The sequence below is a fragment of the Zeugodacus cucurbitae genome, chromosome 2 (genome assembly GCF_028554725.1).
Source record: "Zeugodacus cucurbitae isolate PBARC_wt_2022May chromosome 2, idZeuCucr1.2, whole genome shotgun sequence".
Lineage (NCBI taxonomy): Eukaryota > Metazoa > Arthropoda > Insecta > Diptera > Tephritidae > Zeugodacus > Zeugodacus cucurbitae.
Genome location: NC_071667.1, coordinates 34,641,385 through 34,713,473, shown reverse-complemented (window position 1 = coordinate 34,713,473; position 72,089 = coordinate 34,641,385). Strand labels below are relative to the sequence as shown.

The 72,089-nt window shown below is 34.4% G+C and overlaps 3 protein-coding genes and 2 long non-coding RNA genes across 8 annotated transcripts; 2 read left to right on the top strand and 3 right to left on the bottom strand.

Annotated features, from left to right (window-relative positions):
* Positions 1-29,374: 29,374 nt before the first annotated feature.
* On the bottom strand, positions 29,375-34,165 carry LOC128922106 (uncharacterized). 3 transcript variants are annotated; one of them, XM_054231644.1, is made up of 8 exons: positions 33,841-34,134; positions 33,751-33,779; positions 33,630-33,682; positions 30,330-30,406; positions 30,089-30,279; positions 29,820-30,032; positions 29,598-29,751; positions 29,375-29,537 (listed from the first exon to the last, which is right to left on the bottom strand). In XM_054231644.1, exons 4-8 carry the CDS (start codon positions 30,403-30,405, stop codon positions 29,443-29,445), a joined length of 729 nt encoding a protein of 242 aa, XP_054087619.1. In that variant the 5' UTR covers position 30,406; positions 33,630-33,682; positions 33,751-33,779; positions 33,841-34,134; the 3' UTR covers positions 29,375-29,442. The 3 variants fall into 3 exon arrangements, 2 of the variants coding, with proteins under 2 accessions (XP_054087619.1, XP_054087617.1); XM_054231642.1 differs by having other exon boundaries at positions 29,376-29,537; positions 30,330-32,388; positions 33,841-34,133; XR_008471375.1 differs by lacking the exons at positions 29,375-29,537; positions 29,598-29,751; positions 29,820-30,032 and having other exon boundaries at positions 30,210-30,279; positions 30,330-32,388; positions 33,841-34,165.
* A 4,250-nt stretch (positions 34,166-38,415) lies between these two features.
* Positions 38,416-40,082, bottom strand: LOC105220435 (protein distal antenna-related). Of its 2 annotated transcripts, none has more exons than XM_011196873.3 (2): positions 39,920-40,082; positions 38,416-39,837 (listed from the first exon to the last, which is right to left on the bottom strand). In XM_011196873.3, exon 2 carries the CDS (start codon positions 39,828-39,830, stop codon positions 38,646-38,648), a length of 1,185 nt encoding a protein of 394 aa, XP_011195175.2. In that variant the 5' UTR covers positions 39,831-39,837; positions 39,920-40,082; the 3' UTR covers positions 38,416-38,645. The 2 variants fall into 2 exon arrangements, with proteins under 2 accessions (XP_011195175.2, XP_011195174.2); XM_011196872.3 differs by having other exon boundaries at positions 38,416-39,861; positions 39,920-40,081.
* Positions 40,083-40,236: 154 nt separating this feature from the next.
* Positions 40,237-43,979, top strand: LOC128919966 (uncharacterized). The gene is made up of 3 exons (XM_054225906.1): positions 40,237-40,274; positions 42,656-43,085; positions 43,188-43,979. Exons 1-3 carry the CDS (start codon positions 40,237-40,239, stop codon positions 43,977-43,979), a joined length of 1,260 nt encoding a protein of 419 aa, XP_054081881.1.
* A 5,891-nt stretch (positions 43,980-49,870) lies between these two features.
* Positions 49,871-52,785, top strand: LOC128922111 (uncharacterized). Its single transcript, XR_008471401.1, has 5 exons — positions 49,871-51,087; positions 51,144-51,282; positions 51,362-52,032; positions 52,096-52,225; positions 52,340-52,785. It is a non-coding gene; the product is annotated as an uncharacterized LOC128922111 (long non-coding RNA).
* A 133-nt stretch (positions 52,786-52,918) lies between these two features.
* Positions 52,919-55,475, bottom strand: LOC128922113 (uncharacterized). The gene is made up of 3 exons (XR_008471402.1): positions 53,951-55,475; positions 53,650-53,866; positions 52,919-53,597 (listed from the first exon to the last, which is right to left on the bottom strand). It is a non-coding gene; the product is annotated as an uncharacterized LOC128922113 (long non-coding RNA).
* Positions 55,476-72,089: the final 16,614 nt, after the last annotated feature.

Here is a 72,089-nt window from a genome sequence, read left to right as displayed (position 1 = left end):
TTTTGCAGTACCTGCTATCGGATTGTTAAACAAGGTAAAATACCAAATATCTGCCACTCAGAAGGATTGAAATTTCCTGATATTCCAGAATGTCTTCAAGATTTAACGTGCCTGGAGGAAAGGCTAATATCCCCGAGAATCCCATTTATGTGCTTCATATCTTTAGGATATGAACGACAATGTGCTATTCGTGGAGCAGTAGTAAATATCCCGATTTCTGTTGTAGAGACAGTCACCATGCTGCCACGAAGATTTGATAACAGCCATATTTTTTCAAGTGCACCTGAAACGTCGCTTGGAATATCAGCAAAATTTTATGACGGAGACAGTGCGACCAGCAAAAATATTGCAGGCACTGAATTATCTGCTGGGTACAGAACTCTACATCAAGCACAATATTCAAATGTCAAGTGATTGGCTGACAAATGTAGGAAACGAGGAAACTGTGCCATTTATTGCGGATCCTGCAGATGAGGCAGCAGTAAGATACCTGCTTAATGCCCGACAGGAAATAGAAAAGGAATTAAATCCAGGTGGCCAGGATACTTTGATGGACAATGAACTCGTTGAAAACAGACCCATTGAACAAGTTGCAATGGCACCAGGGCAAGGTAGATGCCTAAGGGATGTTACAACCGACGATGATGCTCAGGAGTTATCGTATCCAACAATTTACTGCGGAAAGAAGAGGATATCCACGGCAACTTATAGCAAAATTGCGCGATCTGAAATACGAGGCTATGATCGACGTTGCGCGCATGTGGACGTCCTTTTGTATATTTATAAGTTCTACGCGTTGGAGCGCATCAAAAATGCAATTTCTATTTGCCTGCGGAAAAAGTCTGGATCAAGAAATATAGGGAAAACTGGGGTACCTTTGACTTTGGTGCACATTTGACTATGGCCTTTTCGAAGTCAAGCTAGTAAAATATATCGCATTTATAAATTGGGAATGGTGTAGTAATTGATTTTATTCAATATGTTGAAGTTTACCAGTTAGTGTTTATACATTTTGGTGAAGCAACACGTGTTTTTCTCTTTTCTCTGCGTTCTGTGATATTTTGTGGCAGTGATATGCAAGACATTTGTGAAGTCAATTGAACACCATTTTAAAGTGCTAAGTAAACTTAACTAGTATTATTCTGAATAAAGCATTGAAAAGGTAAGAAAATTGAAATTTCTAAAGTAAACTCAGTTGGGGTACATTTGACATTTTTGAATGGGGCACATTTGACAAAACTACTATAAAGAAAAATTTTAAAACCGCCAAGCGCACTCTCAAGTTTTCACAGAAGAGAACACAGCAGGCTAAAAAGAAGAAACCAAAAAGAAAACCTCAACTGAAAATCGAATCTTCAGACGAAAGTACGGGTAACATTAGCTACGCTGACACAATTGACTTTAATGGATTCCTCCAGGTTACCTTGAATCCCGGGCAGATGATTTAGAGACACACAAAATAACTGATGATGATAATTTGACTGTGGGAGACTACGTTCTGGTAAAATTCCAAGAAAAAATCTAAAACATCGTTTTCTATGTAGGTCAAATAATAGAAATGTTTGGCAACTGCACTTATAACATAAAAGTTTTCCGAAAGACATCTCCTTCAAGTTTGGCTTTTGTTAATCCAGAAATTGAAGATTTGGCTATAATTATGCGCAGTGAAATAGAGCTGAATGAAGTTGCCAGTTCCTGAAAATCCTGCTTCAACTTCACGGTGTCGTACAAAATACATTTTTAAACTGGATTTATCATAGTATTATATAAAATAATTTTTTTATCAAAACTTATAATTCATTTCCTTTAAATTTTTCTTTTCTTTTAATTCAAAACTTGTAACTGAAATATTTTTTGCTTTCCAACATTAAAATAAAATGAGTTTATATACAAAATGCTGGTTTATTTTAATTTAATGTATGTAGGTGTCAAATGCTCCCCTCCTAAAGTCAAATGTACCCCGTGACAGGGGCACATTTGACAAAATGGCTTTTAAAAAAAAACTGTAAATTAAAGTGTAAAAGGGAGTCGCTGAAAAAAAAACTCCGGCAATATTATAAAGCTGAATAATTGCTCTAAACCAGGTAACAACTTATTTTATGATAATTCAAACACATTTCGAGAAATTTTATATAAAAAAGGTGTCTCTGTAAAAGCTTTCAACCTATACGGACGTGTTTTTGATGCGCTCCGTGATAATTATCTAAAGCAAAAAGAAAATACACAATATACAAAACAATTTATAAAGTGCATTAAGCTAAGCTTTAGCCAATAACGCCGAAAGTGTCCAGCAAAACAAAAAACACAAAAATAAAAGTGTGCAAACAATAAACAAATAATAAATAACAAACTATAAGTGAGCAAAATAAACAATAACATGAGCGCTGCGCAGCCTCACCAACAAGGCCGTAGGCATTCTCTAAATGCCTACTTTAGCTTTGTCGAGCCTGCTAAACCAGCTCCTACCAACAAACAAGACAAAGGCGAGAAGGATGAGTCATCACAGCAATCAACTGAGCAGCACCCGAAGCAGAACTTAGAAACAACAAAAGCAGCAGAGAATGACAGTCAACAACGGCCAGCAACAAACATGAACGCACCAACAAGTAAGCAGGTACCTGCAAGCGAGCGAACAGCGAAGAAAAACATAACGCAAGGTGAGAGTGCACAAACAAAAAAAGGTCCATCTGTTCAGATTGGCATTGACCGCTACGTCAATATTAAAAGGAAATTAAGTCCAGTGAGGTCAGCGGTCAAACCTAAAAAGTTTCAAGGCGGCACGCCAATCAAGAATAAACCTGAAATTTTAAATGGCAACAGATTTGCCTTACTAAGCAATGGTTCTGTTGATAATGCGAAGGGTACCACCACAGTCGCTTATGCCAAACCGCCCCCAATATATTTGCGCGATCGTAGCTCAAATACTCTTGTTGCTAAATTAAGCGAAATTGTAGGTACAAAAAACTTTCACATAGTGCCTTTAAAAATATAGATGAAACGAAAATACAGACTTACTCTGAGAAAAGTTTTATGGATGTTGTAAAGTTTTTGTCAGATAAAAACAAAAATTATTCCTATCAGCTGAAGAGCTCAAAGGGCCTAGCTGTAGTAATTAAAGGTATAGAGTCTTCGGTAGACTCTAGTGAAATCAAAGAAGCTCTTGAGGAATGTGGCTTTGAAGTTAAAACTGTCGTAAACATCTTTAATAGAAATAAAGTACCGCAACCCATGTTTAGAATTGAATTGATGCCGAATTCTAACCAGCTTAAAAAGATCGAAGTGCATCCAATATATAACTTAAAATATTTGCTGCACCGTAGAGTAACCGTAGAAGAACCACATAAAAGAAACGGTCCGGTACAATGCACCAACTGCCAAGAGTATGGGCATACCAAATCATATTGCACTCTACGCAGTGTTTGTGTGGTATGTGGTGATTTACATCCCACTTCAAAATGTATCCTTATGAAAGAGGATTTAAAAATGCAGCAATTGTGGAGGAAGTCACTCTGCCAATTACAGGGGTTGTCCTGTTTATAAAGATTTGAAATCGAAGTTGTCACAGGGAATTCAAGCACGACGTAACCAAATGGGGAGTATCATAATGAAATCATAGATATCACAGACCATATTCCTAAACCCGGTATACTTAAAAAAATTGATGTACAAGGGAGCTATGCCTATGTTGTAAAAGGCAACACTGTACAAATGCAACTACCTCAAAATCCACCAAATGGTGGTATTGAAACCATGATTATAAATCTTACGCAATGTATGACACAATTTATGTCTACTATGCAAAATATGATACAAGATTTAATAAAATCACAAAACCAAATGCTGCAAACTTTATTAAGTAAAAAATGAGCGTACTAAATATCTGTATATGGAATGCTAACGGTGTTAACCAACATAAATTAGAGATTATTAAATTTCTGTTTGAAAAAAATATAGATGTAATGCTAATATCAGAGACTCATCTGACAAACAAAAACAATTTTAAAATACCGGGATTTAGACTGTATGTTACAAATCACCCGGATGGAAAAGCACACGGTGGAACGGCAGTGTTGGTTAGAAATCGGCTAAACCACTATGCTCGGGAATCTCATGCTACAGCCCAGTTACAAGCTACAACAATATCCTTAAAAAATCGGAATTGTGATTTAAATCTAACGGCTATATACTGCCCACCTCGTTTTAAAATTACAGATAGCGAATTTAAAGACTTTTTTGGAACGCTAGGTCATAGATTTCTAGCAGGTGGAGATTATAATGCAAAACACATGTACTGGGGTTCACGTGTTATTAATCCGAAAGGACGCCAGCTGTACCAAACCATTATGAACCACAATAACATTGATATAATATCTCCTGGCAAGCCCACATACTGGCCCAGTGATCGCAACAAACTACCAGATTTAATTGATTTCGCTGTAACCAAAAATATAGACAGATCGCTTGTGACAGTTGATACATGTACAGACTTATCTTCTGACCATTCACCTATACTAATAAAGTTGTGTGAACAACCCATATTCGTTGAGCCAAAAGTGGGTCTAACATCTCACAAAACGAACTGGTTAAAATATAAAAAATATGTGAGTAGCCACATTAATATTGATTTAAAAATAGGTACAGAAAGAGATATTGATGAAAGCATACGAGAATTTAATGATGTAATATCAAATGCAGCTGTCATAGCAACACCAAACAGAAATAATAAACCAATTAGCCGAAGAAAAATCACTAATAATGGAATAGAAAAGCTTGTAAATGAAAAAAAGGCGAGCTAGACGTGAATGGCAGTTAAATCGCTCCTCTTCTACTCAGCTTCAACTAAAATATGCTGTACGAAAACTAAAAACAGCGCTTAAACGTGAGGAAGAATACCACACTCACAATTATATAAAGAAACTGTGTCCAAACTCAAACAAACGAAATTCTCTTTGGAAAGCCCAAAAGTCAATGAAGCCTCCAGTCGACTCCAACTTGCCTATAAGAGGCTTGGGTGGAAACTGGACACGAAGCGATGAGGATAAGGCAAATTGTTTTGCAAATCACCTAGAAAAGGTATTTCAACCTAATTGCCCAAAGAACAGCTTTAAGCTGCCAATCATCTCCACTAGCGCTAACGAGTCGTCTATTCAAACGTCATCTTCTGAAATTATTAAAATCATAAAAGAGCTGAATCCAAAAAAGTCGGCAGGACACGATAAAATTACTCCAAAAATGCTAATTGAGTTACCAAATATTGCTTTAACAGTGCTCTCCTTGCTCTTTAACGCTATTCTCAGTTTCGGGTACTATCCAATTTCATGGAAAAAGTCGCAGATCATCATGATAGAGAAACCAGGTAAAGACTTGACACAGCCGTCTTCATACAGACCAATCAGTCTTCTACCCTGTCTTTCTAAAATATTTGAAAAAGTGTTACTATCAAAGATGTCTCCTTTCCTCCATGAAAAGAATGTAATACCAACGCACCAATTCGGTTTTCGTGCAAAACATGACACTGTAGAACAAGTAAATAGAATTACTAACGAAATCAGAAGGGCGTTCGAGTATAGAGAGTACTGTTCTGCTATATTTCTAGATGTGGCTCAGGCGTTCGATAAAGTGTGGCATGACGGGCTTTTATATAAGATTAAAAAAGCTTACCTCTCGAAATGCATAAAACCTTGGAGTCTTATTTAAAAAATAGAAAGTTTACTGTCAAAGTAGGAGACTTCATATCTGAAGAACGACCAATAAGAGCTGGTGTACCTCAGGTCAGTGTTTTAGGGCCAACTCTATATATAATATATACAGCAGACCTTCCAACAGCTAGTAATGTTTTGACATCAACTTTTGCGGATGACACAGCTTTAGTGAGCCGAAACAAATGCCCAATTATAGCATCAAGAGTACTAGAAGATCATTTGATTTTTGTCGAGGAATGGCTAGCCAACTGGCGTATAAATGTAAATGAACAAAAGTGCAAGCATGTTACATTTACTTGATGCGGCCCTTGAGAGGGAGTTCTGTCCCATTTAGCGTGGGGTGTATCCATTTGTGCTTCCTCGTATAAACAAGCAAGTCAGTTTTCTCCGCATTCAACAACATACCTGCTTGCGTTGCCCAGTTCTGTGCAGTACTGTGAATCGTTGTCGTAATGCTGCTAATAGTGTGTAGACACCTTCCGGTTATTAAGATGGCAAGGTCGTCCGCATATGCTACTATCTTATTACTTCTTTAATAATTTATTCACCACTAATGTCCATAGGAGCGGAGATAGCACACCACCTTGTCATTCTGGCATCGTTCCATTCTGCTATTATCCTTCTTGAAGTCTAGATGCTTTTGACCCACCGTTGTATTGCAGTCTCAATGCCTATTGACTCGATACTGTTCAGAATGGCTTCCGTTGACACGTTGTTAAAAGCTCCGGAGATGCATGTTGTTAGACAAGCTCCCGCTAGGCGCTGCATCTCTGATATGCGCGTCCAATATTTATAATAAGAAAGTTAAGTTACAGGTCTAAATTCTTTCGAGTAGGTTAGGTTGTTTTTACCTGCTTTTGGTATGAACAAAACCCTAGCCTCTCTTCATAAATACGGCACATAGCTGAACCTCAAGCACCCCCTGAAAATCGTTTTTAGCCACGGCACAACTAACCATTGAGCTTTTTGCAACATGGCTGGAATGATTCCATCAGTACCGGGTGATTTAAATGCGTCGAAGGACTGGATTGCCCATTATATTCTCCGTTCCGTTATGATATTTTCGGGTACGCTTACAGCACTTTTCCTTTCGTAAATGGGACTAGCCGTGTTCTTGCAGCCCGGGAAGTGCACACTGAGCAGGTCCTCTAATGAATCCTCACAGTTTTCCGTCCACTCCCCGTCACCTTTGCGAATTAGACCAAGCGAGGCAGGACTTTTGGATAATAGCTTCCTGAGTGTCGCTACCTCGTTGGTCTTTTCCAAACTGCTACATAAATTTTTCCAGGCGCACCAATTTTTTGTAGTCCCTTAAAAGATCCTTATACTTGTTCAATTTCATGTGAATTGAACACGCAAGGACTTAGTTTTTGAGCTCTAGTATTTGAACATAGAGATCCCAGTTTATATTTCTGAGATTTCTCCTAACGTCTTCCTTAATTTTCGGTTCAGATGTTATAGAGAAGTATATGTACCTGTGGTCAGAGAATGACGGTGTACTTAGTACTCTTCAATTCTCTACCATTGCACATCTACCAGTATAGAGTGTTATGTCTAAGACGCTTCTTGAGGTGGGTCCTATTTATGTAGGCTCCTTTCCTCGGTTAGCTCCTAAAATAAAATATTAGAATTAAATAAAATATTCAAATAGCCAATTGGGCTGTGTATTATACAAAATATGTTTTTATTTGAATTAAAGGAAATAAATTAATTTGCACGTTGAGGGCCAAGAATGATAGAATACAAGATTACAACATTCGTTTATCGTTAGCTTTTTTGGGTTTTAATTTCGTGTCGCATGACGTCATAAATACCCAGTGCACCATAGTACAAAACAATAAAATCCAATTGGACTATGTATTATACAAAATATGTTTTTATTTGAGTTAACCCTTTCGGGACGGAGTTTTATTTGGAAAATGGGAATAGCCACAACCAAAATTTATGCTTATATCTATATATTGGGCTAAAAATGTATGTTCTGCATACCCAAAATTCCCAAAATCGTCCTTTTATCCTGGGACATATAATCCCACTAAGCATTTTCTGTGGGATATAAAATCCCTATCATTTTTTTATCCGGCTGTAAAACTTCATAAAAGGAATAGATAAAAAAGTAAGCAAAAATGATTTAATACAATGTAATTAATAATTTATTTATGAAAGGGTCCAAAACTTTTGAAGCAGAGCGTGTTATTACAGAAGAGCATATCATTTTGGTTCGAGTTTCGATTCCAAGTGATGTGCAGCGTACACATCGACAACGCTTTTCTTGCTCGACTGGTAAGTGATCTCCAATATTAAGGCAATCAGTTCTTGAGCGTTTGTGAGGTCTACCTTCCTGTCGACGAGGCAATACTTCGAGCCTTTTACTTCCTTCCGCAATCATTTGCTCAGCAAGTGGGACCAGAAAGTCTTTCAGTGGTAAATTATCCATGTGACAAATACGCTTGTCATTAGAAGCTTATAGAAAACTTTTTTCCACCACTTTTGAGATTTGCGGTTGAAATCCTAAACGACTATCTTCTGGTCAGCCAAATCAACGCCTTTTTTCCACCACTTTTGAGATTTGCGGTTGAAATCCTAAACGACTGTCTTCTGGTCAGCCACATCAACGCCACCCATGATTCTATTATAGTCACTAATACTTTTTGGACATTGTATTTTCTTTTTTGATCTGTCCTTTTGCTTTTTTGGGTTTTAATTTTCTGTCGCATGACGTCATAAATACCCAGTGCACAGTAGTACAAAACAATAAAAGAAAGCCAAAAGGAGGAAGTAAGCGGCAGTGACTTATTATTATTTAAATTCTAAGTGAAAAATTTATTAACTTGAAAAAGAAGTACGCTATACCAGCATTGAATAACAATAGTATACAGAAATCGTCTATAAAGAGTTTTTTCACTTTTCCAACAAACGGCGAACGTTTTGTAACAAAACAATTTTAATTAAAACCACTAAGTAAAGGCTAAGTTCGGGTGCAGCCGAACATTTTATACTCTCGCAATGTATTGCTATATTTTTATTAAGATAACACACAATTTGACCCATATATTCGGCATAAAGTCCAATAGAAAAACGAAAAACATCATATAGACTCGTGCTTATCATGTTAGGCATAGAAATTGTAGCAAGAATCAGGCTCGTTAAAATCATGTTAGTCACAGAAATTGTACCACGAAGTAGGCTCGTGGAAATACGTCAAGGGGTTAACCGATTTATAAGCTATTAAGCTCATAGTATTTTTGAAAAACCTATAATTCGCTATTTCAAAGCTAGGGGAAGTTATGACCCGATTTTAACCATTTCAAAATTCACTTTTTTTCGGCCGTCTAACTGTATATAACCCCTTAATGTAGAAGCAGTACGTAATGTTCTGATAATAAAGAAACTATTTCCTAATGTTTCTGTTAATCTGTATTTGCATTTTTGACAAGTTTGTGATCATCGACTTCTGTTTACCGCTGCCAACACGAGATATCCCGGGTCTTGTCACGATTCTGGTATTTGGACCACATCCCCAACACGTAAGCACCTCATAAGTACATATAACATACAAACTGATTCGTGGTTGTTAGGTGACCAATGATATCCATTGGAGCCATGGCTGTTGAACCTGAACGCCAGTCGTTGAACCTGCAAATGCAAAGAAAGTGAGTTACAATAAGTTGCACGCCAAAGCCATTGAGAGAGGCCTTGGTGTTTTGAAGTCACGATCCCAATGCCTCTCAAAAACATCGCATTACAATCATTACAGCCCTGAAAAAGCGGCTATGATTTTTTACGCGTGTACAATTCTTCACAACATTTTACTGAAGCATGGTTTGGCTGCAGGCCTTGGTTTTGAAGAAGTTTTAGAATAATCACAAGACACCGAAATTGTTATCGAAAACCCCAATTTTAGGGAGGGTGCTAGAGTTAGATAATGCCATATCATGTCTGTATAATATACATATTTCCAGAGGCGTTATGTACTATAAATATCAGTATTTATTTTGTTTACTACACTTAACATTTTACTTCCTCATATGTTTAAATAATTCAATATTTGTTATTATTTATTATTTTTAATGTATTTTATTATTTATTATTATTCATTTATTTTATTGTTTACTAGCAGACCACTCCGGCTTCGCACGGGCTTAAACAAACATTTTAAAAGTTATAAGGTTTTACACACTCATACACACTCTCCCATACACATGTATGTACTTTGCCGTTTCTTGCGTGGGTTCATTTAAAAAAAGTAAAATGAGCTAAAACTTGATTACGACCTCTTGTCTTTGGTGTCCGTTGTCTTTCTCTCTGATTATGGAGGCGTTGGGAACGCTCCGAGTTCGAGGGCCAAGTGCGAGCTTGTATATTTCTAATATTTTGTTCTTCAAGTCGCTGCATACGCTCCGTACTCGACTCTCAAGTGCGAATTTGGCAGGTTTTGAAATTTTGTTCAGCAAGCAGCTGCGAGCGTTCGTTACTCGAATCTCTGGCACTCGATTGCAATGCGAAGAGAATGACTTGCAGGACGATTTTCAGTTTCAGATTAAGATTCTCCATCACGGAGTCTTTTTGACTCCCTCACCGGGGAACTATTTCCAGAAAGATGAAATTCGAGCAATAAATATAGCCTATATTACTAGGGGTGAATGTAGCTTTCCAATGGTGAAAGAATTTTTGAAATTGGCACAGTAGTTTTCGAGTTTATTGAATACAAACATACATACAAATCTTTCCTCTTTATAATATTAGTATATACTATTATTAATTTGTTTTATTTTTTATTATTATTAATTTATTTTATTATTATTCGTTTATTTAATTATTTACTAGCAGACCGCTCCGGCTTCGCACGGGTTTAAACAAACATTTCGAAAGTTATAAGTTTTTACACACTTATACGCACTCTCCCGTATGTATGTATGTAATTTCCCGTTTCTTGCGTGGGTTCATTTTAAAAAAGTAAAATGAGGAAAATTCGAACATGCAATTATTTATATATGCAATGAGCTAAAACTTGACCTCTAGACTTTGGTGTCCGTTGTCTTTCTCTCACAGCTCTTTCACAAACAGCTGCGAGCGCTTGCTACTCGACTCTTTGGCATGTACTTGCAAGACGATTTTCAGTTTAGATTAAAACTTTTTCCAGAAAGTTGAGATTCTAGCAATAAGTATAACCTATGTTACTCGTTATGAATGTAGCTTTCCAATGGTGAAAGAATTTTTGGAATCGGCACAGTAGGTTTCGAGTTTATTTATTACAAGCATACATACAAATATTTCCTCTTTATAATAGTAGTATAGATTATTATTTATTATTATTCATTTATTTTATTACATAATTTACATAAAACCTCTGACATCGAGGTTAGTGCTTCAGACATTTGGTTGAGCACCTCCGTAATTTGCTCATTTTAATCAACAATTTTTTTTTGTAGAGTAAGAGCCACGCCTGTCATCTGCTCATTTTGCTCCACAATTTTTCTTTGTAGAGCAATGACCTCCTCGAGATATGTACAAAAAACTCAGCAGGGGGTGGGGCCACGCCCACTTCCCCAAAAATATTACATCCACATATGCCCCTTCATAGTGCGATCCTTCATACCAAATTTTAGTTTCATAGCTTAGTTATGGCACTTTATGTGTTTTCGGTTTTCGACATATTGTGGGGGTGGAAGTGGTCCGTTTACGAACTTAACCTTCTTATGGTGCCAAGAAATACGTCTTCCAAGTTTCATCAAGATATCTCAATTTTTACTCAAGTTACAGCTTGCACGGTCGCACGGACATACAGACATTCGGATTAAAACTTTTCTCGTCACCCTGATCATTTTGTTATATATAACCCTATATCTAACTCGTTTAGTTTTAGGACTTACAACCAACCGTTATATGGACAAAACTATAATACACTCGTAGCAACTTTGTTGCGAGCGTATAACAAATTACTAAACCTAACCCAACACAAATTCATTCACGCCCATTCGTCGACTTACCCCTACAAAGCTCAAACACGCGGCAATCCATCCATCGCTGCTTCTCACCGGAAAAGAGGTAATTGAAGCAGCAGGAAGATTCGCCAGCAGCAAGGCACCTGGATTAGATGGCATTTCAAACAAAGCCCTAAAGATAGCCATTAAACACAACCACGCCCTTTTCACGGAGATGTTTACACAGTGTGTACGAGAGAGTGTTTTCCCAAAAATTTGGAAGAAGCAGCGATTGGTCCTCCTCCAGAAACCAAGCAAGCCAGCCGGAGAGCCAAGCTCGTACCGAACGCTATGTATGCTGGGCACTATGGGAAAAATTTTAGAACGAATAATATGTGTTCGACTGGAATTACGTCTAGAAAACTTATTACCGGGTTTGGCAGATAATCATTATGATTTCCGAAGACAAAGGTCGGCAATAGATGCAATGCAGAAAGTAACTGATGTCGCAAGCAGAGCCATTGAAGGAACCAGATTAACCGGTAAATATTGTGCGGTGGTAACGTTCGACCTGAAGAATGCGTTCAATTCGGCCTACTGGCCTCACATTATAAAAGCTCTCGAACTTAAAAAAACGCCGTCATATCTAGTAAAGATTGTGTCAAATTACCTGTCCAATAGAATACTATTATATGACACCGATGAAGGACCACAAAACTACACAGTGACGGGCGGAGCTCAGTCTTAGGTCCATTACTTTGGATCATACTTTACGATGGAGTGCTGCGCCTCCCACTACCAAAGGAGGTACAAATAATAGGATATGCTGATGACATAGCAGAGACTGTGATGCCAAAAGAAATCACCCAAATAGACATATATGTATGCAATGAGACCGCGGCTAAAATAAAAGAATGGCTAACAGAAACTAAATTACAACTAGCAGGACAAAAAACAGAAGCTGTGCTAATTACAAGCAGAAAAAAGCTAGAGACTGCTACGCTAAAAATTGATGAGTACAATATAACCACACAGCAGTCCCTGAAATATCTGAGGGTGATGTTAGATGTGAGACTAAACTATTAGACCCACATTGACAAACTTGTGAAAAAGCGGCAAGGGTTTCGGCTGAACTATCCAGACTAATGGCTAACATTGGTGGACCGAGCCAGAGTAGACGAGCACTCTTAACCAAAGTGAGTCAGTCGGTACTAATGTATACGGCACCTATATGGGGACCAGCACTGAAGCATAAAACATAACTGAAAAGGCGAAGTCTATAATGAGGTTAAGTGCAATCAGAGTAACCTGTGCGTTTCGGACGGTATCACACGAGGCGGTCGGAGTTATAGCTGGTATAATGCCACCACACATTGCGGTGGATGGAACAAAAAAGAATCTTTGACAAAATGAAAAGCTGGGATGAGACGACAAAAGGTAGATGGACATATAGACTTATTAAGGACATTCAAAAATGGGTAGAAAGACAGAATGGCGAAACATACCACTACTTGACGCAGTTCTTGACTGGACATGGCTGTTTTAGAGAATACCTACAAAAGTATGGGCATGACGATGGGACAGAATGCTCCCTCTGTGACAATCGAAAACGCATTACATGTATTCTTTGAGTGTCCACGTTTTGAACTGGAGAAACTACTAAAAGAACGCCTCACACCAGGAAACATAGTGACTCACATGATCCAATCACCAAAAGTGTGGAATCAAGTAAGAGCATGGTCCGCGAGAGCTTTAATAGAGCTCAGAAAGAATGAGTGGCAACGCAACATCGAAAGGAGGATGACGAGTGATCAGTAGACCAAATTGGATTGGAGATGAGCAAATTGGCTAAAGCGTACCCTTGTGATGAAATACCTAACGGTGGTACCGCAATTGAGAATAAAGAGCTATAGAAGACGGAGTTTAGGGTTCAGTACGTAGGCGTCCCGTTTCGCAAGTCCTGCAAAACTTGGAGTTGCTAGGAGTGATCCCGAAATTGGTGTATCTTAAGCGAATGGGATGAATCGTGCATGCCGTATACTATATAATACGGTATCGTTTGAAGATTCCCCCTCCGACAACAAAAAAAAACCATCGCTGCTACCCCAAAGGTTGCGATTGTCTGCTCCTCAAACTCCGATATATATTGCGCCGAGGGCCTTCACCAGTTGCTTGCGCATGTGCCTTAATTTTCCGCGCACGCGAATACAATTGATGCTTCCAATACATTAAAGACATGAAGCCCTTGAAGGTTGGTCGGAGTTAGCTTACCCCGTTGCAACTCAGGATGCTGCTTGCAAAACTTTATATAATGTTGCAGCTGCTCCTGAGTTGTCCTTTCTATTCTGGTACGCCTAGAAATATATGAATTTATTATATTTACATCAAAATGTTTAGATTTCCAAAATTACTTACATTTCTTGGTTATCCATTTCAAATTTGTATTTATTTATTATTTTTTTAACAGCTGTTTGACAGCAAAATGCTTTTCAACTCAAGAGGTGACTTTTTAAGATTTTTTCTTATGAGGTTCAAGCCAGAATAGCTTCACAAAATATGCCTAACAAGAAATCTCTAAAAATTTTCCTCTCACCTCAGTTATGAGGTTTTTTCAGAATAGGGATGTTTATTTTGTATGGCAATTCGATGTCAATAAGCGTTTTAATCGAGCAGAGCACAATGGGACAGAACGCCATTTTTTTGGCATAAAGTAAAAATTTTTATATATCTATTCCTGAAAAGTAAGTTATTTTTCTATTAGTAGATTATCCATATATATCTAAAAGTAACAATAAAACAGCCTGTTGGCATCTCTACATTTTTGGCGCGCTTTCAAAGTCAGCTGATTGTAACTGCTTCTTTATGTTTTGATACATGCAATTTAAAGCTTGCAAGTAAATCGGCTGTGAAATTTTAAGTGAACCAAAAACTTTATTTTTAAATTATGGAAATCAATCGACAAGGTATGTAAATGCATATTGTAAAAAGAAAATGTGTGTATATTTGTCTATTGTGTATTCATACTTCCATATAAATAAACAAATATTTGTGTTCCGTGAAGTGGAACTTCTTGGCTTCCGCTGCCTTCTGCTCAAAACCTGTTCCAAATTGTGATTATGTCTTCTTAAATGTTTATTTGCTCATTTTTGCTCGTTTTTTTCGAAAATTGTTTTTTTAAGGAAAATATGAATTCTCCCATGAAGAATTGCTGCAAATATGGGAGTCAAATGATCGAAAAGATGACAGTATTTTGAACTACATTTATATAAAAATTAATGGAGACACGTTAAAAGAAGACAAAAACAAAGAAATAAAAAAGAAAGTTGTAAATTTTTGTAGCTTTATTAGAAAGCATTTACCAAATTGCAACAGACTGTTGAGCAGATTCAAAGAAAAACATTCTGAATTGCTTGCGTCGAAACTGATATTGGTAGTTGAAAACAAAGATTGGAAGAGTGCTTCTGCCAGCAAACTAGGACGTCCACATTTAAATTATGATGAAGGTAGTCAACGTTTGAAACGTAAATTGGCCTTTGAACTATCAACAGAGCGGGAGCACAACACCCAACTTCTTGTTCATGCTGCTGCAGTTTCAGCAAAAAAATCAAATAAAAGCGGCATGGCGCATGTTTTAAAGGAATGCTCATCATCATCTTCAAGAGCAAGTGAAATTAGGAAAAAACTTCGCTTCAATGAACCACTTCAACTCACTCCTGATGAAGCGTTAAATTTCTTATTGGAAAATTCGTTTAGTAAACAGCAGTACATTAACATTAGATTATTAAATAAAAATTGACATTGCAACATATATCCAAGCTATCATACTGTGTATGAGGCGAAATTTAAATGCAGACCGAGTGGCATAACTGTTTCGGAAACTAATGCGGAAGTTAGCTTGCAAAACATACTTTACCACACGGCTGGCCGTACTATTTTAATGCAAGAAGATGTTATAAATTAGATTGCAAATATCGATGAAACGAAATTAATTGCTAGCTATGGATTCAATGGAACAACAGGACAGAGCATGTACAAACAGAAATTTGAAGGAGATGCACCAGAATCGTTGGATGAATTTTTATTTGTAACAACTTTAATACCGATAAAATTAATTGATTCTTCAGACAAAGTAATTTGGTGTAATCGAACTCCACAATCCGTAAGATTTTGCAGGCTAATTAAAATCAATTTCATCAAAGAAACTAAAAATCAAATATTAGCGGAGAAAGCAAATTTGGATTCACAAATTTAGAGTTTGACACCTCTCGAATACAACCTTAATGGTGGATACATCACTGTAAGCTATGATCTGCATATGACGTTAATAGATGGTAAGGTGTTAAATGTATTAACTGGTACAAATTTTAATCAGTGTTGCCCAGTATGTGGTGCAAAACCAAAAGACTTTAGCAACGAAGGATTTGAAATCCAGCGTTTTCAAGAAAAAAACCTGGAGCACTTCAATATGGTGTAAGTCCTTTGCATGCGTGGATTAGATTCCTGGAATTTGTATTAAAAATCTCATATAGAATTGGCATAAAAAAGTGGCAGGTTAGGGATGCAATAGATAAACTAAGTATGAGAACTAGAAAACAGAAAATTCAAAAACATAAACCAAAACAGAATGGCTGTGGAAGCACACATGATGGAAATACGGCGAGGAGAGCATTTGACATTGAAATTTTGAAGAATTTATATTTTATATTAATTTCAATTTCATGCGAATACCAGATCAATGCGGAAAAATTCGAAATTTTTTGTAGTAAAACTGCTTTACTATATATGGAAAAGTACTCTTGGTTTCCTATGTCAGTAACCGTCCACAAAATATTAGTCCATGGTTCAGAGATAATAAGAGCTTCAGTAGTTCCTGTCGGTCTTGGGTAAAATGCGGCTGAGGCTCGAAATAAGTTCTATAAGAAGGATAGAAATGCACATGAAGCACAAAAAGTAGCAGAGCATATAATTTGTCCGATGTTTTTCATAGATCTATGGATTCCTCAGATCCTCTTATATCAAGTTTGCACATCAACAAAAGAGAAAATAAACAAATTAAAAAAATGCTCCCGCAAGAAGTGGTGGCGCTTTTGGAAGCTCCGGAAATTGCAATTACACCAGGAGCACCAACTGATGAAGATGAAGATAGACTTTCTGATGATGACGAATTAGCAGATTTGGATATATTTGATGATTATTCAATTGATTTAGATGTAAATGAAGATATGGAATGAAGTTAAAGCAAAATCAATCAATTATTAATGTATTTTTTTGAAATTAAGCTTTGATTCCATAAGGGAGCTGCCTCTTTTGGGGGTAGGGGGTGTATCATCGGGTTTATTATACTCTCGCAACAAAAGTTGTTAAAGAGAGTATTATAGTTTTGTTCTCATAACGGTTGTTTGTAACACCTAAAACTAAAAGAGTTAGATATAGAGTCATATATACCAAAGTGATCAGGGTGACGAGTAGGTTTGAAATCCGGATGTCTGTCCGTCCGTCCGTCTGTCCGTCTGTGCAAGCTGTAACTTGAGTAAAAATTAAGATATCTTGACGAAACTTCGCACAAATATTCCTTGGCACCATAAGAAGATCAAGTTCGAAAATTATTCGAAAATTATGGTTATTATCCGATTTCCACCATTTTTGTGGTGTATGATGGGGTAAGAGAACCGCCTGCAGAAAGTTTGGTTTATATAGCTTTATTGGTTTGCAAGATATATACAAAAAACCTATTTGGGGGCGGAATCACGCCCATTTTTACAAAAAAATTACATTCAAATGTGCCCCTCCCTAATGCGATCCTATGTTCCAAATTTTATTTTCATAACTTTATTTATGGCTTAGTTATAGCTCTTTATGTGTTTTTGGTTATCGCCATTTTGTGGGCGTGGCAGTGGTCCGATTCCGCCCTTCGAACTTAACCTTCTTATGGTGCCAAGGAACACGTGTTCCAAGTTTCATTAAGATATCTCAATTTTTACTCAAGTTACAGCTTGCACGGACGGACGGACGGACAGACGGACGGACGGACAGACAGACATCCGGATTTGAACTTTACTCGTCACCCTGATCACTTTGGTATATATAACCCTATATCTAACTCGTTTAGTTTTAGGACTTACAAACAACCGTTATGTGGACAAAACTATAATACTCTCTTAACAACTTTTGTTGCGAGAGTATGAAAATATGGGTAAATCTCTCAGATATCTCAATTTAATTCAGAGGAAATTGTTTTCTTCTAATAGTGTGTCTCTGTTCCAAAAATTATTAAAATCGGGTCATAACATTTCCATATACCTCATTGTAGGTTTTTCGAAAATACGGTGAGCTTTATTCCGCATATATATATTGGTTAAATTTCTTCAATAAATTGCGAGAGTATAAAATGTTCGGTTGCACCCGAACTTAGCCTTTCCTTACTTGTTTTTTATTTTTCATATTTATATGCGGTACAGATACTAACCGAATTTCAAGCCACTGAGTGAGTTTTTAGAGTTTATGCAAAAAAAAAAAACGCATTCTGTCCCATTGTGCAGAGGCGGGTTAATTGATCAATTAGCTCCTGTCCTGATAGCTGGTCGCTATAAAAAATCACTGTGGTTTTAAAGTTTCTATTTTCACCGATACTGAAAAATCTCTACTTCGCTAATCTCTAATTCAAGAGCGATGATATAAAAATTAAAAATTGACAAATTATGGCAGCAGATAACACAAGAATGATAGAAGACAAGTTTTCGACATAGTGACGCAATCAGGACCCCTGAATTGGAATAGGCAACATGAAAAATTGTCAAATGTAAACGAAAAATTGTCAATTATGAACAGTGAAACAAAGTGAACATGAAATAGATTACATTACAGCCCTATTCTGAAAAAACCTCATAACTGGGGTGAGGGGAAATTTTTGAGAGATTTATTGTGAGGAATTTTTTGTGAAGCTATTCTGGCTCAAATCCTGGCTTCATAAGAAAAAAGCTTAAAAAAGCCACCACGTGAGGTGAAAAGCATTTTGCAGTCAAACAGCTGTTTTAATAAAAATGAACAAATGCAAATTTTAAATGGATAACCAAGAAATATAAGTAATTTTTCAAATCCAATCATTTTAATGTAAATGCAATGATTTCATTTATTTTTAGGCGTACCAGAATAGAAAGGACAACTCAGGAGCATCTACAACATTATATAATTTTTTGCAAGCAGCATCTTGAGTTGCAACGGGGTAGCTAACTCCGACCAACCCTCAAGGGCTACAATGAACAGCTGAGCGCAATTCACAATGCTGCCAGACATTGCTCAAAAATTAAATATTTGAAAGTGCTGACAACATTCCTCTGCGTAGAGAAATTAAAATTTATGCAACCTGGGGGTTTACTCAGTAAGGCGTTACGAATAGAAATGCGTTACGAAACCGAATTGCGTCGCGAAGGGAAATCGGTACTCTGGAAAACCTTCGAATTGTAGAAAATGTTGAAATGTTTTTTCGTTCAAATATTTTCAAAAAAGTTTACATTACTGCCAGAAAAAAATGAGTATGTAAACAAATTCAAAAACAGAAAATTCAAACACGTAAGGAAAGCCAAAGTTCGGGTGTAACCGAAAAAAAGGCATTATTACAATGATTCTAAAATACATATATCGTCACCTAAAATGCAAAAGGCCGTAACTAACATTTTTAGTATTTTACAGGAGAAGCAAAAAAACGTTATAGATTAAAGACTACTTGAAGCTAAATATGCAAATTGTAGATTTAAACTTAGAAAACAAAGACGGATTTGTTTCTGAAAACCAAATTAATGGGAAAAAAGCAGTTTTTAAGAAATGTTAGTTACGGCCTTTTGCACTCTATTTTTCTGAAACCAAAAAGCCGTAACTACTTGAAAAAATTGTGTATAAAATGAAAGCAATGGTTAAAATAAAAAAAATGTGCTTTTAGGCTGTAACCAAAAAAGTTTTAAACAAGTTATGTCTTTTTGTATCTATTTATTGTAAGTATTTTAACACAAAAGAAATTATTTAATTAATACATTTAATTCGAGAAAATAAAATTAAATTAAACTGGTTAAGAAAAACAAAATAATTCATTTGAAAACAACAAAACCTGCAATACAAATAGTAAATTAGAATAGGTTTAACCCTTCTGCTATGTTAGGAAAAAATTACACATATAGTGTTTTGGGTCAATTTGGCCCACTTATAAAAACTCCACTAATAACACTATTTTATTGAAAGAGTTCAAATTTTTTTTATTTGAATCAACTTAAGTGTATGTTAATTGTAGAAAATAGTTGAGATATGTATGTTTTAACGGCAATTTTCACAAACTAAGCTGCTGTGTTCCTTGCAAACAAATTTTTGGCACGTACTACAAACAGCTGAATATTTGTTCGAATTTTTTGTATGATGACAAAAGAAACATCGCTGTCGTTTTTTGGTGGATTCATTTCTGGCAGAGCATAGAGCTGTGCAAAATATACTCGATTTCCGATAACTAGCTTTCTTTGTCGGCGTTTTTGATCGAGTGATGTAATAATAAACGGCAAAATGTTTCAAAATACAAATTGACCCAACAACGTAATAAGTGTAATGAAATTACATTTGGCATCCTCCATCAACATAAAAAACAGATATTGGGCCTCATGCATAAAAACGAGTAAAAGCGCTGAGTTGAGGCATGTGAGCAATTGCTCGTAAGTCGATTTCGATCAAACAGCAACACCTTTTGCTCAATTTCGTATGCATAAAAATGAGTTCAAGCCAATTGCAATTACTTGAGCAAAGGGAGATCAAACATCTAATGTTATAGAAGTGCAAACGTGTCGTCAAGTGAACGTGAAGTAGAAGTAGGATCAAATAATAATAATAAAATAGAAACTTACGACATTTCTAAATTTTTAGTAGAATAACTAAAACAAAATAAATATTTGCTAGAAAAGGGTCAATTACCAAGCATTAACCTTTAACTACTGAGGTGAAATATTTGGGCGTAGTTACTGAGGTGGGGGTAAATTTTACCCCTTTATAATCTATAAATAATTTTTGTCAACGAAAATTTTTTTTAAATTTATTTGTTTTTAATTGTAATAATAAAACACATTTTTAAATGAATAAAATAATAAATTTAAAGAAATCGAACTTCTAGTTTAACAAAACAAGGACTTGATTTCATAGCCACTTTTCTTAAAACTAAAAAACAAACTACGAGGTGTAAAATTTACCACCACCTCAGTAGTTAAAGGTTAAAAATAAAAGAAACATACACTAGAAACATGTGTAAAAGAAATTGAGCAAAAATTGGGCATTCAATTAACGGGGAAAGCACTAATTTCGGGTGTAACCGAATATTTTATACTATCTAAATTGCGATTAATCATTTAATTTTATTACTATAATACACAATTTGACCCTCATATTCGTCATATATATGGTGTAAAATACATTGAAAGTTGGAAACCTTAATATAAGGTACATGGAAGTTATGACCCGATTTTACCCATCATGGGGATTAGAAGAAAAATATTCCCTATAAATTTTAAACTTATGGTCCAATTTCGGTTTTTTGAAGGGCGATGCCACACTATAAACATAGTATTTGTGCAAATTATGTTTCGATATCTTCACTAGTGCTTACTTTATATATTGTATAAAGCAAACGGTTAAGATTGACTTCGCAGTTCTGGTATATAGGAAGTAGGCGTGGTTGTGAAGCGATTTGGAATATTTTCACAACATATTATTGGGATAGCTGGAATATATTATGAACCGAATTTCATTGAAATTGGTGGATAAGTTTTTGTCATATGGGTTTGGACCCATAAGTGGGAGGAGTCAATTTGAAACACGTGTAAAAAGTTTCATCAAGATATGTGATTATTTTTACTCAAGTTACAGTTTGCCGGACGGATAGATGGACGGACAGACAGACAGATATCCGGATTTGAACTTTACTCGTCACCCTGATCACTTTGGTATATTTAAAACTCTATATCTAACTCGTTTAGTTTACATACTACCGTTATGTGAACAAAACTATTATACTCTCCTAGCAATTGTGGTTATACCATTTTGGAATCCAGGATCTGCACAAAATATTAAATACAGTATACTCTCGAAAAGTAAATTCTCAGAAAGTAAATAATCGCGGAAAAGTTAATCACATGCACCTCGAAAAAGTAAATTTTTTAATTAACTTTTCAGAGAGTGTGATAAAAAATTCGAAACGAAGCAAGCAGCGTTTTTTACGATGTTGCAAAAACACTTACTCTCTTGTTTATCGCGTCTTTTTAGAAAATAAACTCTCCTACTTGATCCACTAGTTTAAAAATGAAAAGGATGCAAATCAGGTGTTAGACTTTTTGAATTGTCGTACAAAAATGGTCAGAAAATATATTGCAAAAGAAAAAAACAAAAGAATATTGAAGATTTTTCCTCTTCATAGTAAATACATATGTATGTATGTAAATGTAAATATGTTTTTCATGTTAATCCATATGTTTTATTACAGCAAATAAATAAATGATTTTTTATGTTTAAAAATGCATTTAATATTATAAAAACAGCTAATTTATGTATATATTTGGAAAAGTAAATTATTCGAAAAAGTAAATTACCCAAAATACCAATCGATTTACTTTTCGAGAGTATACTGTATAGTCAAATTTTATCAATAGGCGTGTTTTATTTGACCACCACAAGCTAATAGCTAAATCATGGACAAATAAAACGGATTTAGCTTATTTCATATCTTCGCTTAAAAATGAATTGTGTTGGCAATGCGGTCCCGAACTCTCAGCTGAAATGTAATTTATTTGAAAAAAAAAAGTTGAATTTATAAATCAAATTTCCTTTTGTTTACCGCTTTTCTATAATATTCTGATTTTTAAGGAATCTACAAGCATTATTCGATCCGGGATGGTCAAAATAAATATGGATAAAGTTCGATAGAATTTAAAATTTTTGTTTGTTTACATTTTTATATGTTTTATATGGGGTTTCTCGCTATTGCCAACTACTTTTTTATGGAAAGAACCAAACTATTGTGAATGAAAAAAAGTGATGAACTGGCAATGCCTCTAGTTCAATATACAAGCTATGATAGCTTATGACAAGCCAACATAATTATGTTGGCTAAGTCTTCCATACAAAATAAGCTAATAGCTTAATTTGCTGGTCAAATAAAACACGCCTAATGTTACTGAGGCACACAAAAATAATAATTAAGAATACAAACCTGTATAATTTTTTATCCTCACTTGTTAAATTTGTTTTACGCTGTACATAAAATATTCATTTAGTGTACGCGAGTCAACTATAAGGCAGTCTCAACAAAATTTGAGCAAGAGCTCACAAAAGAAAGCAAAAGCTTGTTTTTATGCATATGAAATTGAGCTCAAGCTCATCTAACTTCGTTCAAACTGAGCAAGATGAGATCAAACGGAAGCAGCGAGTAAAAGCAAACACATCAAATTTTATTATGCATACGATAAGCACCTTTTATGCATGAGGCCCATTATTTTAATTTTCATATTTATCTATTGCATTTACTGCAGTTAACAAATAGAAGAAGAATCAATACAATACGACTAGACTAACAAGCGAATTTAGACGAGTTTTACTGAAAATTGGGTCAAATTGACCCAAACATAGCAGAAGGATTAAGATGTAAAGGGTATATTATCATAAAAGCTGTGGCAGTCAGCCGGAAGTAAAAATTTAAGTTCCTGCAGGTGTTTCTATTTATTTTTGGATATTGATATTCTTTCGGTATGTAACTGTGAAGGTTCGATGTCCCTAAATTTTTGTTGTGTACGTTGTGGCAGAACGTTATAATCGTCGTTGATATTTGTTTTATAATAAACTAGCAGACCCAGCCACACGTTTTTGTGCCTAAGGTATACATTAAATTAAGTTGGTCCAATCTTGGCTTCGGCGACGATATTTATTACTCGAGGTTGATTTATGTTACGCAGCATGATTACAACTCACACTACTTTTAATTGCAAAATACAGGCAATTTTAAATAGTTTGGGATAATTGACTACGTCATCCTGGTTAGTAGCTGTGTCAACTCTCTTGGACCGAAATTCTAAATTGTCGCATTAAGATCATCGATACTTTTTTTTACCACCAATATAGGTCATTCAATCAGTCATTTATGGTTATCATATCAGGAAAACTTCTCTTTCGAGTCAATGAAGTGACAGAAATCTGTTGGAAATGTTATTAATCCATCGAGGTGTCAACTGCCAACTATTTCTACAATCGCAATTTGGTATTGTTGCAAAAATACTCATATGTTAGTTGTTAATTGGCGATTCTTTATGTGTCACCACAAATTAAATGATTTTAGGCATGCGATTAGCCCGTCAGTAACAGTTGATCTAGGAATAATTGGAAGAGTCTGGCGTAAATCACCTGCTAACAGAATCCTGGCTCCACCAAAAACGTTCATCGACAATCAAGATATTTTAAAGTCCTGTGCAGTACCTCCAGCGACTTCTTGAATATTTGGAAAATTTTCGTTATAGCGCTATTTTTGGCGATTTTGCCGACTGGTGTTTAGTTCATTTGCAATTTAGGAGTAATTTCAAGGCCGAATGTGCCGTTTGTTTGCCTACTAACAGGTGCCATGTTGCCCCTATTCCCGATAACCTTGGTGGTGAAAATGAGTGAAATTGGTTCTGGAATTACATCAGCCCTCATATACTATATATGATGATTTTCTATTGGACTTTATGTCGAATATATAGGTCAAATTGTGTGTTATCTTAATAAAATAACATCAATAAATTGCGAGAGTATAAAATGTTCGGTTGGGCCCGAACTTAGCCTTTCCTTATTTGTTACAAATTGTTTTGGGCTATCGACACAACCTTATACAATTGAACAATAACAAAAATATTTTAACAAAGCAACAATGACAACCTTCAAATTATAATTTTTTGTTTTCTCTTTTATATTTTTCTTGTCAACTCGAATAATATTCTCTTATTATAATCTTTTTCTGGCCTTCCACCAAAGATGACATGATACGAAACTCTCTCATTTTTCCTCAAACCGAATTCCCTGATCTCTCATTTTAAGTTGGTAGCAATCAGAGAACTGCAATTATTCCATTTTTTGAGTCATTTGTTGAGTAACACAAAAAATTGTATTAGTGCATATAAGTCAAAAATCATCAAACACTAAGATCCACTAAAACACATTTACGCACAGCACACAAAGCGAGCATAAATAATGAGTAAGTTTCTCTTCATATGTATCGTTGAAGTGCTCAATTGTCTCATGAGCCAATAATTCAGACAAGTCAAACCAAAATGAGCCATACCATCAAAAAAACACCAATAGTAAAGCTAATGAATTAGTGATACGAATATGATCAAAGTAAAACTGACGAAGGCTGTGCCGCCACTAGGCAAAAGTGCCCTGCGGGAAATGACTAACGATGTGTTTTGTTCTTTAATGTCGTGTATTACATTTAATGTTTTAAGTTAATTAATGACAGTAAAGTTAATACTTTTAGGTTCTAATATATTTCTTTTAATAGTAATATATTGAAAATAAAAAAAGACGCACGAAAATGCATGTTCAATGAAATAATGAAACATGTAATGTGACAAAGTTCTCACTGGGTATCTTTACTTTCGTGCTCAGCTACGAAGTCACAATTCCACTCATGCCGATCAGTGTAGCGAGCTCATTCAAGTTTATTTTCATCGGGACCAATGAACAAGTGAGTAAAATCAAATTTTTACTATAAACTCGTTTGAGTCATAAATTGACGGCACATATAAGTGTAGAAATACAATGAGTTTTTTTTGGTTTGGTGGAAATGAGTCTTAGTGATTTTTGATATTAGAATTAGTACTCATTTACACAAATTTGTTTGGCTCATGAGTTAGTGTACTAATTTCATTATTACTCAATGCAGATCTCTGGTAGCAATGCGAGTTGAAGGAATTTTTGACAGAAAAGGCGGGATGCCAGAAGTAATACCGATAAAAGTATATGACAAAATCAGTGCGAAATATAATTTTAGGGAAATACACTGATAATATTAAACTGTGTGAAACTATTATTTTTGCTATTATTTGTTACAAATGATATCTAATATATCAAATGACATCATTATATTTAATATATTATACATTTTATGTTAATAAATTAATATATTTTGTTGCATGAATTTATAAAAAATCATGTTTTTATTTTCTTAATTATTTATAATTAGTATATAAATATATTTAAGTTAGTATATATATGATATAGGTCTAATAGAGAACAGAGATTTAAAAATAATATCTAAAAGTTAAAATACCCAAAAGTTATTTCTAAAATGCCCAATTTATTTTTTTACATAGAGGGATCATTGTCAAATGTTATAAAAAATGTGGATTTTTACAGCGCTCTCTCAGAATAAAGAGTTTCGTATCATGTCATCTTTGCTTCCACGAATATTTCAAGACTAAAATTAGCCAGATCGGTTTGGCCGTTCTCGTTTTTTTGTATTTGACACAAACAAACAAAAAAACAAACATTTCCTCTTTATAATATTAGTATAGATCAGTGTCGACCAGCTCCTACTATTTTTAGTCTTCGTTTTTTCACACCTACAGTTGAGCGTTCGTTTTTTCACACCAACATGCCCGAAGCTTCGCAGCAGAACAAGCGAAAACAAATCAGTTGCTGTCTGAATTTTGAACAAGCAACACCTTACTCGTTCGCTAAAGCAAATCAGACACTCGTTACGGCAAAATTTGTTCTTGCACTGAGCAAAAAAATGAATCAATTTTTTATGTATGAAAATGAAAATAATCTTGCATTTTTTAGTTGTTTTGGAAACAAAGGTTATGATGCATTAGAATCTGTCCCTTTGTCCCGCCCCACGCTAGTCCGTCGAACAGAACAAATAAGTTCATATATTTTTAGATGTTCAATATATAGACTTAGAAATTGTATGTCTGGATTCAACTTTATATAAGAACACAATAAACGATATCTAGAAGCTTCAAAAATTATGAATATGAAATTGACATTAATAAAACTAACAGCTAACTGTGAGGAAAAATTTGTGAGGTTTCTTGTGACGTATATTTTGTGAGTCTATTCTGGCTCGAACCTCATAAGAAAATAGCTTAAAAAAGTCACCAATTGAGGTGAAAAGCATTTTGCTGTCAAACAGTTGTTTCAAAAGAAATAAATTCAAAATAAATACAAATTGATGTAAAATTTGTAAACAAATGAAACAAATGAAATTGCGTATTTACAGTCGAAAGTTAAAAAACAAAAGAATTATAAAACAAGTAAGGAAGATATGGTTTTTGACCCATAAGTGGGCGGAACCACGCCCATTTAAAATTTTGTATACCATTTTGAGAGCAGCTCTTTTGTACCACCTTTATAATGAAATTTAAGGTTTCTGGTGGTTTTCCTTACTGAACTTACTGCATTTTTAGTAATTTTCAATATAACCTTTGTATGGTAGGTGGGCGTGGTTATGACCCGATTTCCTTCATTTTTGGACGGTATAAGGTAGTACCTAAAAGAAACGACTATATAAAGTTTCCTTGATATAGTTTAATTAGTTTGCGAGATATGTACAAAAAACTTAGTATTGGGCCCATTTCCCCAAAAAAATTACATCCAAATATGCCCCGTCCTAGAACAATCCTTTGTACCAAATTTTCGGTTATCGCCAATTTGTGGGCATGGCAGTGGTCCGATTACGCACATTTTCGAACTTAACCTTCTTATGGTGCCAAGAAATACGTCTTCCAAGTTTCATCAAGATATCTCAATTTTTACTCAAGTTACAGCTTGCACGGACGGACGGACAGACGTCCGGATTTGAACTTTTTTCGTCACCCTGATCATTTTGATATACATAACCCTATATCTAACTCGTTTAGTTTTGGACTTGCAACCAACCGTTATGTAGACAAAACTATAATACTCTCGTAGCAACTTTGTTGCGAGAGTATAAAAATAACCTGGGTGTAAATCATCGTCTATAGAGGCTGTGCGTCAGTGTCCTTTGCTTTACAAAAATAATGCGTCCTTCTCGGATCGTAGATGCGGTTGGCAGCCAATCGCTCAACAAATGAAAATGCAAGGTACGTCCATATTGCTCCAGATTCGGTTAAACACAATTATTCGATAATTGAGCCATTTTTTTTTTTTCAAAGAACAATTCCTCCATGCTCGTTATAGCGCGCAAATATTTACACATTTGTTTAAATATTGCTAAAAAGCAAAACAAACACAAATATTTTTGTATTGTGATGGCTGCTTTCACACGTCACAGATATTTGAGAAAATTGTGAGCATTTGAGCTTTTGACCCTGCAAGACGGGTAATTTTCAGCTAACATGTTACAGCAACACAAAAATTAATTTGTATGTTATTTTTGTTCGAAGCGTGGGAAAGAAGTAACACTATGCCCCTACTCGTTCAATGGTCTTCTCACTCTATCCAATTACATTTTGCATAAGTGGTCCCGTTCTACGATAACACTTATACTTGCCTCCTATTGGTCAAGTTTTGACAACTAACAGTCTGTTAATGGCATCATATATTTTCATATTTGGCATGTTATATATATGTTACCTCTGCTGAAGCATATGTTAGCACCTATGTTACCCCTATGTTATTCAGAACAGATGTATTTGTTACCGTACGGGTCATTATTTTGGTTAGCAGTTTGTTACCTATATTTGTTATATCTTTCCGCTAACAGGTAAAAACAATTCTTTTTTTTTTTGTTTTTTAATTTATTTTATTACATTTTCAATCATTACAAAATCAAATATGTAGATAGTACAATCTTATAAACTTAAACAGTTTAAACTATTATTAATTTTTTACATTTGCAAGTTATTAACATTAAAATTATATTTATATATAAATTATTATAATTATGTAAATTATGTTCTAATTTAACAATTCAAATGATATATAATCTTATTTTATTCTTAATCTAAATATATGTATTTTAACATTGTTGGGTATGGACTGGATACACCTTACGCAAACCTGCTCACGAAATACCAAGAAATTCCATTTCCTCAGACCTACAGGAAAATTTTGAGGCGAAATAAAGCCCTGTCGTCCTGTGCTCCTTGCAGGAATAGCAGGAACAACTATAATATATATATTGTTGCCTGGAAAATAAGAAAAGAATTAGCAGATTTATATATGCAATTAATTATCTCCATCCTATTACCCAAATTTCGATACGTTGCGTATAAATATTATAGCCTCCAAAGTAGCATCCATGCATCCAGGCATCTAACATCTAAAATAGAAAAACAACACGAATAATGAATATATGGAAAATAATACATAATAGAACTACACACTAAAAATTGATTCTGTAATAACAAAATGTTAATTTAAATTTATATTATATAAAATATATAAAAATGAAATTTATTATAGCAAATATATTTGAATATTTAAATTAAAACTAATATATACAACTTACAACTCATATATTCAAATAAATGTTGAATTAAAAATAAAATATATACAACTTATAACTAATATATACAACTAAATATTAAAATTAAAAGTAAAATATATACAACTTATAACTAATATATACAACTAAATATTAAAATTAAAAGTAAAATATATACAACTTATAACTAATATATACAACTAAATATTAAAATTAAAAGTAAAATATATACAACTTATAACTAATATATACAACTAAATATTAAAATTAAAAGTAAAATATATACAACTTATAACTAATATATACAAATAAATATTAAAATTAAAAGTAAATCTAAGTAATTAATTTAGATCTAAGCTTATGTTTTTTTTTGTTTAAATCTATTGTGGCTTAAGGCCACATAACGTCGCAGCTCCCCGTTAATAGTGTTTTTTCCTTTCTCTGGAAATACATCTAGAAAGAAAAATTTAATTAATTAATATTTCTATATTTATATTTAAAAAAAAAACTTACCAAAAACCAGCCCTATGCTTTTCAGATCCAGCAAGGATTTTTTTCTAAAGCGCCCCTCAAGATTATAGTGGTACATTAAGTCATCTGCAAAGAGGCCACGCATTATGCCATCTACAGTGCCTTTAGCACCTTTTGACTTTACCATCAGCCGCATCTGTTAGAAATAAATAACAATAAATTAAATTAAAATCATATTATATTTCAAAGTTAAAAATTATTTACCAGAGCATCTGTGCTTTCTTTTGTTTTTAGCTTGTCTTCGACAAAGCTCAGATGCTCCTCCGATGACATGGGCAATTTTGAAGCAAGCTCCAGATATTCTTCGCCCTCCATGTCACCGGTTATGCGGCTGATGGAATGCTGCGTTTTTGCCGCTATAACGCGACATTCGCGCAGCATTTTGCTTTGTGCTTGGATCTCTGCTTTTTCCGGCATCTAGAAAATGTGGTATAAATTGTTTTGTTTAATAAATATAAAATTGTATTCCTTACGTTCTCCTTTAGGACCTTCCGAATGGCAGTGATATTCTCCGATACAAATTTAAAATCGGAAATTTGTCGCGATTCAATTGCTTTCAATTTGTCCAAAAGTTCTGCATGGCCCCCAGATGACACAGTCGGTACCACAGTCGGATTATCTCGAGGGGCGCAAAGATCGTAGTGCCGTTTTTGAAATACTTGTACTGTAAAAAAATTATAATTAAAAATATTACAATTTTAACTTTAATACAACCTTTAACGGGGTTGAACGCTTGCGAGCACTCCACTTCAGATTCGCTTTCTTCTGTTATGAAATCTTCAAAATTCATTCTAATGAAAATCATTAAATAAATGATGTATTAATGGAATTAATAAAAACTTATTTTCTAAAGGTATAGAAAAATACTTATATTTAATATCTACCCTATTTACAACTACCTCAACCTCTGAAATACTACCTATAATTATACCTAAACCAGCAGAGGCAACTGGCTCCTGAAAATAATCCCTTGTTTCCGATAAAATAAGTCCTACAAAACCACCCCCCTCAATTTTCTCACCAATAATTTTTATAGGCCCTTTTTCCTCTGAATAACAAAAACTATCTTTATCTTTTTTAATATCTAACGAAAACAACCCAAATTTAGAAATTTTATTAGAAACCGCAAACGAATTTTTTCTCTCATTATATTTATTTTTTAATTGCTGCAATACTTTATCCGGCTTTTCTATCATTTTTTTTAAAGTTTGCATATAATTTTCGAATTTATATGCGGAGAAGCTGTCAATCGCGCCAAATCGTCTTACGCAGTCAGCTAGATGTAATAACCCGTGTACATTAAAGCTAATTAAGTGTTCGCCGTGTAAATTAGAAAACAAATAAACAAATTCATGTAAAATTTTTTCAGCTACATTTACTTTATGTCATCTGACTGCTCACAAAATTATAGTAAAGGTTTTCATTAATGCAGTCTTTCAAAACAAATATACCTGTATACAGCAAAAATTGTCGGAACTCTGTGGATTTCCAATTATTTATTTCATTAAAATCTCGCACTATGCGACCGAATTCAGAAGGTACAAATTTTGCCAAAAAACGCAGCTTCTCGTTCATTATATTTATATTTCCCTTAGAAATAAGCAATTTTAATATTTTTTTCGTTATACCTAAATCTACCAAGTGCATTGGTTCCAAAGGAAATTGTGAAACCATATTAAAATTTGCAGATTCCAATAAAATTTCTTTATCCCTATACTCTAATCTGTGGTGTTCCCTATCTCTCCTGTTTCTAAAACTATCATCACTACGCGATAATCCCACAGTTGTTGAAAAACTAACTCTACCTTTAATATAACGGCTTGAACATACACATTTCGGACAACAATGTTTTCCTGTATGCGATATAACCCCAGTCACAAAGGCGCGGGCTGGAGAATCACAGGTAAAGGACCTAATATCGAACTGTTTGCTTACCTGATTTCTACCTACTTTCAGTCCGTTAGCTCTTAGAAAACCTACTTCAACACAAAAATCTCTGAGAAAATCGTCTGGGTTATTTGGTTTACTTCTTCCTTGGAAGCAAGCAATTAAAAACGGACTAACATTAGGAAAATTTACAATGGAACCCATTACAGGCCACACACAATTTTTAGACGATTTTGTCAATTGAAGCCCATCTATACCAACGTCAATATCTATCCTTTCACAATTTTCTAAAAAATCAAATTCTATACTATTTAAGTTTTCTTCTATTCCAAAATATAAAAAATCTCCACCTGGTATAATTTCCACGCTAACTTTTTCTCTAGTTGTACCTAACAAAGTTTTAGCTGATAATGGCAAGCCATTTACACCTACTTTATCTAAAGTTTGAAGTAGGTCAGTAAGAGCATTTTGTGAAATATTATTCCTAATTGCCCACGCCTTTAATTCTACCGCTTTATCAAATTGTGATTGGACCTCAATTTCCTCTGCATTGTCAAAATCTTCATCAAAAAAATATCTATTATCGCTGTCACTATCGCTATCATATAATACATCAAGCCTATTAGCAGCTGCTCTGCTGGTACTAGGAATATCATCATTATTTGCTAAATCACTCCTATCAAAATCATTTGAAACCTCTTGCTTAGATTCATTTAATTTACGAAATTTCGCAATAGTAGCTTCGAATTTCGATTTTTCTTTGCTCAAGAGGTTTGCAAAAGTCTTTTTATTCATTATAACTTTTGTTTAAACTCAAACTTATCTGTTAAAGAGGAGCCGAATATCCACGTCCACAGTTGAATAAGAAAAAATATTAAAACAAAATCTGTAAAAAATTTAATTATTATCAAAAAAATTTAAATTATAAATTGTTACTTTACAAAAGACCTTGTATTTTTAGAAAAAATTAAATTATATATTAAATAAGAATATATCTAATAGGAAAAGCTTGAAAAAAATAGATATGTAGAATATATTTTACTTTATGCCGAAGATAAACTGAAGAGGAATGTTAGTAAAATTTGAAATATAGATTAAATCAGAATATATCTAATAGCGAAAACTTGAAAAAAAAAGATATGCAGAATATATTTTACTTAATGCCGAAGATAGTGATGTAAAATTAAGGGCCTAAGTAATATAAAGATTAATAAACTGAAATTGAAAATAAAGGAAATAAACTCTACGTTCAAACTACAAATAGCCTTTTAAAAAATAACGCTAGTTTAGATTTAATTATTAGATGAGATATGTATGTGCATAATATACTTAATAGATTATGTGCATTATAGTATTATATTGCATAAACGAAAATATTAAAATAAAATGTTTAAAATGTTATTATATATAACTATCAATTGTAGCCATAAATATCAATTATAACAAATATGAAGGCATTTAAATATATACATGAATGAATATTAGTTAAATAGTTCAATCTATTGAACCGGTTTTCATGCACACGACTGCTTTGGTCCAACTTAAAAGATGGTATAGATTATATTTCAAATTTTAGTCGCAATGTTCATCCGACTGTCCATTCGGTCATGCGATAATTTGAATTGAAATCTTGATGCCCAAATGAAACTTCGTACACGCTACTATTCGCTATATCAGATTCTATTATAGATTGGCAAAACCGCACAAATGCAAAAAAATAAAAAAGAAAGAAAGAAGAAAGTAAAAAATAATACTTGCAACATTTATTCACAGCACGGAAGGACATTTGGATTTATACACTTTCAGAAGAGATTTCAAAATACATATACTTTATCTACAGCGAAGCGAAAATATAGTTAAATCTCTAAATAAATTGCGAGAGTGTAAAATGTTCGGTTGCACCCGAACTTAGCCTTATATTTAGCACTTTTTTTTTAATATTAAGATTATTTAATTTAGCACTTGAATTTTTGTATATTATTATTTTATATTTAACCATTGAGGTTAATATGTTCAGCATTCTGCAAACGAGCAGATGCTTATATATCCAATTCATTCCATATCCAATTTTTACCTACACACTTGAATATAATAATAATTAATTATGATAATATTAAAATAACTGACATTTTCTTTTGTATAAAATGAAGTCCCGGTCGTTGTATTTGCTTTGATTTTGCCTGCAATTTCATTAAAACTTTATTAGTAAAAACACACAAACTATTAAATAAACACAAATCACACTTACCTTTTAAAATTAATTCTTTTATATATCTCCTATATACAAAAACAAATCAATTAATATTAGCAATAAAATTTAACCAAAAAATAACCTTACCTTTTCAAGCCCAAATTTTTTTTAAAATGGCCAAATTACCGCTTCAATTTCAGTTTTTCATTTTTTTTTTGTAATGTAATACCTGTCTTCTTTTAGCATGTTATTATATCAATATGCTTACAGTGGCAATATTTTTTCTCGTTCTAACTAAAGCTTTCTCCAATTCAATTCCAATTGTAAACAAATGTAAGTGTTGTAATTGTATGTGTAAACAGCTGAAAAAAGTTTGATTGTGTTTGTGCAGTTTGTTACCTCCGTCTTGCAGGGGAATTTTCTCCAGCATAAGGTAATCATCACAAAATCCAAAAACCTCACAATAGTGAGTGTGGTGATTTTTGTGAGGGCATGAGAATAGTGCTGTAAAATAAAAATATTTTTTGATTATGAAAACTTTTTTCGGTGTAGCTGCTTTGTTTACATTTTGTTTCGCTGCTTGCTTCGCTTCTTGTTCTTCTTAACTAACATTTGTATAATTTTGTGCGTGTGGTAGTTTGGTCGAGACTGGTATAGATTATTCCAGATGGATCATATGCCAAGGCACGGATCATATTAACAGTTGGCTCTCCGGATTTTTTGCCTGTATTGAAGAAAGGCAAAACACAATAACACAATTTGATAAAGAATGAAAGATAATGAAAACAACTGTAATTACGGATAACACAATGTGTCACATTGAAATTGAATCAAAGAGAATGAAAAAGGGTAGTTACGCCTTTTTTATACTCTCGCAACCTGTTGCACAGAGTATCATAGTTTTGTTCACATAACGGTTGTTTGTGTCACCAAGAAATATAAGAGTTAGATATGGGGTTATATATACATAAATGATCAGGATGACGAGTAGATTTGAAATCCGGATGTCTGCCCGTCCGTCTGTCCGTGCAAGCGATAACTGGAGTAAAAATTAAGATATCTTAATGAAACTTGGAACACATGTTCCTTGGCACCCTGAGGAGGTTGCTTTCGAAAATGGGCAAAATCGGTCCACTGCCACGCCCACAAAATGGAGGAAACCGAAAACCTGTACAGTGTCATAACTAAGCCATAAATAAAGTTATGAAAATGAAATTTGGAACATAGGATCCCATTAGGGAGGGACACATTTGGATGTAATTTTTTCGGAAAAGTGGGCGTGACCCCGCCCCCAAATAGGTTTTTTGTATATAACTCGCAAACCAATAAAGCTATATAAGCCAAGCTTTCTGCAGTCGTTTATTTTAGCCATTTCCTTATACAGTCCAAAAATGAAAGAAATCGGATAATAACCACGCCCACCTCCCATACAAAGGTTAGGTTGAAAATTACTAAAAGTGGGTTAACTCCCTAACGAAAAACGTCAGAAACACCAAATTTTACATAAGAAAAGGCAGAAGAAAGCTGCACTGAGATTTTTTTACAAAATGGAAAATGGGCGTGGCGTCGCCCACTTATGGGTCAAAAACCATATCTCAAGAACTATTCGACCGATTTCAATGAAATTCGGTACATAACACTTTCTTGACACCCTGATGACACGGGTGGAATATGGGCGAAATCGGTTCACAACTACGTCTACTTCCCATATAACCCAATTTTGAATTCCATCTGATTCGTTCACTTTATAATGTATTCATAAGGAACCAATGAAGCTAGCGGAATAAAACTTTACACAAATACTGTATTTGAGCTGTGACATCACTTGTGGAAAAATTGTCAAAATCGAACCATGACTTTTCAAGGCCCCTGATATCAAACATGAAGAACTCAGTGCCTAAGGTTAATTTTTCATCGAAAATATAGGTAAATCCCTCAGATATTTTAATGTAATTCATTCCCTCTGAATTTTTTTCTTATAACAGTTTCTCTCTGTACCTGAAATGGTAAAAATTGGGTCATAACTTCCCCCAGATCCCATATACCTAATTATAAGTAATATTAAATTAAGGGAGCGTATAGTCTTCGATACGTTGTATCTTGGTGGTGAAAACGAGTGAAATCGGTTTAGGAATTACCTCAGTCCCCATATACTATTTATGATGATTTTCGTTATTCTATTGAACTTTATGCCGAATATATGGGTCGAATTGTGTTGTCTTTATAAAATTACATCAATAAATTGCGAGAGTATAAAATGTTCGGTTACACCCGAACTTAGCCCTTCCTTACTTGTTGGTTTATGAAATTGTTGGAGTTGTAGTTGCGGCCTTCTGATTCTCGCCTATAAAGTCGTTATTTTTGGACGTATGCATGTAAAATTTGCTGTGTACACGTGTTTCGGTTAAGTACTTCATAATCAATCAAAAAGTCAATTTTGAATTTTTTGTTAGTTACGGCCTTTTGCATTTTAGGTGACGATATACAGAGGTAGTCAAAACTATTTACACATCGGACGTTTTTTTACATGTTTCACAGAAAAAGCTTTCGCTTGTTGTTGTTGTTGTCGCAGGGTAACAAAATGCTATGTTGTTGTAAACCTTGATCTATTCCCGAGCGAATGAAGTCGGTTTGGCAAGAATAGCTAGAAATATGTCGGAGAAATAAGCAAATGAACTGAAGACTCGGAGTAGTCAAAAGTATTTACACACATTTTTTTTGCGTCAAAAGTATTTACACACGGCGATTTAGCCTTTATCCTTGGATTTGGTTTGAGCAAAAGTAGTAATTTGAGTAGTAATTTAATTCTTAACAACCTAACTCAGCCTTAAAATATAAAAATTGGTAAATAAAAAATCGAAAACAAAGGAATTATCGATTATAACTAGATTGGAGACTGTTACTAAGTTTAAGACTCGGGTTTAGGCTTCGGAGTTAGTTAAAGTTTATAAAATTTGATGGAATACTGTTTATAATGTTATTAAAAAGAAGGAAACGAAGTATCACAAGGACAATTTAAAGATAATTGGGCGGAAATTGTGATAACTCAAAGAGAATGCAGAAGATTAGTTGGAACTGTCATACAAAATCCCACAATTAGTCCTCTTAATATTGCAGCATCATCGAATCAGCATATTGCATGAACAGCCAATGATGCTACACTGCTAAGGACATTTAAAAATAGTAACATAAATACAATCGTTGTGCATAAAGTTGACCACTTCCGAAAACAAAAAAGTTTTATTTCCGAAACCAAAAAAGCGATATGCCTCTCATTTGCCTTAAAATGCATGCTAAAGTCTGTCGTGGACAGATAAGGCTGAATTTTAGTTCCAGGGATTCTTTAGTAAACGCTTTATCCCTTTACCACGTAGGAAGAGGAATAATGCAGTTTAGATGCTAAATAGAGTCGGGAGTGACCTTATGGTTTTTTGGGGAAATTTTCTTTACTTCTGTTTTGGAGATTTGGTACTAATTTAGAGACCCTAAATCATCCGGATATATTAGATTTCACATGACCATTATAGTGGTCTGTCGGCCTTTTCCAACTATTGACTACATTTTACAACAGGATAATGCTCCATTTCATAAGGGATCTTTACCTACAAAAGTTTTAAATGAAGCAAATCAAGTTGACCTCCGCACATCCCTGACCAAAACTTTAGTCAAAATGTTTGGTCTTTCGTTAAATATCAGAGGACAATTGATATAATAACCGAAAACGCCGAAATTACCGAAATTTGGTCAAAATTAACAGTTAACTTAGCGCACAATTGGGTTGAATCAATTCGGACCATAAAGCAGGCTGGTATTAATGCCAATGGCAATGTAACCAATTATGAATTTAGCGCTTTAGAATAGGAATTTATACTAAACATTAAAATTTTAAAGTTATCATTAAATAAGAACAGGATAATAGAGTTTATGTTGTGTGTAAATACTTTTGACGCAAAAAAACTCTGTGTAAATACTTTTGACTACTCCGAGTGTTCAGTTCATTTGCTTATTTCTCCGCCATATTTCTAGCTATTCTTGCCAAACCGACGTCATTCGCTCAGGAATAGATCAAGGCTTACAACAACATAGCATTTTGTTACCCTGCGACAACAACAACAACAAGCGAAAGCTTTTTCTGTGAAACATGTAAAAAAACGTCCGATGTGTAAATAATTTTGACTACCTCTGTATATATTCTTAAACTACTATTTAATTTCGATAGCTTACGTCTACAATTTTTGTACCGGCAGTTGTTGAATGTTCTTTATCAAGCAGGGAACTAATAAAATGTTTCTTCGAGAGTATATCTTAATGTAGTCCCTTTAGACATGTCAAATGTTAAAATCTCCAGTGATTATTACATTACATTATACATAATAAAGTTCTGCAAATCTCTGGCACAGAAACAGAATTTCTATAAAGTACCAAAAGATTAATGTTGGAACATTTAAAAATCGAAGGGATGACAGACGGATATCCGGATTTCAACTTTTTTCGTCATCTTGGTCATTTTGATATATATGTATTCATGTATCCCGTTTAGTTTTAGGTATTAAAAACAACAGTTACGTGAACAAAACCATTATACTCTATGTACACAATATAAAGAATCATATTTACATACGTACATAATTCAAATTATATTGTGTTTTATATTAATTTTAGGAATGTGAGAATGAAGCCAAAATTGCTAAACGTTCTAGGGATCAAATGCAAAAAGTATGATTAAATTATAGTTCATAAATATTGAAGTTTATTTATTTTATTTGGAACTGATTAAAAGCGCAGTTAATCCGTAATAACTCTGCTGTCTGTCTAGGCTATTATATAATAAATAACACATTTTGGATCGCATATTGAATTAAACAATCAAGTAGTTATAGTAATATTGATTTACCTAAAACCTTTTTCTCACAGTTAATTAGTTGATTTGTAATAATGTTATTCAGTTTTTTTTAAGAGTCTGCATCACTTTGTAAAGAAACACTGGATGTGATACTCTCCGCTGTGACTTGGTTCTTACTGTTGGTAGATGAAGAAGTTTTTGAGACTGTTGAATGTATGGAAAGATCTTCTGGTTCACTTCCATAGTAGCTATAATTTAAAAATTCCCTTTGAATGGTGGGCGTTTTAGTTTCGGAAATACAATACTCCAAATGTTTTTGAGAAAGTTTATTATTTCTGGCATCATCATCACTACTTGGCAGTGTGGCAGTAGTTGCTGCTAAAGCTAAAAAATTAAAGCTTGCGTCAAAAATTTTGCACCAGCTAAGTAATCTCGATTCATTGCTGCACTCATTATTTTTATTGTTAACACTTCTTTGATTGAAATTTACGTCGTTTCTATTATTAATGCCCAATAGATTGCCGTCGGTAGAGCAATTACTAGTTTTAATAGTTTCATTATTAGTAAATTCTGAAAAACATTTGGACCACTTGTTATATGTAATTGTGTCGTTTCCTTCACTATTTGGACCAGTAAGAGCTTGCTTGGAATGTATACATTTTGGTTTGCTATCTTCAGAACTAACTACACTGTTGTGGGGACTAAAATTAAAATCCTTGTATTTTTTAATTGGATTAATGGATGATAATGTCTTTCCCGATGTGCAAAAGCGAGTTGAAATTTGTTTGTCGTCAACCTTTAAATTCTTTCTCATTATTCCAGTTGAATCGGGCAAAGATTTATTTTTTAGGAATTCGCATAAGGTTTCCTCAAGTAACGAGTTTTCATAGTTGCTGTTATTATTGATATCAAATGCGCAATTATTTATATTAGATATCCTATTGTATTCGATCAGATTCTCAATATTAATGGTAGAGGTAAAAAGGTTAGTTCCATCCAATTTATTTCTTTTCACAGCTGGTTGAAAATTTTCCAATTTTGAAATCGGAAATTGTTCGAATTCATTTGTTTCATTCATTTGGCGACACATAAAGCGTAGTTTATTTTCATTTTTGCACCAGCCCCGAAGTGTTGACTCTGGAACACCAATATCCCTCGAAACAGAAGCTTTGGTCTCCCCTTGATGAATACGTTGAATTGCTCGAACTTTATCATTGGGTGTTAGATTTCGCAATGGCCGCTTTCCGCGAGTACTCATGTGTATATTCAATTTTTGATACGCAGACAAATCCATAGCCAACCTTGAAGTTCCGATTAGTAAATTTCTTTAATAAAACGATCAAAGAATTATTTAGCTATTAGGACAAGACTCTTTGTACCAACCCAATTTAGTAACTTAAAATATAATTTTATTTCAATATTTGGTAAGACGTCCGCAATATTTAAACTGAAATACCCACTGCAGAAAGAACAAGAAAATCTGTGTGTTTCAGCGTGTAAATTTTTTCCAGAAGTGACGAACAATGATTTTATTTCGATGATATTTATTTGACACTTACGAAAAGAATTCCTCGTTTTTTAAATTCACGATATCGCGCAAAGAGTACAGTGTTTTTGATAGAAGGTAAATAGGTATATATATAAGATTTAAAGAGATATGCTCGCAAAAATTAATAACGTGCAAAGCTCTTTTATGAAGAATGATTAGCAAAAATAATAGAAACACAATTTCACAATGGTATAGCTTTTAGGACCGAAAAGTTCTCGATTACTCTTAATTTAAGGTGAAAAGTACTTAATCTTGCCATAAATTACTCATATATGATAATGAACAGTATAATTCAGTGTTTGTTTTCGCTTATTAACAATAAAACAGAGAGCTAAATAAAATCGTATTGCGGTGATTACTTTTCATATGTAAGTGTGGAAGAAGCGCAAGTGAAATTTATGAGGAGAGAATGGGTCGTGTTTGCGGAGTTCAGCAAAAACATGTAAGGAAAATCTAAGTTAGGGTGCAACCGGACATTTTATACTCTAATGTATATATCATAAAGTGAAAGAATCAGACGGAACTCAAATTTGAGTTATATGGCAAGTTGGCGTGGTTGTGAACCTATTTCACCCATATTCCGTTCGTGTCATCGGTGTGTTAAGAAAATAGAATATACCGAATTTCAGTAAAATCGGTAGAGTAGCTCCTGAAATATGGTTTGACCCATAAATCGGTTATCTGTTATCCGTTGCACGGACATACAGACATCCGGATTTCAACTCGTCTCGCCATCCTGATCATTTTGATATATATAACCCTATATAGACCCTCGTTTAGATTTATGACTTATGTACATAGAACCGTTATGTGAACAAAACTATTTGAATGAAGTTAGCCAAATCGGTTCACAACCACGATTACTTTCCATATAACTCAATTATTAATTCCATCGATTCCTTCACTTTATTATGTATACATGGAACCCATGAAGATAGAGGAATAAAACTTGATAAAAATACAGTATATCATATGTGGCTTCACTTGTAGAAAAATCGAAATCGGACTATAACTTTTAAAGGACCTGGATATCGAATAGTGCCACCGAAAATGTCGGTAAATCTCTCAGATATTTTTATGTAATAATAATATCTTTGTCCAAAAAATTATTAAAATCAGGTCATAACATTCCCTAGCTCGCATATACCTGATTATAGGTTTTTCAAAATTACCGTGGGCTTTATTCCACATATGTATATCGTTTAATATGTGAGATATCTTACCAAAATTAAGTGATCATATAGTTTTCGATATAGTGTATCTTGGTGGTGAGAATGAGTGAAATCGGTTCAGGAATTACCTCAGTGTACTGTATATGATGATTTTCGTTATTCTATTGGACTTTATCCCGAATATATGGGTCAAATTGGGTGTTCTCTTAATTAATTAATCTTACATAAATAAATTATTTATTTAATTTTATTAATACGAGGGCTGCTATATATATTTCTGGCCTAATAATGAAAATAGGAATATTTATCAACGAAAATGGTTTTATTGTTTTTCAAAATATTCTCCATGAAGATTTATACACTTTTGCATGCGCTCAAACCAATTTTCGAAGCACTTTTTTTGAGCGATTGTCAAATTGTGCGGGATCCAACGAGAACAAACCTTTTTTACGGCCATGCTGGTGGGAGGAATGCATAGGCATGCCTCTATCTGAAGGTATGTTACATGACGGTCTTGCATTATCAGTTCACGTAAGGCGTCGATGTTTTCTGGCACAACGGCTGTTGTTGGGCGACCTTCACGGAATTCGGCTTTGAGCGAGCGTCGGCCACGATTGAATTCGTTGTACCAGTTTTTCACAGTGCTATGAGATGGTGCTTCATAGCCATACAAAGATTTTAGTTCATCGATGCACTCTTGCCGCGATAATCCACGTCGAAAGTTGTGAAAAATGATCGCACGAAAATGTTCACGAGTCAATTCCATTTTTTGACCGAGATGAATTTTTTAATTCCCTGTAAATAAAACAATTCACGATTAAATCACAAAACGTTCTGAGTGATGTTATGCTAAAAAATGTCAAACTTTCCAATTAAATCTTTTTATTTTTATGCACACTGCTATCCTGTGCATACAGAATATGAAACAATGTAAATTAACAATAAAAGTCATTCGCGTTCGCAATGTGAACAAAGTAACACATTTGGTCTTGCTTTTTATTTTGTTATTCTTCGCTATTCGTTCGGGCGCAAAAACTCTTGCGTGAGGACAACATTTGTTGGTGACGTGATCGTACAGTTACATTGCATATTTGTTGCTTTATATCAGTACCGGTCAAAAATCACCAGTTGGTTCTTCGTAGTTGCTATTTTCGTTGTTTGTGGTTTTTACTTTTGCCGTGTAAATTACACAGTGGAAAATTCGCGAACTTCAACTGTTCTTTAGTGGAACAATTTTGTACTGTAAATTAGTTACAGTTTCGGTAAAATACTGCTACATATTTGCCGTGCAAATAAGTATCCCATAACATTTATCCGTTTAACAATTTCGGAAATAAAATGTCATTTAAAAAAAAAAAGTGAATCTTTATTGCGCAAATTAAATTTAACACTACTCAGTGTGGAGGAACTCCATTCCATTAATCATGCCGAGTTGTCAATCAGATTGGAAAAACTTGATCGCATTCTTCATCAATTTGATTTAACGCAATCTCAATTGGAGGAAGAGGACCCTGACGAACTGGAAGCCAGCACACGCGATGAATTTACAGCCCCTTTCATACGAATTAAGGCAGCATTTACAAGAGAGTTGAACAAGCTGGATCTATTAATGTCATCCACGAGAAATCCAACACTACATGAGCAGCCATCTGTCATCGTTATGAAACAACCAAAGTCTCGTCTACCGCAGTTGCAGTTACCGTCTTTTGGAGGTGCATACACTGAGTGGCCGAACTTTTTTGGCATGTTTCAGACAGTTGTTCATAATGACACGGAGTTATCGAACTTGGAGAAGTTCCAGCATCTTCCATCATGCCTAAAGGACGCTGTGCTTGCCACCATTCAATCACTTGAGATGCGTGATTAAAATTATACAATCGCAATACATTTACTTTGTCAAAGATTCGATAATTGACGTTTAATATTTCAGGCACACATTCAAGAGCTTTTCGAATTACAGAAAGTGAGCGTTGACAAGAAATCAGGTGAGCTACGAGCGCTGGTGAACAAGGTAGTATCACATGTTCGAGCCTTGCATTCGTTGGGTACCTTCGAGCAAATAGCAGATTGCTTGCTACAATACATCGCTGCACAGAAATTGGATGCCGAAACTCATGCATTGTGGGAAGAGAAGGTTCCGACTGGCGAGTTGCCCTCGTGGACGGATATGGTCAGTTTCTTACAAAGGAGATGTCAAACAATTGAGAACATGACTCATGATATGGTAACGAAAACACCTAGCACACAGGTGAGCAATACCAAGTATCGTAAAAATGCATTTGTCATTTCAAAGAGTACTCCAAAGGGTTGTGCAATTTGTCACAAACACGACCACTTAGTCTACTCGTGTCCTTTGTTTGCAAACCTAAGTCCTAACGATAGGTGGAAAGAAGCCAAAAAGGCGCAGATATGTATTAATTGTCTCAAATTAGGACATCAGGCGCATCAATGCAAATCGTCGACATGTCGTCGTTGCTCATTGAAGCATCATACTATGCTGCATTTCAATCAAATTCACCATTCAACACCTGGTCCATCAGTAATCTCACCTAGTCCACCACAGCCAGCCGCTCTCTTCACTAGGACATCGAATTTTCGCTTACCCTCAACTCAGTCACGCTCTTGTACAACTGAATGTGTGCTACTAGCAACCGCCATTGTCTTCGTTCGCAACAGTGTTGGATCGCTTGTACCATGTCTTGCGATCCTCGATTCTGCATAACAAGTTAATTTTATAACAACGAGACTTGCAAATCAATTACAACTCAAGAGATCCTTTAATCTTCTTATCAGTTTCGGGTAGGGAAAACTGGGGTACCTTTGACTTTGGGGCACATTTGACTATGGCCTTTTCGAAGTCAAGCCAGTAAAATCAATCACATTTATAAATTGGGAATGGTGAAGTAATTGATTTTATTCAATATGTTGAAGTTTACCAGTTAGTGTTTATACATTTTGGTGAAGCAACACGTGTTTTTCTCTTTTCTCTGAACACCATTTTAAAGTGCTAAGTGAACTTAACTAGTATTATTCTGAATAATTTTGAAAAGATTTGGAAATTTTTGAATAAAAGCATTGAAAAGGTAAGAAAATTGAAATTTCTAAAGTAAACTCAGTTGGGGTACATTTGACATTTTTGAATGGGGCACATTTGACAAAACTACTATAAAGAAAAATTTTAAAACCGCCAAGCGCACTCTCAAGTTTTCACAGAAGAGAACACAGCAGGCTAAAAAGAAGAAACCAAAAAGAAAACCTCAACTGAAAATCGAATCTTCAGACGAAAGTACGGGTAACATTAGCTACGCTGACACAATTGACTTTAATGGATTCCCTCCTGATGATGAAGGTTACCTTGAATCCCGGGCAGATGATTTAGAGACACACAAAATAACTGATGATGATAATTTGACTGTGGGAGATTACGTTCTGGTAAAGTTATAAAAAAACATCTAAAACACCGTTTTCTATGTAGGTCAAATAATAGAAATGTTTGGAAACTGCACTTATAACATAAAAGTTTTCCGAATGACATCTCCTTCAAGTTTGGCTTTTGTTAATCCAGAAATTGAAGATTTGGCTATAATTATGCGCAGTGAAATAGAGCTGAATGAAGTTGCCAGTTCCTGAAAATCCTGCTTCAACTTCACGGTGTCGTACAAAATACATTTTGAAACTGGATTTATCATAGTATTATATAAAATATTTTTTTTATCAAAACTTATAATTCATTTCCTTTAAATTTTTCTTTTCTTTTAATTCAAAACTTGTAACTGAAATATTTTTTGGTTTCCAAAATTAAAATAAAATGAGTTTATATATAAAATGCTGGTTTATTTTAATTTAATGTATGTAGGTGTCAAATGTTCCCATCCTAAAGTCAAATGTACCCCGTGACAGGGGCACATCTGAACTATTAAGTAAGGGTAATTTTAAAATCAGAAAATGGTGTTCAAATAAACACGAAGTATTAACCAATGTGCCGGAAACTGACAAAGAGAAGCTCATCAAATTCGACGATGGAAACGTTTCCACAAAGACACTTGGACTTCAACGGAATACCGATGCCGATTCATTCATATTTTCGTTTACTCCACGTCAGAAAAATTTTAAAATTACTAAGCGATCAGTTTTGTCAGTTGTAGCCCAAATCTATGATCTACTGGGATTAATTGGACCCATAGTATGCAAGGCAAAAATATTCCTGCAGCGACTGTGGATGGAGAAGATCGATTGGGAGGAAAGTTTACCAATGGCTTATCAATCATCATGGATGCAACTTTATGAGGAATTTCGTAGTATAGGAAATTTGACTTTTCCTTGATATGTGGGATTCCCAAACGATAGCTTGGAGTTGCTTGCCTTTTGCGACGCCAGCCATTCAGCTTATGGCACCTGCATCTACGTCGTCTCTCGTTTAGATGGGCACACTTCTGTCACATTACTTTGTTCGAAATCAAGAGTTGCTCCGCTAAAAACGATAACAGTTCCTAAACTGGAGTTATGTGCAGCTGCACTTCTGGCCCAAGTAATCCATTCTATTTATAATTTACAATTGTTCAGCTGTCCATTCATTTTCTGGTCGGATTCTACGACAGTATTGTCATGGATAAAGGAGGAGCCTGCAAGGTTTAATGTTTTTGTCGCAAATCGTATTACAAGCATACAGCATTTGACAAATGGTATGGGGTGGCGGTATGTACCAACACATTTGAATCCTGCAGACATTTTGTCGAGAGGTGCATCACCCATAGAGTTGGCAAATTCTTCTCTTTGGACAGTTGAACCCCCATTTTTACGTGACTTAGAATTAAATTGGCCTAAACCTAGTGGCCACCTCGGAAATTTACCTGAACGTCGGAAAGTAGCATTACTATCGTCTGCTTCAGTAAGCGACATTTCACTTAATTGTAAATACATCAATTCGTTTTGAACAATGCAGCGCATTTATGGTTATGTACATATGTTCATCAAAAAAAAACGTTCAACAAGGAACTTGGTATTTGCTTAGTATGGTGCAAGCTGTGAATTTTGCTTCTGAATATAAGAATCTCAGATGTTCTATCCCCATAAATCGTTCCAGCAAGCTAGCACCATTGTCACCATTTTTAGATTCATTTGGACTTATTCGAGTAGGAGGTCGTTTGGAACACACATTGTTGGATTTTGAATCTCAACTTCCAATCATTTTACCCAAAGGACATCCACTTACAAGATCCATCATATTACATTGTCATCATAAGAATTTACATGCCAGACCTCAAGCACTACTAGCTGCGATACGACAACAATATTGGCCACTAGGCGTTAAAAAGACAGTGAGTCATATCATAAACAAATGCATGCGATGTTTTAGATTGAGACCTAAAGTATGTGAGCAAATCATGGGAAACTAACCAGAGGACCGCGTACGACCAAGTCGAGCTTTTCTAATTACTGGAATTGACCATTCTACTACCGATCTGAAGTAAGAAGTAGACCATCAACTAAGTGCTACATAAGTCTCTTCATATGTTTTACCTCGAAGGCAGTTCATATGGAAGTTGTAAAGGATCTATCTACTGATTCGTTTCTTGCCGCATTACGTCGTTTTTATTGTACTCGTGGCAAACCTGTAGTCATTTGATCTGATGACGCAACAAACTTTGTAGGAGCAAAATATGAATTGGCAGAATTACAACAACAATTTCTCAAGCAGCAACATGTTGAAGTTGTTTATCGTCAGTGCCTTATAGAAGGGATTGATTGGAAGTTTATTCCACCAAGATCTCCTCATTTCGGAGGCCTTTGGGGAGCCTCTATTAAGATAGCGAAATTTCATTTCTGGCGAATAGTTGGTTCATCACTACCCACTTTTGACGAACTTAGGACTCTCGTATGCCAGATCTCATCTGTAATTAATTCTCGACCATTTTGTCCAATTACAGAAAATCCTGATGATTTAAATGTTCTTACACCAGCCCACTTCCTGATAGGCGCTCCGCTTACATCTATACCAGAACCAGATCTATCAGCAATCAACACCAATCGACTTAGAAACTGGCAGCGAATACAATTCATGCAACAGACATTTTGGAAAAGGTTGAGTTCTGAATACTTATCACTCTTCAACAACGCTCCCGCTGGCGATATGCAAGAAACAACATTGCAACCGGAACTCTTGTCCTCATTATAGATGAAGCATTACCACCGCTCAAATGGCCGCTTGGAAGAGCTACTAAAGTGTACGTTGGGAACGATGCTATGGTTCGTATAGCTGAAGTCAAAACAGTATCTGTAAACGAGCCATCTCAAAATTGTGCGCTCTTCCCAACGATGATATGGCTGGCGATATGATTCGCCATCGAGGGGAGTATGTTCAGAGCAGCACCTCATAATCGGAGTGTTCAGAGCAACACATCATACTCAAGATGCTCAGAGCATCACCTTCTGACTAAGTGGCATCACTTACTACACTTTTTATTTTTATGCACACTGCAATCCCACAATCCTGTGCATACAGAATATGAAACAATGTAAATTAGAACGCTAGTGCACAAATAAATATCAAAAGTAACACATTTGGTCTTGCTTTTTATTTTGTTATTCTTCGCTATTCGTTCGGTCGCAAAAACTCTTGCGTGACGACAACATATGTATATGATATAAAGTCAATTGAAAGCTCTGAGTCAATTGAAATTCCCTCTGAATTTCTTCAAAATATATGAGAGACTTACTTATATTTTCGGTAAAAAAAAATATTAGAAGCACTGAGGTCCTCATGTTCGATATATGGGGCCATAAAACTTATGGTCCGATTTCGGCGATTTTTAGGTTTTAAAGTTTTCAATTCTCTGATTTAGCAAATATAGAAAAATTCTATCAGTTTATTGACAAATCTAGTGGCCTGTAATATATAAATACAATATTGAGCATAAATGGACCATATAGAGTGTACTAATGCTTTTTCCTGGGCATAAATGTGACCCACTTTAAATTATGCCGTTATTTGTGAAAAATATAAATTAATTTCATTCCATAGGTCAAATGTGTCTTTTTTGCGGAAAAAAGCAATATGAAAAATTTAATTAATTTTTCACCAATATCGATGTAATACAAAATGTGTCATTCTTTTTCACAATATGTGTTGGAACACAAAATATATCGTTATTTCGTATAAAAAATTATAACTATTATACTTCTGGCACAACTGAGAAGTGTCGGTATTGTGGTTAAAAACTAATGCACCATAATAAGTTTAAGAACGGCACATTCTTATATCACAGTTCATTTTCTTACGGATCGGAATGAAATTTTTATAGAATACTAGCTGACCCGGCGAACTTCGCCCCGCCCAATTTTTATTTGAAATAGTTAAAACGCTTTTTGAACTCTGTTCATTGCTTATTTGTTTGACCATACATATGTACATAACTTTATTTATTTCACGGATTGTATGTGATTTTTTCTTAAATTTAGAATATTGGAAGTCATAAATTCGTATAACTTTACCACAAATAATATAAACTTCAAACAACGCATTTTCATTTAATGTTTTTAGCAAGTGGCAGCTTTTGTTATGACAGCCTAAATCCATGAACATTTAAAAAGAAATATAGCGCCATCTACTGTTACATAGCGTACTTAGCGCCACCAACTGGTGGATAGCTCTTTGCTAATAATAAACAAATAATTTGCAATAAATAAATAATGCGACTATAAGGAGAGTTATAAACTATCCTATCTTTCAAGTTGGACCAAACTGCACACAGTGTTAAAAATTTCATTTCTGCATACTCAACTCATTAATCGTGTTTTTTGAGCTATGACACTATTCAAGTAAATGAGCGATATATCGACGCGATGATCGCTTCATTTATTGGATCTCAGTTATTGTGTGTTTGAACAAAAACTTAAATAGTCGATGGTCAAAACAGCACTATTTCAAGTTATAAGCTATACCGAAGTTTACAGAATTGGAGTCTGATATTTCGCCTCCAAAGGTCAGAACTCATAACAAAAAGCAGCAAGGCGAGAAATGAAGTTTAAAGAACGAATGTGCAGACATTTTTATTGCATGAACTTTATTTGGAATAGAGTTAAATGAACTCCAGTTATCTTACATTTGTGTTGCTTAATTACCGTATAAACCTGATATTAAATAAATAGTTTTCATTGTAATTGGTAGTTTTTTCTTTTGCTTATATCGCACCAGGAAATTAGAAATATATGCCGAACTCTAGTTCTTCCAGTGTTTTTTGTAATTTTCCCGATAAAAGGTTCCTTAATGTTCCCTCTTCTTTAATTGAAGCGAAACCGTAATATTTTGACATATGTAGTATGTCAGAATTTATCTTTTTCCTGGTGTCCGATTAAAGAAAAAAGTATTAGATAAATATATATTAACAGAATGATACATTTTGAGGATTTGAGATTTTTTTGAGTTCTTTTAAACAGTGGCACAATGAATCTAGAGTCCCAAATTGTGATTGTTATATTTCCTGCTAACATTTTTATTGCATTTAAATACTAACTTTATTTAGTTACCATGCAACAATACAACATAGATATATAAAATAAAAATATATACTTAATAAATTAAAATTATAAGTAACATTTCTTTACTTAAATTATATGTAAAAACTCTTATTTTAATTTCTAACGAAATTGATATTTTGAAATGTACTTTCCACGGATAATTCATTAGTTATAATAGATCCACGTAAGGAAATGCGGTTAAATTATGTCAAAATTACAGAGCCGATTGACAATTATAATATATGAGTTCATATTAATAAAAAATGCCGAAAAACTGATAGCCTTCTGCTAAAATAAAGCACTACTACAAAAAGTCACTACTTACCAAACCTTTTATAATTGAATCATGAAAGTGGACTAACAGTCCTATTCTCATGCCCTCATAAAAATCACCACACTCACTACTGTGAAGTTTTTGAATTTTGTATGATTACCTTACTGCCTTCCCTAAATAAAAGCGGCATCGGCAAATGACTGTCAAAAAATTCTCATGCCTATACAATTTGTATGGCGCATACCTAAATAACGCGACGGCGACGCTGGGTGGTTGAAATTTTCCATTTTGACAGAGCGTTCCGAAGTAAAGTTGGCTGCGAAAAATTAAGTTTCTCTGTTCAATAAAATTTCACAACAACAATTCAAGTAAACATTTTGATATTTGACGTAGAGTTGCCGATTTTATTTAGGGATGGCGCATCGACGTTAACGCTGAGCGGGGAAAAACGTTCCGCCAACGCTTTTATTTAGGGAAGGCGAAGATTGAAAAGCTCAAATGCTCACAATTTTCTCAAATCTCTTTGATGTGTAAAAGCAGCCATCACAATACAAAAATATATATTTTGTTTTACATCAATATTTGAAAACAAATATATAAATATTTGAAAGTTGTAACTGGCATGGGGGAACTGTTCTTTGTGTGTGTGGCTATTGTTGAGGAGCAGGAGGAATCGGGGAGTAGGAGAAAAATTCTGAAGGGTTTTTCGAAACAAAAGCGATACTTTTACCATGCACGACACATCATTTATAAATACATTTCCATTTCGCAAATCGCTATGTAAAGCTCTGATAGATGAATTAGTGCCGCATGATGTTCAGAAGTCGAATATTCCTTTTACTCTGAGATTCCTGCCGTGCTTATACTTTTACGGGTATGGCTCTTACCAAAAATGCGTTCGGAATAGCTATATACTTTCTATGAGCCAGTCCTCTTTGTCTAGAGCTCTACATTTTGTATCTAAAATAGATGTGGATGTTAAGGGCAGTGAAATTTATTTCCCTTCAAGCGCGCAGGATGTTTCGGATACAAAGAGAGGGTAAGATAAATAAATAATAATAAATATCAATAAAAAAAATAAATTTTTTCTTGAAGATTTTATACGAAATTTGGGATCAAGGGCACAATCGGCGCAATCGATGTTGGGATTGTTTCACACCCGAGCACAGACGCCACCACTCCACTCTCACTTTTTATGAATCGGAAAGGATTTTACAGCCTTAATGTAGAAGCGGTACGTAGGGTTCTATATTATCCAAACTATTTCCTAATGTTTCTGTTTATGCATATATATGTATTTGCATTTTTGACAGGTTTGTGATCATCAACCTCTTGTCACAATTCTGGTATTTGGACCACATCCCCAACACGTATGCACCTCATAAGTACATATAACATACAAAGTGATTACTGGTTGTTAGGTGACCATGGATATCCATTGGAGCCATGGCTGTTAACGCCAGTCGCTGAACCTGCAAATGCAAGGGAAGTGCGTTACAATAAGTTATATTATGTTCCCACAGACGCTAATCACCGAGGTTTAGGCTGTTGAGACGTTTAACTCACTAAACCGCTGGATTTAACAACATTTCGCCATACAAAAATGATACTTCATAATCACTTTACCGAAGCGATTTGAAGCTGAACTACTCTAAATCACCCTATGCGACTCTGATTTTGCGCCATCTGTTGGTCACATTTGTTTAATCGCAGCTGATTTTGACACTACAAGCTGTCAAAGTAAAAAAATAAACACACAATTTGAAAAGAAGAGAAAATAACAGACAACGAAACGTGTGGTTTGGAGGGAGGCTGTCGAGGCCGATTTAATTCAGCTGTGGCAAGAAAAAATGCCACAGCTTCGTTCTGCTAGAAAGAACAGCCACATATATGAAAAGATGTCCAGTGCCTTGGTATATATTGGCCATATATATACCGCACAGGAAATAAAAATAAAATTTCATAATTTTACAAACAAATACAGGTAGGTAATAAATTATGCAGTAAACGTATGTACATCATTGAGTATTATTTTTTATAATTTTAGGCAAGAGAAACAAAAAATTGGACCATCGGGTGGCTCCCCGAGTACATGGAAATTGTACGAAGCGTACACCAAGCGGTAGGCGGCTACAAGAGCTTTTGTTCCGCCGAGCTTGTGGAGGACAGCATCGAGGGTAAGTTTTAAGTGTATTGGAGGTTCCATAATTCGAATTGAAAAACGTTTATGGAATGTTTTTTATGCTTTTATTTGTTTGTAGAAAGTTTTTAATATGTATGCATATTTTCAGGTGATATGGAGGCGATTTACCTGGAGGAAGAAATAGAAGGGGAGTCGCCGCTCCCGAGCCCTGATGTTGGACGGGTAGCTCGACTCGGCCATCGTCAAATGAGGCTGGTAAGAAGAAAAAAACGACTGTGATGGTAATGGAGGAGATGCGGGACGATTTTTTATAGGCGACTGAGGCGATGAAGGAAGCCGATGAAAAGCGTTTGGACATGTTACAAATGTATGTGAACGATGTCAGAGAAATGAAGGACGCTTTCATCGACTTCCTTCGTCGCCAAAACTAGATTTAAGTAGAAATTAAGTTTTAGTTTTAAGATATGTAAATAAAAAATGTAAATGAATTTAAAAAATTAAGATAAATTTAAGTTTTAGTTTTAAGATACATATGTAAATAAATGAAAATGAATTGTCAATGAATATAATAAAAAGAATGTATGAATTGGAAAATATTAATATAAATAAACTTAAAAAATGTATATATTATATATATGTATATAAAATATAGAAATATTGGTTTTTTGTAGTGGAATAAATAAATAAATAATTTCAAATAATTACTGACCGAAATATGAAACAAACGCTTGTCTTATTTCCTCTGCTCTTGGGATAACATATCCACAAACGTAAGAGACGTTTTCTGGCAACTGTCGAGTTTCGTTTTCGATTTGTTGTGCTGCAATCCACTTTTCATTAATTTCATCACTTTCCTCATTTAAAAGGTTATGCAAAACGCAGCACGCTTTGATAACAGCTCTCGTGTTGACCATGTGGTTATCCAAGCCTTTGCCAACGCGTCTAAACCTTGCCTTTAAATGACCGAAAGCATTCTCCACCACTCTTCGACATTTCGAGAGAACATAGTTAAATTTTTTTTTATCCAAAGGTTGGTTTACACAAAAAGGGTAGGGTTTCATCAAATGTTCATCTAATTTGAACGCAGAGTCGCCCAATAAAACTACTGGAACATTAATTGACGAAATTTGTCCACTCATGTCTTTAAATAAACTAGATTGTGCCAACTGGCTTTTTAAAGATGAACTCTCAAATATTGAAGAGTCATTACAACGGCCTGGACTACCAACGTTGATGTATATAAAGCGTCATCTATAACATTAAAGAAATACATTAAAAAAAAGAGCTTCATGAAAAAACTTACCTTGCATCTACTAAAGCCAAAGGAACTGTGGAATACCAGACTTTGTAATTGTAGTAGTAAACAGCATCTTCTGCTGCTGGGCGAACTTCTATATGACAACCATCTAAAACTTAAAAATATATAAAAAGTCCATCGGAAAAAATTTTACCTATTACCTATAGCTCCTAACACTTGAGGGAAACCCAATGACTCAAAACCATTTATATACTCCCGCACTTGAAATTCGTTCATTGGGAATTTCTTCAAATACAATGGCCACAAACATCGCCAGACTTCATGGCAGAACTCAATTAGAATGGAGCAGACAGTGATTTTAAAGAATGCATCTGAATTCACCTGGCAATCGACTTCCCAAAACATTTAGCCACGAGTCTGAATTATATACACATTATAATTAAACGAATTACATTATAATATGCACATATAATAGCAATATTTATATACACATGTGTGTACCTTCATCCAAATAGACCTTGTTGAATTTGCTCCATGTAGACTACCCATTTTGAGTATTATGTGTGCATGCAACAAAGGTTTCATTGCTAGGCGGTTCAAATCAAACAATTCCTCAATTATTTCCATTGAGTGGAGAATATTTATAAAAAAAAAGACAATTTTTATAACAAAGTACGACATTACAATATTTTCCTTTAATAAATATTTGGTGTTTATGCCTGAATGTCAAAAACAGCTGATTCGTAAATCTCCAACGGCAGTGAGAACAGGGTAGTTTTGTTAAGCGTTTAAATATAATCTAATTACTTCAATTTTTCTGTGGGAACATAATATTACACGCCAAAGCACGCAATACCATTGAGAGAGCCATTGGTGCATTGAAGTCTCGATTCCGATGCCTCTCAAAACACCGCATTCTTCATTACAGCAATGAAAAAGCAGCTATGATTATTTACGCATGTACAATTCTTCACAACATTTTACTGAAGCATGGTTTCGTTAGTGAGTTAACCCACTTTTAGTAATTTTCAACCTAACCTTTGTATGGGAGCTGGGTGTGGTTATTATCTGATTTCTTTCATTTTTGGACTGTATTAATAAGTGGATAAAAAAAACGACTGCAGAAAGTTTGGTTTATATAGCTCTATTGGTTTGTGAGATATATACAAAAAACCTTTTTGGGAACGGGGCTACGCCCACTTCCCCTAAAAAAATAAATCCAAATATGCCCCTTCTTACCAAATTTTATTTCCATAGCTTTATTTATGGCTAGTTATGATACTTTATGTGTTTTCGGTTTTCGTCATTTTGTGGGCGTGGCAGTGGTCCGATTTTTGCTCATTTTCGAAAGCAACCTTCCTATGGTGCCAAGAAATAAGTGTGCCAGCTTGCACAGACGGACGGACGGACGGACAGACAGACAGACATTCGGATTTGAACTCAACTCTTCACCCTAATCACTTTGGTATATATAAACCTATATCTAACTCGTTTAGTTTTGGGTGTTACAAACAACCGTTATGTGAACAAAACTATAATACTCTCTGTAGCAACTTTGTTGCGAGAGTATAATTAAATGGCACTTAATTTTCAATTAAAAAATTTCGTGAAACATTTTACTTGCTGTCTTTGTACATTTCACTCCCTCTATTTATGAATAACAAGTAAGGAAGGGCTAAGTTCGGGTGTAACTCTCGCAATTTATTTATTCAATTTCCTTAATATAACACACAATTTGACCCACATATTCGGCATATATGTATATGGTACAAAGTCCATTGAAAGTTGGAAACTCTAATATAATGTATATGGCAATAAAAACATATTTCCTCCGAAATTCATCAAAATATCTGAGGGACTTACTTATATTTCCGATAAAAAAAACTAGAACCCCTGAGGTCCTCATGTTCGATATATGGGGCCTTGAAAATGTATGGTCCGATTTCGACGATTTTTAGAAGAGCGATGCCACACTATAAATATAGTATTTGTGCAAAGTTCTGTTCCGATTTCTTCACTAGTGCTTACTTTATGTATTGTAAAGTAAACGATTCAGATTGTCTTCAAAGTTCTGGTATATAGGAAGTAGGCGTGGTTGTGAAGTGATTTGGTCTATTTACACAACATATCATTGGGATGTAAGGAAACTGTTACAAACCAAGTTTCATTGAAATCGGCCGAGTAGTTTCGGAGATTTGGTTTTTGACCCATAAGTGGGCGGGACCACGCCCATTTAAAATTTTGTATACCATTTTGAGTGCAGCTCTTCTGAACCTTCTTTTTTCGGTTATCGCCATTTTGTGGGCGTGGCAGCGGTCCGATTCCGCCCATTTTCGAACTTAACCTTCTTATGGTGCCAAGTTTCATTAAAATATCTCAATTTTTACTCAAGTTACAGCTTGCACGGACGGACAGACAGACATCCGGATTTGAACTTTACTCGTCACCCTGATCACTTTGGTATATATAACCCTATATCTAGCTCGTTTAGTTTTAGGACTTACAAACAACAGTTATGTGGACAAAACTATAATACTCTCTTTAGCAACTTTTGTTGCGAGAGTATAAAAATTCAGAGGGAATGAATTACATTAAAATATCTGAGGGATTTACCTAAGTATATTTTCGGTGAAAAATTACACTTAGGCACTGAGTTCTTCATGTTCGATATCAGGGGCCTTGAAAAGTCATGGTCCGATTTTGACAATTTGACCACAAGTGATGTCACAGCTCAAATACAGCATTTGTGTAAAGTTTTATTCCGCTATCTTCATTTGTTCCTAATGTATATATGTATTACTAGCAGACCCGGCGAACTTCGTACCGCCTTAGTGTAAATTTGATGCACTACTTTATTTTGTATAGCTGACCTATCTTATGTATGCGTACCTATTCAATTTGAACTGGAATCTATAATATCCTCCATATAAAAATGAATACCTATAACAAATTGTTTGTATGGGAGATTAGAAAAGTGTGAATTTTAGACATTTTCAGGCAATTTTTCTAAAATTTTCTCTCCGTAAGAACCATTCTCAAACCCCCTGGAATACACACAAAAAGAATCAGCCAAATCGGTCAAGCCGTTTTAATGCTATGTCGTGACAATGGAAAACGGGTTTCATTTTTATATATATAGATTATTATCAAGCGACAATTACACTGTCCAACAAATGAAGACTTTTTGAATGGAACAGAATAGCGACCCTATAATTCTGAAAGGGTATTTTGAGTAGATCATTCTTGTAGAACAAACTTATGGTCTGAGTTTTTTTTTACAATGGGTCAAAGTTTTCATTTTTTGGTCGAAGGGAGCATTATACTATATGAAAATTGTTGTAAGTTAATGTCTGAGAGAATTCTTAGGGTCAGAGTTATATTGTGGAATTGTATGAGGATTATTTTTGTGGAAGATCTTAACCCTCTAACTGGTTTCTTTATGGGTCAATTTGACCCTTTTTTCGAGAAAATCAAAAAATATCCTTTAAAAAAGGACATTAAGGATTAAAATATTCTACGAAAATGTTTGACGGAAAATTTCAGTGGGGGTCACCAAAGACACCATTGTTGTAAATAAAGCTCTTTACGATTAATTGGCAAAATTACACGCCAACATATACAAAGTAGGTGAAAACGTCGTCAAGTTCGGCCGGGCCAAACACTGAGTTCTCGCGTCTAGTCAGCTGTGACTTACAAATCGGGTGTGATAAAATTAAGCATAATTGACTTACTAAGCAGTACATATCGGGTGTGATTTTTACTAATATTAATATAAAAAAAGAACAATTAAAGCTTAAAGAAGCATGGCGGATTCTGTTTGCAAATTAAGAGATTGGTTTTGTTTTATTTGTGGACAATTAATACCAAAAACTGTATGTACTACTTGCGAAAGTGGACCTTTGACCTGGTACAAAGGCGGTACTAAGGCGCTGCCATTTTCTGCGCCTATTATATGGATTGAACCTGAAAATCACAAATCAGATACATGCTATTTCTGCGTAAATTACAAATTTGGTAGAAGCCAAATAATGAGATACGAAGCAACAAATAATGTCATTTTACCAGAAGTGCGTTGTGAAGGTGTTCCGGTGTCTCAACCGCCAACACATACATTTTCGGCCAATATGACATACGCCAATACAGAAATAACAGCGGCGGTTGAAAACATATCAGATATAAGTTACTTGCCTCCTGGTGGTTTAAACATATGTCGTAATTTGATAGACCAAGCTCATTTTGAAGATCTTGTAGGAGATTAAGGACTAACAAAAGAGAAAGCTGAAATATTATGTTCCAGATTGAAAAACAGGAATTTGATAAAAGCCGATGTAAAAGTTACATCGCCAAGAAAAAGACACGCCGATTTGGAAAGTTATTTTAAAAAATCAGAAGAACTTGTGTTTTGTTGCAGTATTGAAGAGGTTCTAAAATATCTAAAGCTTCCACTGGACTCTTCCGCTTGGCGACTATTTATAGATAGTTCAAAACACAGCTTAAAAGCAGTATTACTGCACAATGGAAATCAGCATTCATCAATACCGGTTGCGTATTCCACAAAAAAGGAGGAAACATAACCAAATATTTCAAATCTCTTAAATTAAATTGAATACTATAAATATAAATGGGAAGTATGCGCAGACTTCAAAATGATTGCAATATTGACTGGAATGCAAACAGGATACACAAAATATACATATGTGCTTTCTTTGTAAATGGGATTCACGTGCTACCAGCAGCCATTATCATATTAAATATTTCGAAGAACGTAAAGAAAATATTATTGGTGACTTAAATGTAATCCATGAATCTCTTGTCCCAAAAGATAAGGTCATACTTCCACCGCTGCATATTAAGTTGGGCGTGGTGAAAAATTTTATTAAAAGCTTAAATACACAAGGATATGCTTTCAAAAGCATTCAAACAATTTTCCCCAGATTATCTGCAGCAAAATTAAAAGAAGGTAAAATACGGTTTTAAGAAATAATTTATTTCATTCAATGTAAACTACCTTTTCTAGGAATGCTCGTTGGACCCGATATAAGAAAATTATTACAAGATGAAGAATTTTATGGTCATCTGTCGGATATGCAAAAGACAGCCTTTGACTTTATGCAGCTGGTTATATCAGAATTCCTTGGAAACTCAAAAGCACAAAACTATGCAGAAAATATTGAAAGCATGCTAATCGGTTTTAACAATATTGGCGTTAAGATGTCACTAAAGCTGCACTTTCTGCATTCTCATCTCAATTTTTTTAAAGAAAACCTTGGAGCGGTTTCAGATGAACACGGTGAAAGGTTTCATCAGGATATAAAGGTTTTTTTTTCATATATTTCTTTATTTATTGAATCTGCTCTTTGGAGCCTAACAATAAGTTATAAAATCTTAATTCTAATTAAAACTAGACAAGCTCAACCAATTGATTGAGTTGTTTTGGTGAAACGTTGCTCCTCAGTGTGCTGGCATATCTCTTCTTTTTAGACGTGATTGATTACAAGAATGTAATAAAGCATTAGCCAATGGGTTTGGGTGATCTCGGAGTTTGGATAAATATTTATTTCTGCTGTTCTCTACTTCTTTCTTTACCATGAGAATACCAAGATCTTTATGGATATTTTCATTACGCATATACCATTTTTGATTGGAATCTCTGAATTATATCGATATTAGTTGCACAGGTCGTACCCCACAGTTGGATGCCGTACATCCAAATCGGTTTTATGACCGCGTTATATAACAGAACTTTATTGTCTAGGCTAAGTTTTGAATTTTTATTTAAAAGCCAATTTAAATGTGCTGCTCTTATCTTCATGCAGGTTATTTTGCTCGATATGTGTTTTCTCCACGTGAGCCTTGTATCTAAGTGAATACCAAGATATGTTACTTCAGTCGCTTGGGGTACTAAAATATTGTTCATTTTAACTGCCGGGCACGTTTTTGGTCTTAAGGAAAATATAACATGCTTGCACTTTTGTTCATTTACATTTATACGCCAGTTTGCTAGCCATTCCTCGACAAAAATTAAATGCCCTCCTAATACTTTTGATGCTATAATTGGGCATTTGTTTCGGCTCACTAAAGCTGTGTCATCCGCAAAAGTTGATATCAAAATATTACTTGCTGTTGGTAGGTCTGCTGTATATATTATGTATAGAGTTGGCCCTAAAACACTGCCTTGCGGTACACCAGCTCTTATTGGTCGTTCTTCAGATATGAAGTCTCCTACTGTGACAGTAAACTTTCTATTTTTTAAATAAGACTCCAAGGTTTTATGCATTTCGAGTGGTAAGCTTTTTTTTAATCTTATATAAAAGCCCATCGAACGCCTGAGCCACATCTAGAAATATAGCAGAACAGTACTCTCTATACTCGAACGAAACCCGAATTGGTGCGTTGGTATTACATTATTTTCATGGAGGAAAGGAGACATCTTTGATAGTAACACTTTTTCAAATATTTTAGAAAGACAGGGTAGAAGACTGATTGGTCTGTATGAAGACGGCTGTGTCAAGTCTTTACCTGGTTTCTCTATCATGATGATCTGCGACTTCTTCCATGAAATTGGATAGTACCCGAAACTGAAAATAGCGTTAAAGAGCAAGGAGAGCACTGTTAAAGCAATATTTGGTAACTCAATTAGCATTTTTGGAGTAATTTTATCGTGTCCTGCCGACTTTTTTGGATTCAGCTCTTTTATGATTTTAATAATTTCAGAAGATGACGTTTGAATAGACCCAAGCGACTCGTTAGCGCTATTGGAGATGATTGGCAGCTTAAAGCTGTTCTTTGGGCAATTAGGTTGAAATACCTTTTCTAGGTGATTTGCAAAACAATTTGCCTTATCCTCATCGCTTCGTGCCCAGTTTCCACCCAAGCCTCTTATAGGCAAGTTGGAGTCGACTGGAGGCTTCATTGACTTTTGGGCTTTCCAAAGAGAATTTCGTTTGTTTGAGTTTGGACACAGTTTCTTTATATAATTGTGAGTGTGGTATTCTTCCTCACGTTTAAGCGCTGTTTTTAGTTTTCGTACAGCATATTTTAGTTGAAGCTGAGTAGAAGAGGAGCGATTTAACTGCCATTCACGTCTAGCTCGCCTTTTTTCATTTACAAGCTTTTCTATTTCATTATTAGTGATTTTTCTTCGGCTAATTGGTTTATTGTTTCTGTTTGGTGTTGCTATGACAGCTGCATTTGATATTACATCATTAAATTCTCGTATGCTTTCATCAATATCTCTTTCTGTATCTATTTTTAAATCAATATTAATGTGGCTACTCACATATTTTTTATATTTTAACCAGTTCGTTTTGTGAGATATTAGACCCACTTTTGGCTCAACGAATATGGGTTGTTCACACAACTTTATTATTACATGTGAATGGTCAGAAGATAAGTCTGTACATGTATCAACTGTCACAAGCGATCTATCTATATTTTTGGTTACAGCGAAATCAATTAAATCTGGTAGTTTGTTGCGATCATTGGGCCAGTATGTGGGCTTACCAGGAGATATTATATCAAGATTATTGTGGTTCATAATGGTTTGGTACAGCTGGCGTCCCTTCGGATTAATAAGACGTGAACCCCAGTACATGTGTTTTGCATTATAATCTCCACCTGCTAGAAATCTATGACCTAGCGTTCCAAAAAAGTCTTTAAATTCGCTATCTGTAATTTTAAAACGAGGTGGGCAGTATATAGCCGTTAGATTTAAATCACAATTCCGATTTTTTAAGGATATTGTTGTAGCTTGTAACTGGGCTGTAGCATGAGATTCCCGAGCATAGTGGTTTAACCGATTTCTAACCAACACTGCCGTTCCACCGTGTGCTTTTCCATCCGGGTGATTTGTAACATACAGTCTAAATCCCGGTATTTTAAAATTGTTTTTGTTTGTCAGATGAGTCTCTGATATTAGCATTACATCTATATTTTTTTCAGACAGAAATTTAATAATCTCTAATTTATGTTGGTTAACACCGTTAGCATTCCATATACAAATGTTTAGTATGCTTATTTTTTACTTAATAAAGTTTGCAGCATTTGGTTTTGCGATTTTATTAAATCTTGTATCATATTTTGCATAGTAGACATAAATTGCGTCATACATTGCGTAAGATTTATAATCATGGTTTCAATACCACCATTTGGGGGATTTTGCGGTGGTTGCATTTGTACATTGTTGCCTTTTACAAAATTGGCATAGCTCCCTTGTACAGTATTATTTTTAATATTGCCAGATTTTTGAATATGGTCTGTGATATTTATAATGTCATTACGAGGAGGATGTAACATTTGGCTACGTCGTGCTTGAATTCCCTGTGACAACTTCGATTTTAAATCTTTATAAACAGGACAACCCCTGTAGTTGGCAGTGTGACTTCCTCCACAATTGCTGCATTTTTTATTTAAATCCTCTTTCTTGAGGGTACATTTTGAAGTGGGATGTATATCACCACATACCACACAAACACTGCGTAGAGTGCAATATGATTTGGTATGCCCATACTCTTGGCAGTTGGTGCATTGTACCGGACCGTTTCTTTTGTGTGGTTCTTCTACGATTACCCTACGGTGCAGCAAATATTTTAAATTATATATTGGATGCACTTCGTTCTTTTTAAGCTGATTAGAATTCGGCATCAATTCAATTCTAAACATGGGTTGTGGTACTTTATTTCTGTTAAAGATGTTTACCACAGTTTTAACTTCAAAGGCACATTCTTCCAGAGCTCCTTTGATTTCACTAGAGTCTACGGAAGACTCTATTCCTTTAATTACTTTGAGCCCTTTGAGCTCTTCAGCTGATAGGAATAATAATTTTTGTTTTTATCTGATAAAAACTTTACAACATCCATAAAACTCTTCTCAGTGTATGTCTGTATTTTTGTTTCATCTACATTGCCTTTTTTTAAAGGCACTATGTGAAAACTTTTTGTACCTACAATTTCGCTTAATTTAGCAACAAGAGTATTTGAGCTACGCTCGCGCAAATATATTGGGGGCGGTTTGGCATAGGCGACTGTGGTGGTACCCTTCGCATTATCATCAGAACCATTGCTTAGTATGGCAAATCTGTTGCCATTTAAAACATCAGGTCTATTCTTGGTTGGCGTGCCGCCTTGAAATTTTTTAGGATTGACCGCTGATTTCACAGGACATAATTTCCTTTTAATATTAACGTAGCGGTCAATGCCAATCTGTACAGATGGACCTTTTTTGATTTGTACATTCTCACCTTGCGTTATGCTTTTCTTCGATGTTTGCTCGCTTGCAGGTACCTGCTTTGGTGCGTTCATGTTTGTTGCTGGCCGTTGTTGACTGTCATTCTCTGCTGCTTTTATTGTTACTAAGCTCTGCTTCGGGTGCTGCTCAGTTGATCGCTGTGATGACTCATCCTTCTCGCCTTTGCCTTGTTTGTTGGCAGGAGCTGGTTTTGCAGGCTCGACAAAGCTAAAGTAGGCATTCAGAGAATGCCTACGACTTTGTTGGTGAGGCTGCGCAGCGCTCATGTTATTACTTATTTTTCTCACTTATAATTTGTTTTTTTTTTTAATATTTGTTTATTGTTTGCACACTTTTATTTTTTGTGATTTTTTTTTTGTTTTGCTTGACGCTTTCGGCGTTGTTGACTAAGCTTGGCTTAATGCACTATTTAAATTGATTTGTTTATTGGGTATTTTCTTTTTGTTTTAGAGAATTATCACGGAGCGCATAAAAATTACGTCCGTATATGTTGAAAGCTCTCTCAATAGGTATTGGAAGAAAGATTCAAAGGGAAATCCCAAACTGTAATGCTTGCTGAATACGTATGGGGCTTGTACAGAAACCTTGACACATCGGAACATTCACGTCAAGCTAAATACAGGAAAGCATATTAAGTTTAATCTTTAATCCACTGTCCTACTACTGCTGAAGCAAAAAAATAATATGTACATACTATAATAAACCACTATTAAAACAAAATTATAATTTTGTTATCAATCGTAAAGAGCTTTATTTACAATTTACAACAATGGTGTCTTTGGTGACCCCCACTGAAATTTTCCGCCAAACATTTTCGTAGAATATTTTAATCCTTAAATGTCCTTTTTTAAAGGATATTTTTTGATTTTCTCGAAAAAAGGGTCAAATTGACCCATAAAGAAACCAGTTAGAGGGTTAAGATCTTCCACAAAAATAATCCTCATATAATTCCACAATTCAACTCTGACCATAAGAATTCCCGCAGACATTAACTTACAACATTTTTTTCATATACGATGGACTCCTAAACTACTGAACCGATTTTAATGAAATTTTTAACACTGTATGCAGTTTGGTCCAACTTGAAAGATAGGATAGTTTATAACTCTCCTTATAGTCGCATTATTTATTTATTGCAAATTATTTGTTGATTATTAGCAAAGAGCTATCCATCAGTTGGTGGCGCTAAGTGCGGTATGTTGCAGTAGATGGCGCTACATTTCTTTCTAAATTTTCATGGATTTAGGCTGTCATAACAAAAGCTGCCACTTGCTAAAAACATTGAATGAAAATGCGTTGTTTGAAGTTTATATTATTTGTGGTAAAGTTATACGAATCTATGACTTTCAATATTCTAAATTTAAGAAAAAATCACATACAATCCGTGAAATAAATAAAGTTATGTATATATGTATGGTCAGACAAATAAGCAATGCTGCCACTCTTTCCAGTAAATCTTCCTCGAATTTGGGAGATTTCAGAGGAATTTAGGAAATCGCAGAGTTGATTTCTGCATGTATTTCCTAAATGCAAAAAAAATTTCATTTATTTGCATTTAGGTATAGAATTTTGTATGGCTAATGCCCGGTTTCACAGTCCATACTTAAGTTGTGCCTAAATAAAATCTTAGCTAAGTATTGTTGCAAACTGAGTAGTCGTTTGCGTTTCACAGTCAATGCTTAATTTCTATAAAATTTTATTATGATATCTTTCAAATATCTTTCAGAAAAATATGTTTGAAATATTTAAATTATAACAGACAATACATAAATTTGCGAGGAAAATTATATCAAAAATTGATGAAAACAACAAAAGAACCCCAAATTTCATCACTAGCGAGTCGGAGCACCTCTGGGAACTGAAGGAAAAGTATAAGCTGTTATTGAGTGCAAACGAACGGACACTTGACCTACGCTACGAAAGATGTCGCTGAAAATTCAAAGCAAATTCAAAACAAAAATCAGCTGTTATTTAAGCATTGCAACAATCATATTTATGGAGAAATGTTAGAACACTTCGATTGACTATAAACATGCGTGTACATTTACTAAATGATCCATTAGCACATATATTTTCGGAACAATTGCTAGATATTGGGAACGGTACAATAGAACGGCAACCAAACACGCAATGCATTAAACTGCCAGACAATTTCTGCACTGTTGTTCACACAAAAATTTAATTGATTCAAAGTATTTTCCCGGATATACAAAATAATTATTTAGATCATAACTGGCTCAGTGGGCGGGCTATTTTGGCAGCCAAAAATGTTGATGTTGACGAAATTAACTTCCAGATACAACAGTTGTTGCCAGGCGATCTGATGTCTTTTAAATCAATCGATACTGTTGTTGATGAAAATGAAAGTGCAAATTTTCCAACTGAATTTTTAAACTCTCAAGATATACCCGGAATGCCACCACATATTCTTCGGTTGAAGATTGGTTCAATTATTATTCTTCTGCGTAATTTGAATCCCCCTCGGTTATGCAACGGTACACGTTTGGTCATCAAAAAGTTAACAGGGAATATTCTTGAAGCAACCATTTTGACTGGAAAGTTTAAAGGAGAAGTGGTCCTGTTGCCCCGTATTCCAATGATACCGTCAGAATCTACGATACCATTCAGAAGACTACAGTTTCCTATTCGTTTAGCTTTTGCCATGTCCATTAATAAATCTCAAGGCCAAGCAATGTCCATTTGTGGGTTAGATTTGGATAATCCATGTTTTTCCCATTGGCAATTATATGTTGCATGCTCACGTGTGGGAAAACCATCAAATCTATTTGTGTTAGCTCGAGACAGGTTAACCAAAAATATTGTGCACCAATTAGTGCTAAGTTAAATTAAAATGTTTATAATTCAAAAAAATAAATACTACTATTAAAAATTAAGAATTATCTATCCTAAGATTATAAAATTAAATGTTACATGTTATCAACTAACAATTTTGTAATTAACTTATTTGTTAAAAACTTGAATATAAAATCAAAAATTAACTATTTTATGAAAATTTGTGCTCATTATCAACTCTACGAAAATTTTCATCAATAATTTTATAAATTTTGACCTCAAGTTCAAATCTCAATCCCGTGGATTTTTATACCAGATATATACTAAGGTTTCCGTCTTTATTCATAAATAATAATTTCACTGTAGTGAATAGTTTACTACAACACAGCAAATCTAAAAGTGAGGAACTGTTCATTCTGAGAATTCGAATGATTCAAACCGATTTATCGTTTAAGTTCAAAATTTTACAGTTTCATATGTACATACATAGGTATGTATGTGTCATGTTAGCGTGTTGGAGAGCCATCTTCTTTATTTGTTTACACGCTACACAACAAAACAAAGAACGAACTTCGCCAAAAATATTTAAATTGATCAGAGACGTTATTCCCTGAATATATTAACATTCCATACAAATAAATGGCCTTAAACAGAGTTCAAAAAGCGTTTTAACTATTTCAAATAAAAATTGGGCGTGGCGAAGTTCGCCGGGTCAGCTAGTATTATGCCCGGTTTCACAGTTCGTACTTAAGTTGTGCCCAAATAAAATCTTAGCTAAGCATTGTTGTCGACTGAGTAGTCATTTGCGTTTCACAGTCGATGCTTATTTTCTATAAAATTCTATTATGATATATGGCAGCACAATGAAAAACATTTGTTTACAAATACCATCTGACAAATTGAAATTATTGTTGATGAAAAATAACTTTGCGACGAATAAATTTAGAATCTGGGACATGGATGCAAACAATAATAGGACACCGAATTTCACCGCAAGCGAGTGGGGGCAGCCTATTGCAACTCGCAGGAAAGCATATAACCGTCATTGAATGCAAGAATTCCAAAAAAATTTTCAGCAAATCATTTTTATTTTATTTTTTTGACAAATAAGTCAATATTCAAAACAAAAATCAGCTGTTACTTAAGCACTGCTTAAGTCTCCCATTTTCAGTACTTAAGCCGAACTTAAGTATGAACTATAAAACGCAATATTTCTATTTTATCTTAAGCACAACCTAAGCACTGAGTGTGAAACCGGGCATTAGTATAGATTCAGAGAATGCCTACGACTTTGTTGGTGAGGCTGCGCAGCGCTCATGTTATTACTTATTTTTCTCACTTATAATTTGTTTTTTTTTTTAATATTTGTTTATTGTTTGCACACTTTTATTTTTTGTGATTTTTTTTTTGTTTTGCTTGACGCTTTCGGCGTTGTTGACTAAGCTTGGCTTAATGCACTATTTAAATTGATTTGTTTATTGGGTATTTTCTTTTTGTTTTAGAGAATTATCACGGAGCGCATAAAAATTACGTCCGTATATGTTGAAAGCTCTCTCAATAGGTATTGGAAGAAAGATTCAAAGGGAAATCCCAAACTGTAATGCTTGCTGAATACGTATGGGGCTTGTACAGAAACCTTGACACATCGGAACATTCACGTCAAGCTAAATACAGGAAAGCATATTAAGTTTAATCTTTAATCCACTGTCCTACTACTGCTGAAGCAAAAAAATAATATGTACATACTATAATAAACCACTATTAAAACAAAATTATAATTTTGTTATCAATCGTAAAGAGCTTTATTTACAATTTACAACAATGGTGTCTTTGGTGACCCCCACTGAAATTTTCCGCCAAACATTTTCGTAGAATATTTTAATCCTTAAATGTCCTTTTTTAAAGGATATTTTTTGATTTTCTCGAAAAAAGGGTCAAATTGACCCATAAAGAAACCAGTTAGAGGGTTAAGATCTTCCACAAAAATAATCCTCATATAATTCCACAATTCAACTCTGACCATAAGAATTCCCGCAGACATTAACTTACAACATTTTTTTCATATACGATGGACTCCTAAACTACTGAACCGATTTTAATGAAATTTTTAACACTGTATGCAGTTTGGTCCAACTTGAAAGATAGGATAGTTTATAACTCTCCTTATAGTCGCATTATTTATTTATTGCAAATTATTTGTTGATTATTAGCAAAGAGCTATCCATCAGTTGGTGGCGCTAAGTGCGGTATGTTGCAGTAGATGGCGCTACATTTCTTTCTAAATTTTCATGGATTTAGGCTGTCATAACAAAAGCTGCCACTTGCTAAAAACATTGAATGAAAATGCGTTGTTTGAAGTTTATATTATTTGTGGTAAAGTTATACGAATCTATGACTTTCAATATTCTAAATTTAAGAAAAAATCACATACAATCCGTGAAATAAATAAAGTTATGTATATATGTATGGTCAGACAAATAAGCAATGCTGCCACTCTTTCCAGTAAATCTTCCTCGAATTTGGGAGATTTCAGAGGAATTTAGGAAATCGCAGAGTTGATTTCTGCATGTATTTCCTAAATGCAAAAAAAATTTCATTTATTTGCATTTAGGTATAGAATTTTGTATGGCTAATGCCCGGTTTCACAGTCCATACTTAAGTTGTGCCTAAATAAAATCTTAGCTAAGTATTGTTGCAAACTGAGTAGTCGTTTGCGTTTCACAGTCAATGCTTAATTTCTATAAAATTTTATTATGATATCTTTCAAATATCTTTCAGAAAAATATGTTTGAAATATTTAAATTATAACAGACAATACATAAATTTGCGAGGAAAATTATATCAAAAATTGATGAAAACAACAAAAGAACCCCAAATTTCATCACTAGCGAGTCGGAGCACCTCTGGGAACTGAAGGAAAAGTATAAGCTGTTATTGAGTGCAAACGAACGGACACTTGACCTACGCTACGAAAGATGTCGCTGAAAATTCAAAGCAAATTCAAAACAAAAATCAGCTGTTATTTAAGCATTGCAACAATCATATTTATGGAGAAATGTTAGAACACTTCGATTGACTATAAACATGCGTGTACATTTACTAAATGATCCATTAGCACATATATTTTCGGAACAATTGCTAGATATTGGGAACGGTACAATAGAACGGCAACCAAACACGCAATGCATTAAACTGCCAGACAATTTCTGCACTGTTGTTCACACAAAAATTTAATTGATTCAAAGTATTTTCCCGGATATACAAAATAATTATTTAGATCATAACTGGCTCAGTGGGCGGGCTATTTTGGCAGCCAAAAATGTTGATGTTGACGAAATTAACTTCCAGATACAACAGTTGTTGCCAGGCGATCTGATGTCTTTTAAATCAATCGATACTGTTGTTGATGAAAATGAAAGTGCAAATTTTCCAACTGAATTTTTAAACTCTCAAGATATACCCGGAATGCCACCACATATTCTTCGGTTGAAGATTGGTTCAATTATTATTCTTCTGCGTAATTTGAATCCCCCTCGGTTATGCAACGGTACACGTTTGGTCATCAAAAAGTTAACAGGGAATATTCTTGAAGCAACCATTTTGACTGGAAAGTTTAAAGGAGAAGTGGTCCTGTTGCCCCGTATTCCAATGATACCGTCAGAATCTACGATACCATTCAGAAGACTACAGTTTCCTATTCGTTTAGCTTTTGCCATGTCCATTAATAAATCTCAAGGCCAAGCAATGTCCATTTGTGGGTTAGATTTGGATAATCCATGTTTTTCCCATTGGCAATTATATGTTGCATGCTCACGTGTGGGAAAACCATCAAATCTATTTGTGTTAGCTCGAGACAGGTTAACCAAAAATATTGTGCACCAATTAGTGCTAAGTTAAATTAAAATGTTTATAATTCAAAAAAATAAATACTACTATTAAAAATTAAGAATTATCTATCCTAAGATTATAAAATTAAATGTTACATGTTATCAACTAACAATTTTGTAATTAACTTATTTGTTAAAAACTTGAATATAAAATCAAAAATTAACTATTTTATGAAAATTTGTGCTCATTATCAACTCTACGAAAATTTTCATCAATAATTTTATAAATTTTGACCTCAAGTTCAAATCTCAATCCCGTGGATTTTTATACCAGATATATACTAAGGTTTCCGTCTTTATTCATAAATAATAATTTCACTGTAGTGAATAGTTTACTACAACACAGCAAATCTAAAAGTGAGGAACTGTTCATTCTGAGAATTCGAATGATTCAAACCGATTTATCGTTTAAGTTCAAAATTTTACAGTTTCATATGTACATACATAGGTATGTATGTGTCATGTTAGCGTGTTGGAGAGCCATCTTCTTTATTTGTTTACACGCTACACAACAAAACAAAGAACGAACTTCGCCAAAAATATTTAAATTGATCAGAGACGTTATTCCCTGAATATATTAACATTCCATACAAATAAATGGCCTTAAACAGAGTTCAAAAAGCGTTTTAACTATTTCAAATAAAAATTGGGCGTGGCGAAGTTCGCCGGGTCAGCTAGTATTATGCCCGGTTTCACAGTTCGTACTTAAGTTGTGCCCAAATAAAATCTTAGCTAAGCATTGTTGTCGACTGAGTAGTCATTTGCGTTTCACAGTCGATGCTTATTTTCTATAAAATTCTATTATGATATATGGCAGCACAATGAAAAACATTTGTTTACAAATACCATCTGACAAATTGAAATTATTGTTGATGAAAAATAACTTTGCGACGAATAAATTTAGAATCTGGGACATGGATGCAAACAATAATAGGACACCGAATTTCACCGCAAGCGAGTGGGGGCAGCCTATTGCAACTCGCAGGAAAGCATATAACCGTCATTGAATGCAAGAATTCCAAAAAAATTTTCAGCAAATCATTTTTATTTTATTTTTTTGACAAATAAGTCAATATTCAAAACAAAAATCAGCTGTTACTTAAGCACTGCTTAAGTCTCCCATTTTCAGTACTTAAGCCGAACTTAAGTATGAACTATAAAACGCAATATTTCTATTTTATCTTAAGCACAACCTAAGCACTGAGTGTGAAACCGGGCATTAGTATAGATTATTATCAAGCGACAATTATTTTTATTCCGCACAGGACCATTCAAAAATTTCAAAATTTTTAACTCGTGATATCTTTTGAATGGTATGTCAGAATCTAATAATTCAAAAAGTTATATAAAGGTTTTGAAGCGATCTTAAATAATAAATCACTTATTTCGATAAGGATTAATACTAAGGTATAAATAAAGAGCCTTTTCAAGTAGTGGTATTTTAATTAATTTTTTTTATATAAAATCGCTTATTGTGACAAAACTATAATAGTTAGAGGTATGATGTCGCGACGTTTTTTGTAGATAATGATAAGTTCTACAAAATTGTAGTACATCACTTTGTTATATCTTCAATCGTTTTCGCAGCATTTGCGATTAAAGAAAGTTTTTTGGTATTTTTTTGTCACTCAGGGATAGTATAGCTTTCCAACGCTGAAAGAATTTTTCAAATCGGTTCAGCAGTTTCGGAGCCTATTCGAGACAAACAAACAAAAAAACAAAAATTTCCTCTTTATAATCTTAATATATAAAAATCACGTGTCACGTTGTTTGTTTACGATGGACTCCTAAACTACTGAACCGATTTTAATGAAATTTTTAACACTGTATGCAGTTTGGTCCAACTTGAAAGATAGGATAGTTTATAACTCTCCTTATAGTCGCATTATTTATTTATTGCAAATTATTTGTTTATTATTAGCAAAGAGCTATCCATCAGTTGGTGGCGCTAAGTGCGGTATGTTGCAGTAGATGGCGCTACATTTCTTTCTAAATTTTCATGGATTTAGGCTGTCATAACAAAAGCTGCCACTTGCTAAAAACATTAAATGAAAATGCGTTGTTTGAAGTTTATATTATTTGTGGTAAAGTTATACGAATCTATGACTTTCAATATTCTAAATTTAAGAAAAAATCACATACAATCCGTGAAATAAATAAAGTTATGTATATATGTATGGTCAGACAAATAAGCAATGCTGCCACTCTTTGATTGATTTCTGCATGTATTTCCTAAATGCAAAAAAAATTTCATTTATTTGCATTTAGGTATAGAATTTTGTATGGCTAATGCCCGGTTTCACAGTCCATACTTAAGTTGTGCCTAAATAAAATCTTAGCTAAGTATTGTTGCAAACTGAGTAGTCGTTTGCGTTTCACAGTCAATGCTTAATTTCTATAAAATTTTATTATGATATCTTTCAAATATCTTTCAGAAAAATATGTTTGAAATATTTAAATTATAACAGACAATACATAAATTTGCGAGGAAAATTATATCAAAAATTGATGAAAACAACAAAAGAACCCCAAATTTCATCACTAGCGAGTCGGAGCACCTCTGGGAACTGAAGGAAAAGTATAAGCTGTTATTGAGTGCAAACGAACGGACACTTGACCTACGCTACGAAAGATGTCGCTGAAAATTCAAAGCAAATTCAAAACAAAAATCAGCTGTTATTTAAGCATTGCAACAATCATATTTATGGAGAAAT

Excerpts from the sequence above, each read along its gene's own strand:
- LOC128922106 (XM_054231642.1), bottom strand. The coding sequence starts at position 30,420 with ATGATTTTCATTAGAATGAATTTTGAAGATTTCATAACAGAAGAAAGC. Across the intron at positions 30,280-30,329 it reads AGCGTTCAACCCCGTTAAAG|TACAAGTATTTCAAAAACGG; the intron begins GTTGTATTAAAG and ends ATTTTTTTACAG. Across the intron at positions 29,752-29,819 it reads AAGAAAGCACAGATGCTCTG|ATGCGGCTGATGGTAAAGTC; the intron begins GTAAATAATTTT and ends TATTTCTAACAG.
- LOC105220435 (XM_011196873.3), bottom strand. The coding sequence starts at position 39,830 with ATGGATTTGTCTGCGTATCAAAAATTGAATATACACATGAGTACTCGC.
- LOC128919966 (XM_054225906.1), top strand. The coding sequence starts at position 40,237 with ATGATTAGCAAAAATAATAGAAACACAATTTCACAATG. Across the intron at positions 40,275-42,655 it reads AGAAACACAATTTCACAATG|TGTGGAGGAACTCCATTCCA; the intron begins GTATAGCTTTTA and ends AACACTACTCAG. Across the intron at positions 43,086-43,187 it reads CATCATGCCTAAAGGACGCT|GCACACATTCAAGAGCTTTT; the intron begins GTGCTTGCCACC and ends TTAATATTTCAG.